The sequence below is a fragment of the Macrotis lagotis genome, chromosome 7 (assembly GCF_037893015.1).
Source record: "Macrotis lagotis isolate mMagLag1 chromosome 7, bilby.v1.9.chrom.fasta, whole genome shotgun sequence".
Taxonomy (NCBI): Eukaryota; Metazoa; Chordata; class Mammalia; order Peramelemorphia; family Peramelidae; genus Macrotis; species Macrotis lagotis.
Genome location: NC_133664.1, coordinates 121,940,416 through 122,012,504, shown reverse-complemented (window position 1 = coordinate 122,012,504; position 72,089 = coordinate 121,940,416). Strand labels below are relative to the sequence as shown.

Sequence of the window (72,089 nt, the reverse complement as noted above, 5' to 3'; positions counted from 1 at the left end):
AACACCGGAAGAAACACAATCAGATCACATCAGGGATCAGTGCATAAGGATCAGAGGATCTTGAATTTAACATTGGAAGGCCTTAGAGATCACCAAGTTCAAATTCTCATTTTATATAAGAGAAAACTGAAGCTGAGAAAGTTTAAGTGACTTGTCCTGGGTCATATAGTTTGGTTGGGGTCTGAATCAGGATTTGAATTCATATCTTCCCATCTCCAAATCCAAGATTGTATCTATTACCTCACCTAATTGCCTCTAGGAATGGTCTGCATTTCCAGGCTTTGTATGAACATAAAGCAACCATTTAACAGAACATTAACTAAATGATTGTTGTTGTTGCTCAGTCATTTTCAGTCACTTCTGATTCTTTGTGACCCTATTTGGAGTTTTTTTTGGCAGAGATACTGGAGTAGTTTGCCACATCCTTCTCCAGATCGTTTTATAGATAAGGAAACTGAAGAAAATAAGGTTGTGACTTAGTCAAGGTCACACAACTAGTAAATGTTTGAGGCCAGATTCAAACTCAGAAAGATGAGTCTTCTTGACTCCCACCCCAGCATTCTCCACCCTGAAACGTAGCTGCCCATTCTCGTAACTAGACTGGATTTAATGAGCTGCCTCTTCTGTTCTATATTCTTAATGTGGAAATTCCTTCTATAATATCATTGAGGGTGGTTACTTAGGCTAGATGCAAACATTTCCAGTGACAAGGAACTTGTCGCATCATGAGGCAATTTATTCTTTGTAAGTTAGCTTTATTATTTTTTTTTTGCTTATATTAAGCTGAAATCTTCCTCCGGAGTAACTGAGTAACTTCCACCCCAATGGTCTTACACACACACACACACACACACACACACACACACACACACACACACACAAATTCATCTTTTCAACAATTCATCTTTGCCTCCACAGTGAAATAATTTAAAAATATGAAAAATATTGAAGAAGAAGAAGAAGAATAACTACCTCACAGGATAGTTGTGAGGATCAAATGTGATAAAATTTGTAAAAAGACATTTAGCACAAAGCAAGATGAATTTATATATGCCTAGCATCTCCCAATTCTTTCATTTAGCTACGATTATTCATATGATTTGATTTTAAGTTCCCTCACGTTCTGGTCAGTCTCTTAATGACCTTCCTAAAATGTAGTTCTTAAACTAAAGCCAATATTTTAAGGCAGAGTGGGACTCTCACCTGCACCCCCACACCCCCCACACACACACCCTGTACACTTTACCTCTTTTCATACAACCTCAGGTAGGGTTGATCACCACTATTGTGGCTCTATCACAGTCAGTTAATATTGAACTTGCAGGGAGAAATTTTAAACAGTTTCTCTGCTGCCCTCCTTTGCTCAAACCAGGGAACAGCCTATAAAATGCTATTAATGCTTCTCTCCTTATACCTTCTTTGCTAAACATTTTTGAAAGTCAAAAAACAGAAAACAAAGGTCAAAGTGCACAACACCAGAAAATGTATTGCCTTTGGTATATGTGTGTTTACATGCACATACATACACATATGCACATGTATGTGTGTCATGTTGCTACACTACATGTATGGTGTGTTATCCATGTAATATAGCAACAGTATATTGTTGTATGGTAAAAGTTTAATGAAATTCAGAATTTTCTTATATAAGTTCTAGGAGGAAAGAAGCATTAGAAGTTCTAGGATGGGAGAATAGGCATGTCAAGTCATCATCTGCCAATGGTATTCATCAAATATCTTTAGGTACCTGGTCTTGAGTACATAGAGGCAATGAAACATACTTCTCTTAAGAATCATTTTTCAATTAAAGTTGATAAACATTTATTAGGTAGCTATCATATATAAGGCACTCTGTTCAGTTGGAGATTTTATTTTGCTTTGTTGTTTTTGAACAGGACCTGTGCTGTTAGTCAGTCAATAAATAAATAAACATTTATCATGGGCCTAACTATATCAGATACTATTATAAGTGATGAGGATACAAATAAAAATAAAGACAGTCTTCCCTCAAGGAGTTTGCAATCTAACCAAAAAAGGAAACTGGGAGAATGGGGAAGTCCAGATGAGGGGATTCCCTTTACCAATGCAGATCTCCTTCTACTAGTGAAAGCTGGCACCTACTCTGCAATTTATAGTCTTTTTTTTAATAATTCTTTTTTATTTTTTTTTTTTAGATTTTTTCAAGGCAATGGGGTTAAGTGGCTTGCCCAAGGCCACACGGCTAGATAATTAGTGTCTGAGGTCGGATTTGAACCCAGGTACTCCCCACTCCAAGGCCGGTGCTCTATTTGCTGCACCACCTAGCTGCCCCTGCAATTTATAGTCTTAAAAGTTTCTCTTCATAACTGAGAGGTTAAATGAATTACCCTGGAATAAATAGCAAATATTAGTCAGAAACAGCATTTGAATCCAGGTCTTTCCATTGACCTTTTAGATTGGGATCTAGAGACAATACAGCATCTGTTGTTATTCAATTGTTTCAGTTGTGTCCAACTCTTCATGACTCCATTTAGAGTTTTCTTGGCAGAGATACTGGAGTGGTTCTTTTGCCATTTCCTTCTCCAGATCATTTTATAAATGAGAAACTGAGACCAACAGGCTTAACTCAGGAAGGTAAGTTTTTCTGACTCCAGGTTCAGGCCTCTATTCACAGCCCCACTTCAGTGATCCTAAACACCTATATTATATTTTAAAAAATCAAAGTAATTTGTAAAGAGATTTATCATCTGATGGTTTCAGAGATGGTTTCATAAGGGGACACCTTATGAAAGGTGAACCTTGAAAACAGATCAGGATTCTGAGAGGCAAAGATGCAGGAAGCATTTATCTCAGGTTGGAGATTTGGAATTGTAGGATAGTCAGTCCAATTTTGTTTTCTGTGAGCTGTAGAAAATGATATGAAATAAATATAGAGGAGTAGATCAAGGACTTTCCCAGATCATTTTATTGATTTTTACCATGTAGTGAGACTTTGTTTTGGACTTTTTACTGTAGCTCATTATAAAGGTTATGGGCATGCCCTTTGTCTCACTCTAGATCTTTCCCTGATGAAAGCTGCTTCAAAGATGGATTGGTTATATGATACATAAACTCCTTTAAAGTCAAGATTGTTTTGTTCTGTACTTGTATCTCCAGTGTGTAGGATAGGTCTTAGGATATAAGCACCTACATAGTAGATGCTTAATGAACACTTGCTTCTTAACTGGTTGATTGGCTCAGACTCTTGAGAACTAACATGGGATGAGCCATCCCTTTGATTAAGTCTACAAAAGAAAGGTACAGACTACTTCTAGCCTTTTTATACTTTTCCCTTGCCTTTCTTCCAGAAAGATCCTTAGAAGGATCAGTGACAAGAAACTAATATCATGATATGAGGGAAAGCTATGGGTCTGGATTTTGCAAATCAATATTACAGTGTTGTTCAATTATTGCAAGTCAAAAAAGGGATTGCTCAACGAGTAGCCTCAAGTGCATTTTCCTTCTGGGGAAGAACAAATTCTCAGGTAACACCATCCAGCTTACTAGATCTTTGCAAAATTAGAGAAGGACTCACCAGAATGTAGAGCACCAAGCCCCCCCCCCTTCTAAGGGGAGTTCAAACCATAGGGTAATGTTGAGTTTGGAGGATTTTAGGACTCTGAAAAAGTAGGATCTATTATAAAAGAGAGAATTAAATTGATCCCTAGGCATTTTCTACATTGTTTATGCACTCTTCTGAATCCTTTTCCTATTCTTTGTTTCCTATGGGATGAAATACAGTCTTTTACTTAACACATTGTCACCTTTCCTGGGAGCTAGGGACCCTGGTGACCCACATTTAGGAAGACCTAGCTCTATTCTGAGACTTCCCAGTGGAAACTCTTGATGGGAACATAGTGAACCAAAGAGAAATGATCACTTGGATCAGTCCCTATGACTGGACCTGTTCCGCATGAGCTCATAACTTGGGGGCCCTGAGCCACAAGTTACATAAGGGTGGAAAACCAGTTTAAGAACTAGACTGTGGAGGGGCTTAAATGCCAGGCTGAATTCTTTGCATTTTATTCTAGAGGCAAGAGGAGACACTGGAAATTTGTTTTGTTTTGATTTTTTAACAGCAGAATGCCAACTTATATTTTCATAAAGTTTTCTTAAAAACAAATTTGTTAAGAAATGATGAACTCACTGATTTCAGAAAAATATGGAAAGACAATGTGAAGTAATGAAGAGCAAAAGAACCACCAAGAGAATGTTGAATAGTATGTAATAGCAATACAGTTTTAAGTGACTAACTCATTTTGCCTCTAGAGAAATAGAAGTATATATAAAGTATGGTTTCTCTCTCTCTCTCTCTCTCTCTCTCTCTCTCTCTCTCTCTCTCTCTCCACACACACACACACACACACAAAATATTTAATTGTAACCATCTCTAAGATAAGGTATACACTACATACACAACAGAGAATAAAAGAAAATTTAGAACCATAGAAAGCTGACTAACTCTGAAAATAATAGGTAGTACTTTTTATTTACTTTTTCAAAAAAAGTATGAAACAAATTCATGATGTTACTGTGAATTCTTTTTTTATGTTGTGCTGTGTACATGGAAATGGTCTCTTTTTTCATGTATTTAAGTTCAAAATGAATTTTTAAGAGAGTAAAAAAAATGGGAGGTAATGATATGAAAGTACCATTAGAGTCAATTTAAGAAGAAACTGGAAATCAGGGAGGATAAATTACTTCTTCAAGGTTACATTAGTGGTAATTGTGACAGCCAAGATACACACTCAAGTCTCCAGGTCTTCTTATCTCTCACTCCTACTAATTTTTCCAATATATTTGATTTATTCCATCTATCCACTATGCCTCAGCTTCCACCAGCTTCTTTTATTTCACATCACAAAATAAGATGTGGGAGGGATTTTTTCTAATGAGTCTCTTCAGTCCTGTGGAAAGAAATTTATACAAAAAAATCTATAAAAAGACAACCATTGACCTTAACCAGTTTTTTTAAAACTTACTCCAAAGAACAGCACTGAATTCTATTGGTTTTAGTCTTTTCGTTTCCTTTTTTTAGGGGGAGAAGGGGTACAAATGGGGGAAGAGAAGGGGAAAGAAAGAAAATCATTCAGTACTGAATATATGTTGGTTTAGTATAATTAAAACAGGGACAGATAAAACCCAGTCCTTATAAATATTGATAGGCTGATGCACCTGACCCATGCACTTCAGAGCATGTTGTAGACAATATTCTAAGTCTGTGACTCAGGTAGTTAAGAAATAGATTTTTGATTGGCCACGGACCCAGAACTGGATGTGCATTCAAAAGATACTAGACAGTCAAAGTGAGAACTGATGTTCTGTCTGTCTCTCGGTTTCTCTCTTATCTCTATCTCTGTCTCTTTGTCTGTTTGTCTGTCTCCCTCTCTTCCCTCTTCTACCTTTCCCTTCCTTCCTCCTGGCTTCAATAAGTCTCTGGGTGGGGAGAGAAAACTTAGATCCTTCCCGCCACTCCAACATATGACCCATGAATACATAGTGCCTTCGTGTTTTGTTACTTTGCATTTTTTCTTTCTATATTTTTAGGTGAAGAAACCTTGAAGACAGCTATGATCTTGTGAGTGTCGAAAGGTCAGAGGAGCAGAGCTTCTGGGACAGAAGTTCACACTAGGTTTTTCAGTCATCAGCACAGTCCCAACTATCTGGACACAGCCCAAAAGAAGATTGACCCTCAATGCTGGGTCTTACAAGAGGGAGCTCCTTATATATTTACTATGCCATCAAATTCAGGAGTGAACTTGGGAGGTCAGTGAATAATTTATAGCAAACATTTGTTTAAGCTCACTCTCCCGAGGGACCAAGGTAAAATAGGGAAGAGTGTGCCTTGTCCTTCTGTTCTTGTTCCCTTTGGTAAAAGTCAATAGACATTCATTGATTAAAAGGAACTGGGGCATTAATCTCTGGAATGAGGCTTCAAACCATTAGAATTAGAAGGTCTCTACTATCCTTCATGAGTACCTCTAAAACCCTGAAGATGAAGAGAGATGTGCCTAGCTGACCTCCAGAGACCAAACTCATCCCTTTGAGTGAGGGTGGGATAAGGATCCTCAGAGTATTTATAGGCTATATAAGTGATTCCTATCATAGAATAATAACAGTCCCAAGTAAGTGCAGTTTTCTTGTTTATAACCAATACAGAAAATGTAGTTTGGAGCACATTTCTTCCCTGAGGAGGGGAGTGATTTTGAAGGACATTAGGATTTAGAACTGGAAGGGATCTAATGTAGTACTACCTTCTTGTTTTACAAATGAGGAAACTGAAGCTCTGAGCATTGAAGTAAAGGGACTCATATAAAGTCACTCAGGTAATAAGTAACTGAGCTGAGATTCCAACATGAGTCTCCTGGCTCTCCATTTGCAGTTCTTACTACCAGATATCACATAAGAATAATTATAAACTTTCCTAATTCAAGATCTCACTATCCTCAGCAACCCAAATGTCCCTTTGTTCTCCTCCCCCCACTCCAGTTGTACCCCTATCCAACCATGACCTCCTTCAGTAAAAATTAACAGTGGAGTGGATGGATTTATAGACAACAAAGATCCCGACTGCCTTCAAATGACCCAAGTGAGAAAAATAGGCAGTGTTTAGCTCACCTTGTTGAAATAATGCCATCCATTTTGCTTGTTTGGCTAGGGAAAGAATTCCATCCTCAGCACATTTCACCTTTCTGTTTGTTGGTTCATCCTTTCACTGAGTCAGCGATGCTGAGGCTGGTGATCCTGAGGTAGAAAGAGGGTCATCCTGGGGTACTGTCCCCTGTCTCCTTTGTGTCCTTGGATGGGGAGCAAAGCATGTCTAGGTCTACAAAGACCTTTCCCACTTGGTTCTCCTTATCATCTTCAAATGGCAACTAGATGGTGGAAATTCCAAAGCTGCCAAACTCCCAGATGAGGAAAGTCCCTCTACCAATGCAGGTCAGTACCTGTCTTTAATTTAGTTTTAGAGTTGCCTAAACCACTGAGAGATTAATCCTCTTGCCCAAGGGCCCAATGCCATTTTGTATCAGAAATGGGAGCAGAGGATAGGTTATAAAAATATTTAAGGGAGGGGCAGCTAGGTGGCGCAGTGGATAAAGTACTGGCCCTGGAGTCAGGAGTACCTGGGTTCAAATCCGGTCTCAGATACTTAATAATTACCTAGTTGTGTGGCCTTGGGCAAGCCACTTAAACCCATTTGCCTTGCAATAAATATATATATTTAAGAGACCTTATTCAATCAGGAGCCACTGAGCTTACTGAGTTGGGGCAGCAACAGGATCAGACCTGCACAGAGGACAGGAATCATTTTGGCAACTAGCTATGCAGAGGATCAAACAGAGTGGGGAGAGGCTTGAGGTAAGGAGACAAAATAGGGGGTGATTGCAAGAGTTCACATCAAAGATTTTGAAGTTCCCATCTAGCTTGATGGCCATGTGAGCAGGCCACAGATTGGAGATGTGGGGTGAGCAATAATTAGTTTAGGATGACACCAAAATGGTGAGCCTACACTCATCCACCCAAAAAATTTTCCTACAAGCAAGTTTGACCATGTCACTCAATAAACCTAGTTAAAGACAAAATCATTCTATTTGACATTCATAACCTAGTCCTCCCTTCAACCTTCCCAGTGTTTATGGTTGAGGCAATTGGAGTTAAGTGACTTGCCCAGGGTCACACAGCTAATAAGTGACTGAGGCTGGATTTGAACTTAGGTCCTTCTGACTCCAGGACAGATTGTTATTAGATGACTAGGAGAATGTTAATGCCTTCCCCTGTGATAGAGAAGCTCAGAAAAAGGTGGATTTAGGAGGAAAGATAATGAGTTATGGATTAGAACATGTTGAGTTTGAGATCTCTATGAAAGATCTCTGGGAGCACTGGGTTTTGTGTAAAAGGACCTAAGTTTGAATTCTGGTTCACTATCTTTGGAACTTGGGGAAATCATTTAACTTTAGAAGATTGCCTCTCACTTCTTGACAAAGAGGTGGTGTTCAGAATGAGTAATACCTTTTAACACAAGGACACTGTGATATGTGCTTTGTCCTGTCTCTAACACTTGGTTGTTTGATCCAGGCTGAGTCAATTAATCTGTTTGCCTCAGTTTCCTCAACTGCAAAATGGAGTTAATAAATGTACCTACCTGCCAGGGTTGTTGTGAAGATCAAATCAGATAATCAAATCAGATAAACCTTAAAGTGTTTTACAAAATGTTGGGTTATTATTAGCTATTCATTGAACTTACTCATAACAAGGGAGTATTCTATCAGAGGTGGGGGATGGACACAAGAATGGTGAAGTTGGGGGGGGGGGGTTAAGCATCAATGAAACACTTCTTTCAAAAAAAATCACAATTTCTCTGAGTCTCAGTTGCCTCATTTGTAAAATGAGAGGGTTGAACTAGATGATCCTTAAAGTCTTTTCCAGCCCTAAATTCCATGAAAGTGGCTGCTCTACATGAGGCTGTTAGAGTGTACGCTCTGCCTGAATTAAGTCAGTCAATTCAGTCTTAAAAAAAATCAATCGACTTTTGTTTTCACCACCGAATTGTCCAGCTGTTAGAAGAAAATGAAAGAGAGAGATTGATGCTTGAGGGAGAAGGAAGGGGAGGGAGGAAGGGAGGGAGTGGATGTGCGCTTTTTGCTAAGAAGCTGAGATGGGAACTGTGGGGAGTTATTTACTGATATTAAATTGTGTCTCTCCTGCTTTTTTTCCCCTTTTTAATCATAAAGGCTAAAGGGCTAGATAGGAAACTCAAAGTGCTTGAGGCAAATAGACCCAAAACTCCTGCCTGCCTCTGACCCTGGGCTCTCATAAGGCTGAAAAGTTATCCTCATTGAGTGTATTCTTTAAATCTATGAAGGTTCAGAGAACATTTCCAAGGGAGTCAAGAGAACTAAGAACACAGGGGTGGATCATAGAATTTTAGTGTTGAAAGGGATATTAGAAAGGGTCTCTTTTTTTTCTGGCAGGGGGCCATTCAAGTAGATGCATGTGGCTCTAACTCAAAGAAGAAGAATTGGGTCTGCCCAAGTATCTTGACTCCTCTTATTACCATACAAATGATAGCTCTAGGAACTGTGCCTTTGGGCTCAGTGCTAGCACTCTGTCATATTTGTATTCTGTAATCCCTTCTTGGTGGTTTTCAGTAGTTTTCTATCATTCAGTCCTTTTGCCTCATTTATAAAAAATGGACTGGAGAAGGAAATGGTAAACTACTGCAGTGGCTTTGCCAAGAAAACCCCAAATGAGGCCATGAAGAACTGGACATGACTAAAATGACTCAACAACAAAAACATCATTAATCAATTGCTCCAAGCCCCTCGTAAGGAAAATTTCTACTATTCAGGCACAGGTTTGGCTTTCTGCCTTAACTTACGTTTATATTAATCACTAGCTAATATGACTGAGGGCAAAAATTCAGTTTACTGGAAACACTGGAGAACAGAAGCAGCAGTGTCTGTTAATAGACAGGCACCAGGAGAAGTTGGGGAAAGGACAGACCTTTCCTTGAACTATCCATAATTCCTGAGGATGCCTTCTGTTCCAAGATGCCTAATGGCATGATGATCCTTCCCTAGGTCCCAGTTCTCTGCCACAGCCCAGAGATATTATCTCTCTGTCCTTTCACCCCTTGCTCCTAACACAGAAATGATAGTCACTCTCTCATATTTGTGAGTGTGTTCTGATACTTTTGTTGTTGAGAGTCATTTCAATCCTGGTCCACTGGCTGTCCTCTGATGTTTATAGGGGACTTATTTTAATCAAGAACTTTTTCATCAAAAATACAAAACAATCACAATGACTCCAAATTCCCAGTTAGGGAACTCCTAATCACTCCGGCACAGGTTTGACTTTCTAACATTGAGCAATTGAACTATTGGTGCTAAGCTATTTTTTTTTTTCTGATGGAGTTCTTGATATCACTCCCTTGCCTGACCCTTGGAGTCTCTCCCCAGTCATGTTTTTCAGTCATATCTGACTCTTTATGACCCTGTATAGAGTTTGCTTAATACAATGGGGTTTGACTTAATAGAGTGTTTGCCATATTCTTTACAGTAGATTAAGTCAAAAGAAGTTAAGTGACTTGTTAGGGTCACACAGTACCTTTCTGAGGCTGGATTTGAATTCAGGTTTTCCTGACTCCAGACTCAACACCACCTAGCTGCCTGTTCTAATTAACTTAAAAAATAGCAATTAGCTCAGTATTCTGTCCTACTCAGAGTGTGTGCATATATATATATATATATATATGGAGTACTGAATTGTGGATGACTTAGTTTAGGAACTGATAAGTAAGATAGCAACAAAAGTATCAGTATTGAAAAAGGCCTTTAAGACTTGTGATGAAAAATGCTATTCATCTCCTGAAAGAGAACTGATGGAGTCTGAATACGGATTGAAGCATATTTTTTTACTTTTTACTTTCTTTTTCTTGGATTTTTATTTTGGTCTATGTTCTCTTTTATAAACGTACCTAATAAGGAAATTTGTTTTGTGTGACTACACATTACAATCTATATCAAATTGCTTGCCTTCTCAATGATGGGGGTGGGAAGGGAGGAAGAAATTTGGAACTCAATTTTAAAAACGAATACTGAAGAACCAGAAGAACATTGCACACCGTAACAGCAACATGGGGAGGGGGGTGATGATCAATCTTAATGGACTTACTCATTTCATAAGTGCAACAATCAGGGACAATTTGGGGGTATCTGCAATGGAGAATACCATCTGTATCCAGAGAAAGAACTGTGGAGTTTGAACAAAGACCAAAGACTATTACCTTTAATTTTTTTAAAAAAAGTTATCTTATTATGTAATTTTGCTATCTCTTATACTTTATTTTTTCCTTAAGGTTATGATTTCTCTCTCACCACATTCAATTTTGAACAATGTATACCATGGAAACAATGTAAAGACTATCAGACTGCCTTCTGTGGGGTGTGTGGGGAAATAAGCAAGATTTGGGGGAAATTGTAAAATTCAAAAATAAATTAAATTTTAAAAAATGAATGCTGAAAATTGTTTTTATATGTAATTAGGAGAAAAAATTCTAAATTAAAAAAGGGGTCTTCAGGTTATATCATTAGGGAATGGTTAAAGGAAGTAGGGATGTTTAGCCTGGGCAAAAAATATTTGTTTTCAAGTATTTGAAGTATTTTTATGTATCAGACAGATTAGAGTTTATTTGTTTTGACTCCAGAGGAGAAAACTGGGAGTAATAGGAAGAAGAAGCAAAGATGACAGGAAAATCTTTCTATCCCCCAAAGCTAAATCCAAAGCAGATCAGGCTGCTGCTAGAGGAAGAGGGTTTCATCTTTTTGGAGTTCTTCAAACAACCCTTTTGAATAAATTATAATAGGAATTCTTTCTGGGTACAGGTTGATCTAGCTGGCTGATGAAGTTCTTTCTAATGGTAAAGTTCTATGATCTGATAAATTCATGATCTGACAAAGGTTCATAAATTTTCAGGGACCTCTCCAGGTTCCTAGGCTTCATATGCATTTTATAACAAGAACCTTTTGGGGACAATAGTTAGAATTTGGCTTTTCCATTTCATTGCATTCAGTGTCAAAAATCAAATAAAATCACTTAAATATATAACCCAATGCACAGTAAGTTGATGTAAGATCTTTTTGGAATCAACTGAGAAACTGAAAAAACAAAATAGTGTGTACACACACACACACACACACACACACACACACACACTCCCCTAATTCTTATTGCTGTGTGTATATGTGTCTTATGTGTGCACATGTAGATCATGCATGTTCAAAAATAAAAACACATGAATGCTATAGTGTTGTGTGTACATGTATTTATTTATGTCCTTGGGTGTCTGTGTTGTGTCCTTGGAATGTGACTTCCAGAGACTGTGATCTGATGAACTGAACTATTTCCTATCCTAGACTGTATTGTTCTGTCCAGATCAGTTGACTGATTAACAATTGCTCCTGTAACCTTTGAGTGTGTATACACATAGGTATAGATGCATACGTGCACATGTGGGTGCATGCATGTATACATGAGCTACAAGAATATAAACCACACTTCTCAGGCATCTTCTTGCCATATGGCCGCTTTCTAAGGGGGACCTCCCAAAATCAAACCCTGGGAGAGCTAAACTATTGCCTTCCCCCTTTCCATTTCTGTCTTTGAGAACTTGAACCAAATCAGAACTCTTGCTGTTTCAGAAAAGTGAGAATCAATTGTGTCACCATGCCAGTGACATCTGTGACCAAAAGCCCCCTTCTGAACCACCACTCTTTAACATGTATGGATGATGCTTATTAGAATGCTCCACCCATTATCAAGAAACTCCTTGAAGTAGAAACTGTTTTTTATATTTGTAACTCAGCCCTTTCCAGTGTGCCTAAAACATTACAATAAGCATTTAAGAAACAAATGCTCTTTATTTCATTCATTCATCAATTAATCCATTATCTATTTTATGGGGCTTCAAGAATTTTATTCTAAGAATATTACCAGCTAATCTAGAAAGCAGTATGGAAAGAGAAGTAGATTTGATATCTGAAAAAAATTGTGTAGTCTGAGTCCACCTGATGTCTTGAACCAGATCCTTTCTACAAGATCTGTGGCTGGATCTCATTCAGCTTTACTCAAAGATTGTGAGAGAATCTGTTGCCCTCTGAGGCAGCCCATGGGAGTATCACGTTCTGTTTGGGAAACCTTAGTTTAAGTACATTGTAAAGGACTTTTGAACAGCTCTAATTATTAGAAATTTTTTTCTTTCATCATGCCAAAATCCATCTTTTAACAATATTCTATTTTGCTTTTAGTTTTGTGCTCTAGGCCAAGGAGTGAATCTAATCTCTTAGATCTGATACTTTTTCTCATATTTTCTGACAGCTACCCTGTCAATCCAAATGTTCTCTTCTCCATTATGAGAATACTCAGTTTCTTCTACTGGAAGTGTGATCTCAAGGTCTCTCTCGAAGTTCACCATGTTGTAGCAGGTCTATTGTAATGGCAGGGAACTGGACGTTGAGGGGATGCCCATCAATTAAGGAATGGCTGAATAAATTGTGATATATGTATGTGATGGAATACTACTGTTCTATAAGAAACCATGAGGGATGGGATTTCAGAAACCTTGGAAAGACTTGCATGAATTGAACATTATACTAACAACAACATGGGGGTGATGATCAACCTTGATAGACCTGCTCTCCCCATAGTGTAGTAATTGGGGACAATTTTAGGAGATCTGTGATGGCAAATACCATCTTATCCAGAGAAGGAACTGTGGAATTTAAACAAAACAAAGCTTATTTTCTTCCATTTTTAAAATTGTCTTATGTATTACATAATTTTGCTAACAGTAATGTTTTCTTTCTTCCTTTTGAAGCTGTTTCAACTCTCACAACATATTTAATTTTGATCTATGCATACCATGGATGCAAATGTAAAGACTATATCAGATTGCCTTCTATTGTGGGGAGGGAGAAGGGAAGGGAAGGAGGGAGAAAAAAATTGTAAAGCTCAAAATCTTGCAAAAAAAAAAAAAAGATTGGTAGAAACTACCATCATATATAATTGGAAAACAAATAATATATATATATATATATATATATATATATATATATATATAATAAAAAAATCACCATGTTGTTTTTGACCTTTCTAAAACCTGGTGTCCAAACTAGACGTGTTATTATTCCAAAGATGGTCTGAACAAGGATGCTCCATGTTTATCAATACAGTTTAAGATGACATAGTTATGACATATATGTCCTTAGACGAGTCATTGAAACTCTAGTTTCCCTTATCTTTAAATGAGGGGATTGGACAAGATAAAAGCAATGACCCTTCCAAATATCTATCATCTATCTATAGATCTCTTTCTCTTACACACACACACACACACACACACACACACACAATCTCACTCCTCAGAAGTTTCCTAACACTGAGGTCCAGACAGGGCTTTACTCAGTTGGTGATAAAACTTAGAACAGACCCCAAGGCTCCTGACCTTCCCACTAACACCAGTTGGAGCTTCCTAGTTGAGCTGAACCAACAATCCCTTAATGGAGTTGAAGCCCATTATAATCCCTTTGCAGCTGTGTCAACACTTTGTGAGCAATGAGCTATGAGCAGTTCAGCCAAGCATCCAGACCCTTTGTCTCCACATGCCAAACAACCAGATATTTGAAAACATGGGGCAAAATGACCTCTAAGGTCCCTTCCAGTTCTAACTCTGTGAGCTCTAAATAATAGATTGCTCACTGGTCATTGGGCACATGCAATCTCAGTCCCCTATGACATTCCTAAAATCCTCTGATGGATTATGGGAAGCCCCAAGCATCTAGAGGATAGCCTCTGAAGACACTAGGTTGGGCCACAATCATCTTTGACCTTTCAGTTGTTCTGCCCATCAAAGAAGGAATAACAGAAAAAAGGTTAGGGTTAGAGTTGATGCTCCAGAGCCATTTAAATTGAGAGAAATTTGGTATAATGGTTACAGAGTCAGCATGGACACCAAGAAGACCTGGGTTCAAGTCCCACCTGACACATACAGTCTATCACTGGTCAAGTCACTAATATCGCACTGTTTTAAGCAATCTATAAATTGCACAGAAGATACTGATTGACATAGTAGAAGTTTTCTCACCTGGGGGCTTTCTGTGCTAGAAAAAATCTCAGATCAAGTCCTATTCTAATATTACTTACCTAGCACCTTCATTGACTTTATATACATCCTCATAATGATCCTGTTACTAATCCATCAATCAAGAAGCATTTATCAAGTCCCAATAAATACAAAGCATTTGTAATACAAAATACAAAAATGAGCCAGTAACAGGTTTCCAATTCATCTGCAGCCTGGGGAAAGAACATGAACACATCAAAGCAAATATAAAATAGATGCTATTGTCATAATACCCATTTTGTAGATTAGGAAAATGAGGTTCAGAGAAGTATGTATGCCTTCCCAGAGTTTTATAGCTAGGATCAGGTGAGATTTGAACCCAGGTCATAGGTTCTTAGACTTACAGCTGGAATGGATCTCCAAAGTCATGGAGACCAGCCCCTTCATTTTACAGATGAGCTCACCAAGGTTCTGGTCACACAGAAAGTAGCAGACCTGGGATTCAAACCCTTTTTCTGACTTCAAGTATTGAACTCCTTCCCCTGTGCCAAGTTCTCCCAACTCTAATTCTAGTGATCTTTCTGTTATACATTGATGCCAAAAACTACTTCTTACAAAAACCTTTGGGAAAACTACTTTATTGAGTTAGAAAAAGTTGTAAGTAAATTTATATGGAGAAATAAAAAGAATTTCCAAGGATTCAATGAAAAAAAGTGCAAAAGAAGGTAATTTAGCCTTACCAGATCTAAAATTATATTATAAAGCATCAGTCATCAAAACTGTCTGGTATTGGCTAAGAAATAGAGTGGTGGACCAGTGGAATAGACTAAGTGTAATAGCAGGAAATTATTATAGTAATCTGCTGTTTGATAAACCCAAAGAGTCCAGCTATTGAGATAAAAACTCTCTCAATAAAGACTGTTGGGAAAATTGGAAGTTAGTATGGAAGAAACTTAGATTAGACCAACACCTCACACCCTATAGCAAGATAAGATCCAAATGGATACAGGATTTAGACATGAAAAACAATACTATAAGCAAACTAGAAGATCAAGGACTAGTTTACCTGTCAGATTTATAGAAAGGGAAGCGGTTTATGACCAAGGAAGAGATGGAGAACATCATTAAAAACAAACTAGATAATTTTGATTACATTAAATTAAAAGGCTTTTGCATAGACTAAACCACTGTAACCAAGATCAAAAGAAATGTAGTAAATTGGGAAAAATTTTTGCAACTAGTATTTCTGACAAAGGACTCATTTCTAAAATATACAGAGAACTGAGTCAAATTTTCAAAAAAAACAAGCCATTCCCCAATTGACAAATGGTCAAAGGATATGCAAAGGCAATTTATAGTTTGAGGAAATCAAAGCAATCCATAGTTGTATGAAAAATTGCTCCAAATCATTATTTATTAGAGAAATGCAAATTAAAGCATCTCTGAGATACTACCTCACACCTCTCAGACTGGCCAATATGAGCAGAAAGGACAATGATCAATGTTGGAAGGGTTGTGGGAAATCTGAAACACTAATACATTGTTGGTGGAATTGTGAACTCATCCAAACTTTCTGGAGAGCAATTTGGAATTATGCCCAAAGGGCACCAAAAATGTGCTTCCCCTTTGACCCAGCAATACCACTACTGGGTCTATACCCTAAAGAGATGGTGAAAAAGGGTAAAAACATCACTTGTACAAAAATATTCATAGCAGTCCTGTTTGTGGTGGCAAAGAATTGGAAATTAAATGAATGGCCTTCAATTAGGGAATGGCTTAACAAACTGCTGTATATGTATGTCATAGAACACTATTTTCTATTAGAAATCAGGAGGGATGAGAATTCAGGGAAGCCTGGATTTGCATGAACTGATGCTGAGTAAGATGAGCAGAACCAGAAAAACATTATACCCCCTAACAGCAACATGGGGGCGATGATCAACCTTGATGGACTTGCTCATTCCATCAGGGTAACAACCAGAGACAATTTTGAGCTATCTGTGATGGAGAATACCATCTGTATCCAGAGAAAGAACTGCAGAGTTTTAACAAAGACTGAAGACTATTACTTTCAAATTAGGAAAAAAAACCATTATCTTATTATGTAAGGAAGCAAGAATGGGAAGAAAATTGTAAAATTCAAAATATATAAAATCTTTCTAAAAAAAAAACCTTTGGGAATAGTGGAATTGGTTCTCAGTTTAATTTCATCCCTAGGCCAGCCACAATGCTATGAAGTTTTCTACCACAGCAATAGTAGTAATTGGCATGTATAGCCCATTTTGAGGTTTGCAGTTTACATTTTCTTTCACTCTGTCTTTCATCTCTTGCTTCTGTCTCTCTCTTTGAAACTGGATCTCCCTATCTCAACTAGACTGCAAGTACAGCAGTCCATCAATTTAATCCCAATACTGATTAACATGGGTATTGTGATCTGCTCTGTTTCCAGAAAATCAGCTTAATCCATTGAAGCTTAGAATTTCTGAGCTCTGGTGATCCCCCAGCTTTCCTGATAGCAGATACAACAGGCCTGGAGGAGAGAGAGTAGAGAAAAGAAGAGAGAGGAGAAGAAGAGGCAAAAGGAGGGGAGAAGAAGGGAAGAGAGGAGTGGGGAGGAGAGGGGAGGGGAGGGGAGGAGAGGGGAGAGGAGAGGGGAAAGCAGGGGAGGGGAGAAGGGAGGACCAGATTACAGTAAATTTCATAAAAGGAAAGAACATTAGATTTGGAATCAGGTCACAGGATCCAGAACATAATAGGCATTTGATATTGATTGATTGATTGATTGATTGAACATCCCAGCTCAGCCACTATTAATTCTGATACTTTAGACCAGTTATTTAGTCTTCCTGGGTCTCCTTTTCCTCATCTGTAAAGTCAGGAGGCTGAATGGATAATCTGCCAGCTCAATCACTTCCCTCAAGATTAGAGAGTACAAATGAGTCTACAGATGTGATACTCTTACCTCTGAAGCTCTTTAAGGTTTCCAGATCTTTTCTTCATAAAGTCCCCAGCAGGCAGAATTGCAAGTATTATTCTCCCCATTTTATAGATGAAGAAACACAGACTTCTAAGTCCACATAGCAAATGACAAAGCCAGGATTTGCACTTTTCCAGGTCTCCTATCTCCTGCACCACACAAGTAGAGTGTGCTTGGTGGGGAATACAAGGTTAGAGGTCTGGTGTTCTAACCTTGGGATTAGTGACCTCTAACTCAGAAATCTGTAATTCACCTTGGTTGAGGTTGTTGGTCTATAAATCATCTTACTTCCCAGTGATATTTGGAGGACTGTCTATAGGCAGTGTACCTGTCTGGCTTCAGGGAAGAGTAGGAAAAGAAGATACCACTAAAGATTGTGGAGGAGGATGAGGGCAGCCTGGGAGCCAGAGGAACAGATGCTGATAGAAAAATCTCCTCCTATTTTGCCTTTAGGCAGTGGTAGTAGCAAATAGTTGATCAAAAATATAGATCAGGGAAGGATGGGATTGGTGGAGGAAGGCACTGAAGCAATCTCCTGTGGCTAGAACTGCTGGGTCTTTGCCAGTCCCCCCAGGCTGTCCCTGCCTGCTATGTTTTGCACAAGTCCTATGGTAGAGTGGGTAAATAAATGCATTCAGAAATGCTTAGCCTTTCTATTGAAAGCTGATGAAGAAAAAACCAAGCCTTAAAACTCACCCTGGAAGTCAGCAAGAATAACAGACAATCTGCAGGATCCTCACTGGAGGAGGAAAGCATAAAGGTGTGATGTGCAAGAAGAGAAATCAGGAGATCTGGATTCTAGTCTAGGAACATTTGGTAGACAGGTCACTTAACCCTGGACCTGTTTCATCATTCATAAAATGACTAGCTGATCTCATCTGTAGAATGATTTAGATATTTCATTTATTTATTTATTTATTTTAGGTTTTTGCAAGGCAAATGGGGTTAAGTGGCTTGCCCAAGGCCACACAGCTAGGCAATCATTAAGTGTTCAGATTTGAACCTAGGTACTCCTGACTCCAGGGCCAGTGCTTTATCCACTGCACCACCTGGCTGCCCCGACTTAGATATTTCTTTACAGCTCGAACATTCTCTAAGTCTCAGAAAAACTCTGAAAAAGTAGGACACATCAAAAATACGATGACAAAAGTCTACTTTTGGTCTGTTCTTTTGCCCACTTCAAAGTCCTCTTCCCACTTGTGCTGCTGACATTCTCATAAAGAATGCTTTTCTGATTAGAACAATTTCCTGATCTGTAAAATAAGGGAAAGGAACTAGATCTTCATGATCCTTATTCATCCTCTAATTTTATGACAAGCTAAAATGTTGGCAAAAGAATAATACATCCCTTAAAAAACAAAGGACAATCTAAGTATCGTCCAAAGAAATTAATCTCTAGTGGTGAAATTATAGCTATCAGTTGGGATTGGGGTGAAAGCCTTTCCTGTTCCCCCTTTAGAGTGTGACATTTAGGAAACCATCTTTTCCTCCCACTTGTAATGCAAGCCCCACTTAGCCATAAACATTAATTAAAGTCAGAGCCAGCTTCCTTTACTCACTCAGAGCTTCCCTAACTAATCCCTTTGGAGTTGTATTTGCCATCTCTGGTAAGAAAACTTGTGCCAAATCAATCAGTTCATTCTAGAGTTGGAGCTAGCAAAGATTTTTTTAAAAAAAGTAAATTTTTTCTCTTTTCAAAACAACTTCACTTTCTTCCCCACCCCCTTTCTGGTATGTTAAATGATTCAGAAACAGCTGAACTCTGAAAACTGAAATTTGCACATGTCTAACCCTCCCTAAGGAAGAATCTCTCGGGCCCTGAAGAGAACATTTTAAAATAAAGACGTTCCAAGGGATTGAAAAATTGCTTATGAGTGCAGCACACTGTCTAAGGGAGAGGTTAGGATGACAGAGCAGACAGAGGAAATGCTGGGAGGACAGTTTGCTCAAATAGCAACAGAGGAGATTCAAAGCCACTCTCTGAAGCGGCTGAATTCTTCCTACTAAAATCCCAAGTCATCAAACTCAAGAAATGCTGGATCAATAGACTAGATCGAAAGTGGGCCAATTAAATCATCTATTGAATGAATGCACTTCTTGGTTCCAGACCTCATTTTTTTTGGCCCATAATTTACAAAGCCAAGGGAGAGTGGCCAGTGTGAGACTCATCATAGGATTTAGATCTGACAAGGACCTAAAGAGGACACCAGGTACAACCTCTTAATTTTAAAAATAGGGAATCTGAAACCCAGAGTTGTCTAACATCACACATCTTTTAAAAAATTGTTGCTCAGTCATTTCAGTCACATCTGACTCTTCATGACCCCATTTGGGGTTCACTTAGCAGACTGTAGTAGTTTGCCATTTCCTTCTCCAGCTCCTTTTACAGATGGATGAAACTGAGGCTGCAGGGTTACTTGCCCAAATAGCTAAGTATTTGAGAGTAGATTTGAACTCCAGACTTCCTGCTCTATTCACTGCACCATTTAACTGCTCAGTAATAATGCAATTATTTAAGCTTTTAAGATTTGAAAAGCACTTGATATATATTGTGTCTTATTTTACACTCACAAAAACCCTGTGAGGTTAAGTGTTGTTATTATCTTTATTCTATAGATGAAGAATCTGAGGCAAGTAGAGATTAAGTGACTAGCCCAAGGTCATATAGCTAGGACCTAGATGAGGCCATATTCAAACTTGGATCTTATCTTCCTGACTCCAGGTGGTTTGGCACTTTGTTCACTGCATCATCCTGTAGCAACTGGGATTCTGACCCTAGTCCTGTACAAATCTGCTTTTCTGTACTCAACAACAGAGCCTGAAATATTACTTTCAAAATAAACCTTCAAATCATTTCCTGTCTCTATAACTTTGAGCACTTAGGCAATAACTTCTTAGTGAATCTGACTCCAAAAGAAGCTACCTCCAAAGAATCTGGAATCTGCCTGCTTATAAATTCCCAATTGATAGGCATACTCTCAATTTCCAATTCTTTGCCACCACAAAGAGCTGTTATATTTTTGTACATGTGGGTCCTTTTACTTTTTTTATTATATCTTGGAGTTACAGATCTAGCAGTGGTATCGTTGCATCAGTTTTATAGCCCTTTAAGCTCAGTTCCAAATTGCTCCCCAAAATGATCAGTTCACAATTCCACCAAGTGCATTAATATCCCAGTTTTCCCACATCCTCTCCAACATCCAACATTTTCCCATTTTTGTCATTTTTTGGTCATTAGCCATTCTGATAGGTGTGAGAGTATACCTCAGAGTTGTTTGAATCGGCATTTCTCTGATCAATAGTGATTTAGATGACTTACAGCTTTATTTGAAAACTGCTTGTTCATATCCTTTGCCCACTTAATCAGGGAATGATTTATATTTTTATAAGTTCTCTATGTATTTGAGAAATAAGGCCTTTATCAAATTACTTATTGCAAAATTCCCTCCCCTCATTTTCTACTTCCCTTTTGTTGCAATGGTTTTATGCAAAAACTTTTAATATAATCAAAATTATCTATTTTACATTTTGTAATATTCTTTGGTCCTAAATCCTTTCCTTCACCACAAATCTGACAAAACTATTCCAAACTCTTCTAATTTGCTTATATATATTTGCTTATATAGGGTGTGAGATGTGGTCTATACCTAAATTCTGCCATGTTATTTTCCAGTTTTTCCAACAGTTTTTGTCAAATGAATTTTTGTTTCAAAAGATTGACTAATTATACTAGATTACTACGGTCATTTACTATAACTCTACCTAATCTATTCAATTGATCCACCACTTTATTTCTTAGCCAATACCAGATTGTTTCAATAACAGCTTTATAATAGTTTGAGCTCTTGGCTACACCATCTTCTTTCACATTTTCTTTTCAGATTTCCATGATATTCTTGAGTTTTTGTTCTTCCAGATGAATTATTTTCTAGTTCTATAAAATAATTTGATAGTTTCAAATGGTATGGATCAGGATTTTTTAATGTCAAATTAGATGTTAAATTGTTGAGGGGGGCAGCATTGGGGGGGAAGAAAGAAAAGTGCATTATGAGGGAAATGGGTCCTATTCTGGATGAATTTCATCTATCACAATTTTTTGTTGTCCTTATAATCTGCAGTCAGAAAAGAAACTCACTATTTGTGAGTTTTCCAAACTAGAACACCTGTCTAATCAAGAAAACTCCCAGAAGGTAACTTAGTCTAAGCCTAAGAATCTATTTCCTCCTTGGCTCCCTAGGGATAGGTATCCTCCTGGGACCTGGGATCTTTCTAGGAAGCAAATAGGAGGCAGTCAGTTCCTGCTTCATTTCTCCCTTTTTGTGGTTCTGTTGTTCCCTGCAGGGAACCTTTCCCCCAGTCCTGCAGAACTCTTCTCCTCCCACCCCCTTAAATGGACCAGACTGTTCTGTCTTGGAAGACTCTACATTCCTTTGCAATTGGGAGATAGATCTGGAATATCACATGAGAACTTGGCATTTCCCTTACACAATCTCCTCCCATATCCCACCCCTTACACAGAATTCCCTCTACTCTGTGTATGGGGTGGTCGATTGGAAGGAGGAATAAAGTTGCAGCTCTTTGATAGAATTCGTACTAGCCTTTGCCCTGGTCTCTTACAGGCTAATCAAAATCTAAGACCCCAGAACCCTCTATTCTAGCCAAACTGGCAAAGCCCTGTTGCTTTCTCATTCTCTGCAGTGGCAACTTCTCCCATTATATGAAACTGTTTGCAAATCCAACACCCCATGATCACAGAAGTAAGTTGTGGGCCAGAATACCCCTGTAAGTAATATCCAAGATAAGCATTCAGCTTTACATTCAGAGGGATGCTGCAGTAGCACACTACTAGGTCTTTGGCTCTTTTCCTACATCACAAAAAGATAAGTGTTTTCAGAGATCCCAAATCATTATATTTGTATATAATACCCCCTTGCAACCAAACTCTTTTTCAAAATTATTTGCTGAAGAGCAATACCAGAGCCAGAAAGTCAATTTTTAATTGGATTTTAGTCTCAACAGTTAGTAAATAAGCATTTTTAATTGTGCTTTGCTGTACTAGGAATTGTGCTATGGTCTGGGGACACAGAGGAAAACAAATACAGTCCCTGTCCTCAAAGAAAATACATTTAAAATGGGGAAACATGCAAATAGTTACATGTATAGAAGTTATAGAGTAAAAGGGAAGACATCTCAGATGAGGGGCATTGGTCTATGAGAGTGAGGGATGGAGAAGGATTTCTGGAAGAAAGCCTGGAGATACATGTGAGGAGGGAGAACATTCAAGGAATTCCAGGGAGACAGATGGGAAATGGCATGGTATGGTCTTGTTAGAACTGCAAGAAAGTCAGTACTAAAGCATAAAAAGGTTGGACAAGTAGAAAGATTATGGAGTCACGGATAAGCAGGTTATGAAGTCTTTGGAAAAGGCAATGGCAAGGGACCTATAGACAGAATCAAGGCTACTAAGTCCTGTCCTATGTGAATAGAAGGGAAATGAAATTTCCAAGATGAATTGTCTAGTCAGTGCTGAGTTTCAGCATTGCTATGATTTGCTACTATCAGTGTCAGTTCCTTAGGATCATAGCTTCTGAGATAAATCATCTAGTCCAACCCCTTCATTTGACAGCTGAGGAAACCAAGATCCAAAAAGGCAGTGGCTTACTCAAGGTCACCCAAGTGGTAAGTGGCATTGTCAGGATGCAAACTCAGGACCTCTGGCTGAAGATCTAGTGTGCTTTGCAGCATATAAACACTTTACTTTCAGGGGCTGCTCTCCTCTCACTTGGGTTTTTAATTCACCTCTGAAGTTCAGGGCTTGCTCTCCTCCCCAGGGGCCCTGCTGGAAAAAGTGCCGGGAGTGTTCCCCGGCTTTACACCCTGCTGGGCCTAATCACTATTGCTCCGGCAGTAACAGCAGGGGTGTTTGTGGGGGTTTAAAATTATTATCATTTTCTGATTGAAAAGCAAGTCTCTATAACTCCCCAACAGCAAGAATGACATTGTAAAACTGTTCTGGGCTCCTGCCTCTAGTTGAGGATCAGTGTGGCATGAAAAGTTTTCCACATCCTGGAATGGGAGTTGTAAGATTTCTTTTCCACAATGGCATCAGGAGAAAAAAAATCTCATTAAAAGGATGTTAAAAGGATTTTTTAATTAAGAGGAGCATGCTGGTGATGGGGTGTCAGCTTGAGGACACAGAGGCAGTGAGAAAGAGAAAAGAAGAAAAGGGACAGAGAGAAGAGGATAGGAGAAAAGGGTATTTCAGAGCCAGATATTTAATCATTGAGTTTTGGCAGCTAAGGCTTCTCATACCAGTGGATTCCATCACCTGGGTCTACACACAGGGGCTACAGGTCCTCTTGGTAGCCAAGAGAACAATTTAGCAATCTCTCTGGCTCCAAAAGCCATCAAAGTGGGCTAATATCTGTAGGGACATGAATATGTCCAAATTAATAGGCAATTTAAAAGGTGAAAATGGAAACTAACTGGTTACAGTAAAAGTGGGGGAAAAGATCCTTGTACATTGATCCAGAGATAGAAGAGGAATTAAAAACAAGGGTATATTTGTGGAAGAGAGGTAGGGGTGTGTGTGTGTGTGTGTGTGCGCGGTGTGTGAGATTTCATACACATTGGCTCACAGTAGCATTTACTTGTCCTTCACTATGAACCAGTCCAGTTTCTGGATAAAATGGAGGATAAGGAGATAAGCAGATCTTTTTCATTTGTTTTAGGAAAAAAGAGAAATTCAAGAAATAAAAGCCCATAAACCCAAAAGCAGGCTGAAAATGACTCTGACAATCAAGAGATGATCTTTTTACTATGAAGAAAATGACATCATGTGAGTTGTGTGGCCCCTCCCATGATGAAATAATTGCCAATATGCTGTGGAATATATTTGTGATATTCCAACTGACCTATATTTCCGGGATTGCCCTTGTGTTCCTAGCCCCTCTTACCCAAAGTTTGAATTCTTCCACTCTTTCTCCATGTTGCCAAGGTCATTTTAACATTTTCACTGGCTTCTGATGTCATATTGCTAGACTGGAAATGGTTCTGAAAGCAGGGTGTAGAACACGATTAAATTCTAAAGGCTTTCAGAACACTTTGGGTCCTATTGACCACTGCCCCTCAGCTCTTCTCCCTAGAAATGGAGATGTTGCCCTAGCTAAAGATGAAATAAGGGTCATTATGAAAATATACACCGATATAATGAAAAATATTGAAATAAATTATGAAAGTACCCCCCCAAAAAAAATCCTCAAAAATTACAACCACTTTGAAATTCACATTCTCACACACAGAATTTTGAGGGATTGGGGAAATGTTGAGAAATGGGAAACATGGACTAAAAAAGATTAGTCTCTTTTAGTCCTACAAACTTAAGAAATCCTGCTTTTCTCTTTAGAATGAAGCTTCAAAAAAATAATAGTGGCATTTACATAACAAAAGTTTACAGAGCACCTTTCATGTATTCTCATTTATTCCTCATGATAACCTCAGAAGGAAGCTATTTCTCATTATGAGGCAAACAGGTTCAGCAATTTGTACAAGATCAACTAGTGTCTAAGGCCATGATTTCAAATCAGATTTTCCTAACATTAATCTGGTGTTCTTTCTACTACCCCAACTAGCTTTCCAAAATAAAATAAGGACGACTTCTTCAGTAGATGCATTTTATTAATGTAATAGAGCTGCCATGAAAGGACAGACTGATTTGTCCTCTAAAATGTATTACAGACTGATTCCTCATTGGCTGCTAACACCTATCCTAAAGTCTCATTCCCCTTTGTTACTTCTTCATTTTTACCCCAGCCACTGAAAGCTCTGGCTTGGAGATGGTTTTTTCCCAGTTAAACATGGAGACAGAATAATAATTACAGTTCAATTGCAATTGTTATCATTTAACTTTTTTCCTTTACTTTCTACACATTTCTCATATTGGCCTGCAAATAAAATTAGAATTTTCATTGGTTTGCCCAGGATTTGACACTGGGAGAGAAGGAGCAGAGAAGCAGAGTAGGACTTCCACTGCTCCCACCCTAGTCCAATCTGGATATTGGGTCATTAAAGCAAGCCCTGGGGAGCTAGGTGTAGAAATATTGCTCCATCATGTAGAAGGAGAGAATCATTCACTCATTCAATAAACACCTAATGGACTACTGGAGTCGGAACATGATGCTGGGCACTGGCAAGGATACAAATTTTAATTAGAGGAAACATCTGAAATCAGCTGACTTTTTCAAGTCACTTAATTGTTGAGTCAAGTACTATCCAACGTAGACAAGCAATGCAGAAAGTTCAGGGTCAATGTAGACAAACAATGCAGAAAGCTCTATTTCCTCAGCAAAAGAGAATTTTTAAAAAAAATAGACTTTATGTGAGTCTATACTGATGTTACATAACCAAACTCCCTTCTCCACTCCCTTGGGGTAAAGGTAGTCAACACATTTTCAGCACCTTTTAGAGCATAAATACAGCTATCTCCTACTTTAAGGTTAATCATTTCTAGCAAAAGTAGCTATAATTTAAACTTCCCCAAAATGAACCCAACCTTCCCACTGACCTTATAAAATAAAAACATCTTAGTACGAAAAATGTTCCCTGACAGATTGAGGCAAACACTTTGAGCTAGTAAGAGACAGTGGCTAAGTCTGAAGTATTTTGGACCAGGAATGTTTCTATGGCATTTTCAAATATCTGTAGCAAATTTTAACCCACTATCATATTCTTTATCTCTCTCCCATCAAAGACCATTAGGAATTTCTCTCAAACGTTTGAGATTCTAAAGTCAGTTTTCAAATGTTGCTCCCCTCCTTCCCCTTTGCGTGAGTATTTACTATAAATTTAAGGGATTCCTACCCATATGATTTGGGACATGATAGCAAGCTTGAGCCTCATGTGTTTATCCCAATATACACTGAAGGTCTGGCATGTGATTTATATCACAAAAAGATGCATTTGAAGAGCATAGGGAAAGAAAGCACTTCTCCTAGGGCAGGATAAACCTAATGTACCGATGCATTCACTTACAGATCAAGGAAGTCATTCTGAGGGCAACCCTATAAGATTAGAGAGCATCACTTTCGATTTCATCCCTTTTGACTCTTCTTTGGTCACCTCTCCACATTCAGTATACAAAGACTGCAATTAGATACAAGACTATAATGATAGTTCATGAATAGCATGATAATTTGTTACTTTAAAAACATCAAGTTTTTCCTTAAGACACGATGCTTATCAAAATAGACATTAAAAGTCATCACAAGAAGAGATTTTTTACAATTGTTTCCATTCAAGAAACAAGAATAAATATGGAACAATGAGCTACAGCTCCAAAGAACCTAAATATAAATACAAAATGATTATCACCACATCTTTCTAAAATCTCCCTCGGTGGCTTTCAGACCTTAAAGAGAGGAATTGTGTCCAGAGCTCTCCAGCTCAGGGTTAAGAAGACATCCCACCCTGGCAGTCCATCATCTTTCTACTACAATGAAAAATACAAGACTACCAGACAGAATGTTCTGCAACGTAGCAAAGGAGGCAGGCATTTATGCCATTTGCTGCTATGGTTAAGTGTCAAACCATTTGCTCTTCTTTATAAAAGGGGCTTCCTTTGTGGGGCCCAGTATTTTCCGTTTGTACTGTTCCACCAGCTGGTTGAATCGAATTTCTGACTTATTTCCTTTGGCCTTTTTCTTTGGCACCTACAGGAGAAAGGGAAGGAGGCAAAAAGAAATTAATGTGAAATCTCACCTATATTTAGCCATCCAAAGGATGAAGTTTCCAAAGTATTTGTTTATCAAAAAGAAGCTTTCCTAAGCAAAACAACCATTCAAGAAATCCCAGACAGGACTCCTCAAAGAGAAGACCTCAAAAAGAACTCATCTCTATGTCTCTACGGAGAAGAGGATCTTTGTGAGTGTCCCACACCTACAGGCAACAAACTCAGAAACCTAAGGGAGAAGGCAGATTTGTGTGTGTCCAGAGTTTTGAGCCACAATTCAGACTGTGATCTCATCAACCCAACAATGTAAGTTCAGAGACCAGCCATGGTCTTAAGGAAAGACCCTACCCAGCCTAAACCCTCCCAAGAATCTTTCGAGAGAGGAGGTTGTTAATGAGACCGGAAGGAGCACAGTAACCCTTTGAACCACCACCAAGCCTCTCACACCCTTCCCTGCTCACATTCCCTGAGTACCCCCAGAAAGAACTTTTCTTACTGGAAAGAGTCTTACAGGAAAGATGGTAGCAGATAAGCCCCAAGGCCCTGCTTTTTGCTGAAATAACAAGTCACAAGAAAATGCCTACATGAGGCAGGCTGTCAAACTGTACTCACCTGTAAAGCTGTGGAGTGTTGCTTCTCCTGCTTCTGATGTCTCATTTGTATCTTTGGCTTTTTGGGAGGAGGAGGTTTAGCCTTGCCTTTGTCCCGCATTCTGAAAATCAGAGTCAAGCACTCACTCTTGGGTCACCTCTGAGCCACATAGGTCAGAAATCCAGCAATCAAAAATCTCTTATGACCTGGTGAGTCTAAACAAGGCACTATTTTTTTTAGGTTTTTTTTTTTTGGCAAGGCAAATGGGGTTAAGTGGCTTTCCCAAGGCCACACAGCTAGGTAATTATTAAGTGTCTGAGACTGGATTTGAACCCAGGTACTCCTGACTCCAAGGCTGGTGCTTTATCCACTACGCCACCTAGCCGCCCCTAAACAATGCACTATTACAAGCACTCTCTAGACTCACAGAAGGTGGAACTAATTTTTAAAATGACACTACCACAGGGCAAACTAACCCAAACTTCAGAACCTTCATTTATCAGTTCACATGTGTTCATTCATTCCACTAATACTTACTGAGCACTTATTGTACAGAAACATGGCCCAGCACTGTGTAGGATCCATGGTATTATGTATTACAGAATCCTTAAAATCATCTCCTGCCAAAATGTCCTTTACTAAGTGAAGAGAAAATCCAATTAAAAAGATATTTGACGATAATGTTATACTAGGTTTTCCTGCACTTAGTCATGGAACCAAACAGGAAATATATGAAAATCTGTCTCTCAAAAGATCCCCAAAACATGGACACATGCCTATATTCGCTTCCTCCCAATAAAATCTGATAATGGCCTGTGTATTATTATAAAGTTGGTTCTGCCATTCTTTGGCCATTTTTCAGTCATGACTCTTCAAGACGCCCCATCTGAAATTTTCTTGGCAGACAAACTGGAGAGGTTTGCCATTTGCTTCTTCAGTTCATTCCATCAGATGAGGAAACTGAGGCAAAGAGAGTTAAGTGACTTGCCCAAGGTGACATTTGAATTCATTAAGATTTCTCCCTCACTACAGCCACTTATTCACTGCTCCATCTAGCTGCCTACAAGATAGCAAATAACTGAATCATCTGTCCACAAAAAAGGATAACAGCTAACTCCAGTATTTGGAGCAACCTTCTATAAAACAAGGTCTGGCTTAGAAGCATCCTCCTCTCCTCCCACTCACCCACTGCTGCCCTAAACTTCTACCCACCTGATTTTTGGTCCTCGATGTGAGGGGAGCATCAAGACCTTCCTCCGTTTCTTCCCATCTGGCAGCTCCACATGCTCCACTTCTGCCTTAGTCTGGAATCCTGCCCATGAACCCGTACTGCCTTTCACTTTCAGGGGAAGCTTGTTGGGGCCCTGAGTGGGACTGTGAGCAACCTTCTGCTTCTGGAACTTCCCAGGCTGTTGCTGCTGGTCTTTTGGGGGCCCATCAGCTGCAGACTTTGATTTCATTTTCTGCTGCATAAAACAAGAGCTCACAGTGAGTTTCCCAGCTGGTTTCTCTATGAAATCCGGCTGCTGACAAGTCTTACAAGAATATGGGTTTTATGTGAAGTGAGCAGAATCAGAAGAAAGAAAAAGCAGTACATTTTGGTGTCCCTAAATCTCTTGGGGAAGAAAACAATAATGGACATTTGACACGAACTAAAGCTATCACAGAAGGTCAGATAAGAGGATACTCAGTCTCTCCACCTCTGATAAAGATAAGAAAGAAAATACTCAGGATCTAAAAGCAAGAAACTTTAGAACTACTTCTAAAGCAATAATACAATAATTTTTTAGACAACAATTGCACATTTACTTTTTAAAGGGTATCAAAATAATCCTTCAACAACATTTAAATTTAAACTTCCAGGTTTTCCACACCAGGTCTACTGGCCTATATGGATTTCACACATAAATGAACTATACCACAAAAGTATGCAGAATAGGCAAGTTAATATGATAAAAAATAGCCATAAATGCAAAAACTAAAATAAGAATAATTACCATGTATATATATACAAGTATATGTAAGAAATACATGATTAAATATAAGATAAATATATTAAATTAATCAATTAATATTAAATATATGATAAACATATGATTAAAACCACATTGCACAGTAAACTAAGACACTGAAAATTCAGAGAACAGAGAGATGATATTTAATATAAAATTCTAACCTTAGCTTGAGCATCTATCCCAACCAAAAGTTTAACTAATAATCACATTAATCTGAAGTCCCTGCCCTCCCTCCAAATGTAGTTTTGCCTAGCAAGAGGTAAAAGGACTGAGAGTTAAAAATAGCAGGAGGAAAAGGAGTCTGAAAAATCTATAAACTGGTAATAGCCAAGTAATTAAGAGTTAAGGATATGAAAAGCTCTTTAGTAACAGAGATTTGAGCTCTAGGGCTTGGCAAAACAAACAACATAGGTTTTTTTTTTAAGCTACAAAAAGAAGGTTCATACTAGGTTTCGCTGGGCCCTTAGTTCCTTCATCTTTAGTTTCCTTCGATCTTCCAAAGAGAACTCTACTATCGGTCTCTGTATAAAAGGAAAAGAGAGAAAAGCTTTCATCACTTATCTTAACTTATGGGTCATGTATGTATGCAGTACAAGCCAGATCCTGCTTACAGGAGCTTACAGTAGTAAGCTCTATTGGTTCTTCAAGCAACTTGCCCAAATTTCAATCCCCCTTTCTGCCCTCTGAATTCATGTCCTTAACTATTTTCATTCCCTCTATTTGAATATGAGGAGAAATGGGCACCAAGAGGCCCAGCCTGAGCAATCCACATCTCCTCACAGGACGCTGCTCCTCACCTTCTGAGGGCCGAAGATCTCTGGATTGTTGTTCAGGTGACGAAGGGCTGCTAATGCGTGCTCATGCTCTTCAAATTCTACAAAAGCATAACCCAAGGACTGACCCTTCATGTTCCCATGTGCACCTTTCAGGTCTCGCATCACCCGACACTAAGAGCAATCAAAGGAAAGATCAAATTTGACACAGAAAGACCTCTTCCCTGTCCTCAAGCAGGTTTTTGCTATGGATGGCTCTAACAATTTAAAACAGGAAAACAATCTTCATCCAGGTCACTCTCAACCTAACACTTGGCTAGGCACACACAGAATGAGCTAAACAGATATAGTTCCATTACCTCTAGGACCTTATATTCTAAAAATATACATCAACATTAAAATCAAATTTATATACATGAGGAAAGGGAAGATAATTAAGTACAAAAAGAAATAAGCACTGGCCTAGAATCCGGGAGATCTGAGTTCAAATATGACCTCAGACACTTCCTAGTTTTGTGACTGTGGGCAAGTCACTTTATCTCTGTTTTGTATTAATAATATTTGTCCTTCATTCTCGAAGAAGACCATGACATCAGGGAGGTGATGCCATGACAAACACATAAATTGGAGTTGAGTGAGGGGGCGCTGGGCTAAGTTACCAGCTTCATTTTCTCTTCCAAAGACACCTGGATCCAGTGGTCACATATGAATGACATGACTGGAGATAGCCCTGGATGTGAGGCGATCAGGGTTAAGTGACTTGCCCAAGGTCACAGAGCCAGAGTATTAAGTGTCTAAAGCTGGATTTGAACTCCCATCCTTTTGACTCCAAAGCTAGTGCTCTATCTACTGCCCCATCTAGTTGTCTTTTTTGTTTCATTTTTGTCTTAACCCACTGGAGAAGGAAATAGCAAACCACTCCAGTATTTTTGCCAAGAAAACCCTATGGACAATACTGGCTGTCATGGTTACAAAGTCACTAAGAATCAGACACGACTGAACAACAACAATTCAATAATGGGTAGCCATTTCTTTCACTAAAGCCCTATACCAAAGGTTTATCTTGGCTTAGAGAAGAATTTTGTTTTTCAAAAACTTTGCTAATGGAGTACAAATTCTCTCAGTTCTTCTAAGTAGGAAAGTATTTAAGAACAGAGCGGATGGCAGATGCCATGACTATTACTAGAAAGGTAGCTCAGCTTGTCACCAAGTTGGCCAAAGAATGATTAATTATTTTGGCCATAACTAACTCTTAAAGATCATCTTAAATTAAAAAAAAGAGAGACAGCAATCTGCACTAGAAGAAAAAAAGTATCAGGGCAGCTAGGTGGTGCAGTGGATAGAGCACTGGTCCTGTAGTCAGGAGTACCTGAGTTCAAGTCCAGCCTCAGACACTTAATAATCACCTAGCTGTGTGGCCTTGGGCAAGCTACTTAACCCCATTGCCTTGCAAAATATATATATCCACACTGATAGAATTACAGATTGCTGAAATGTTAAAGTGCATATAAGCTTGGTCAGCTTCAGTATTTACATCACTGAAGGTGGAGAAATATGTAGGATTATATTATGGCCACATCTCTCTACTCCTCAAAGCCTTTCTAAAAAAGGGAGGGAGTGCTGCCAACTGGATTTGAACAGGAAGAGCATATGCCAAGTATAGGATGAACATGAAGAGCATAAAGACACAGAGAAATGCAGAGAAGACACAATCTAGCTCAGCTCCTTTTTTTTTTGTTCAAAATTTTTGGATAGTAGCATGCAAATAACACTAAGTAATAGTCAAATAATAGGAAGGGCTAAAACCTCCAAACACTAAGATGCCAAATTCGGTATGCAACAACTATCTGCTGAGAACCCATATGCCTAACATCATACAGAGCCTTGTTAGGGGCTTTAAAGTTCAAGATATGGTGGGTGACGTTAAGAATCTTAAATTCAAGGGGGCAGTTGAGTGGCATGGTAGATAAAAACATAGGCTTGGAGTCAGGGAGATCTGAGTCCAAATCTGGCCTCAGACCCTTAATAATTGCCTAGCTGAATGACCATGGACAAGTCACTTAACCCCATTACCTTAAAAAAAATTTTTTTTTTAAAAGGGAATCTTACGCTCTTAATGAAGAGGCTAAGTTTGCACAAAACAATTAAGAGTATAAATCAGTAAATAATAATATGCCAACAGGAAAGAATACTAAATTTAGAGTCCCAATACTGGGTTTCACAATATAAAAAAATGTGGTTATAGACCAGTCACAGAAACTTGGAGTGGTTCAGGGAATTCCCTGAAGCTACGAAAAGGTTGCTGATCTGGATCTGTTGTTCTAGTCTCCATATAAGGAATTTGCTGCACCCAGTGATATTACAGCTAAGAATAAAAATCAAGTTGTTACAAGGAACAAATGAGATGTTTATTAAGTACTTTGTAATCCTTCAGTCATTATGTAAGTATCAACTGTTTATCTCAATATATACCAAATTAAAAATGCATTAATCATAACCACAAGTTATGCTTTATATCTGGCAGACAGTCAATAACATTAGTAGTTGAGGATAATGATATAAAGTTGTGGTGATGGATTTAGCCACCTCTTCCTAGCAAGCCCTTCTTGTGACCAACAGCATTATTTACAAAATAATGGCTAAGAATGCAGTCTGAAACCACAGAACAGAGGAAAGATACTTGACTAATACTAAAACTGAACTCCAAACCTTGCCTGCATCCTAACAGATCATGTTTGATCAACTAAGTCACAGATGTTGGCCTAGATCACACCCCCTCCCCACCACCCAAACCTAGATCCACACATACATGAATGTGGACAAAAGCTAAAGGGGTATTTTAAAAGAAAAGAAAGGGAGGAAGAAAAAAAGGGAGAAAAAGTACCCTCTCACCTCCTTTAGGCGTATGGCCCTTCCACCTCCAGTTGCAGTCAGCACCAACCTTCTGAGTTGTTTGTCATCCACTGCCTTCGGGAGATTGTGGAGACACAGCCGGGTCTTGGAAACAAAGATGTTCTGATCCTTCAGTTTCTGATGTTTGAGAAGCTCAAACTGCAAGAACAATGAAAAACAAACTGGTAGAGTTCAAGTCAACCTTAAGAAGAACAGATTTAGAATATGACAAGAAGAAAGACTATTAATGATAATGAGGAGGACAGCTACTGACATTTAGAGTCATCATTTTGCACAGTGCTTTACATAATTTCATTTGATTCTCACAAGAGCCCTGTGAGGGAGGCAGCCCAAGTATGTTACAGGGGAAGTTCAAAGAGGTGAGATGAGATGACAAAAAGCCTATGGTTACAGCTAACAAGTGAGAATCAGGACCCAAAGCCAGGCTTCAAACCCTGATTCCAAATACAGTGTTTTGTCCACTACACAACAGCTGACTTCTAAAAATAAGGGATACTACCTCTCATTCATGCACGCATGCATGTTGTGTTTGTGTGTGTATTACATATATGTGTGTGTGGTGTTGTTGATGTGTGAGAATGCTTATATACATTGGTTATTTGTACATGTGTATACATGTGTGTGTGTCAGTGTCAGAGAATGAGATTGTGTGTGTGTGTGTGTGTGTGTGCGTGTGTGTGTGTGTGTGTGCATCTGTCTGTCTACAAAAAAAGAGTTTCACATGGCCTGGCAAAGGAAAGAAAAGTATTTGTTGCATTCCTTTGCTATGCTAGCTGGTTTGTTCTCAAAGTACAAGATATCTTCTCAAATTATGAGACCTTAAGGAAATTCAACTCTGCCATCTTGAGGCAAAGGAATGTCTGTGTCTATAATTATGTCACCAGAATTGTACTGTATGGCTACTTGACTACAAACAATGCAAGCTATTTAAAATGTTGTCCCTAATTTCATGTATCTGCTCATCACTTTTTGTAGTACTAATTTAGGCTCATGAAATAGCATCTGTACAAATCAAAGGTGACCTAAGGTATGTCTTTTTTAAAGATGTGTCTTTTTTAAAAGTCAATTTTACTTAACAAGTTATGGTATGTAAATGAGATGGAATATTACTCTGCTAAAATTTCTCTCACATAAGAAATTATGAAGGGGAGAGTTTCTGAAAAATCTGGGAAAATTTGTATGAACTGTTGCAAAGTTAAAGGAGAAGAATCAGAAGAACAATTTATACAGTAGCAATACTGTATAAATGAACTTTGAAAGACTTAGGAACACTGATCAACAACCATGTTTCCAAAGGATTCATGATAAAAAATACTATGCATCTCCAAACAGAAAGAGTAGCTTAAACATACTTTATTTTCTTTCCCTTTTTAGACATGGCTAAGGAGGTAATTTGTTTTGTAGACTATATGTATTTGTAATGGGTTTTGTTTTTCTTGGCTTCTCAATAGGTGAGAGAAAAAATGTGGAAATGAAAATAAAATAAAATTGAATTTAGTAAATTATAAGTAAAGACTATATATTTCTTGGGATAGCTAGGTGGTGCAGTAGAAAGAGCACTGGCCCTGGAGTTAGTAGGACCTGAGTTCAAATGTGACCTCAGACCCCTAATAATTCCTTAGCTGTGTGACTTTGGGCAAGTCACTTAACCTCACTGCCTTGCAAAAACAAAACCAAAAAGAAAAAGATTATATCTCTTTCCCGAGCTCTTATTTATCTCGAGTTGTGCAATTGTCTTTTCGAATTATAGGTCTCAGAGTCTTCTTCAAATTCAACATATCCAAAACATAACTAATTATCTATCTCCCAGGCATACCCAATCTTGGTATTATCCTTGATTTTTCACTCTTCCTAGCCCAACATTCAACTGGTTGTTGAATCTTGTGTTTCCTGCCCCACTATGCATCTCTCTCTCTCTCTCTCTCTCTCCTCAAATGAGCTCTACTCCTCTTTCTGGTCCTCATCTCTTTCTCGTCTAGACTATCCTAACAGACTCTTAATTGGTCTCTCTGATCGAGTTTCAAGTCACTCAAATCCCTTTCCACCTAATTACTCAAATGATTTTCCTTAAACACACATTCTGACCATATTTCCACAAATACACCAGTGGTTCCTACTATACAATTACAGAATTTGAAATATGGAAGGGACCTTAGTGGCCATATTGTTCAACCCAGTGCTGAGAGTAATTCAAGACCATATCAAATGACAAATGATCACCAAAGTTCTGCAAGAAAACCTTCAGGGAGAAGGAAAGTCACAACTTCTAGATGCAGCTACTGTACTTTTAGACAGCTCAAAATATTAGAAATGTTTACTGATATCAACTCTATATGCCTCTTTTCCACTTCTGCCTATTGCTCTCATTTTGTTTATCTCTCTTCCAAATGACAGTCCTTCAAATACTTAATAATGGCTATCACGTCCTCCAGAGATTTCTCTTCTCCAAAATAAAGTATTTCTAGTTCTTCAACCAATCCTTTTCATGATATGAATTCAGGACCTTGGCCATCCCGGTTGCTGACTGCCAAACACTCGTAATTGTGATGCCCCAAAATATTCCAGATGAGGTCTGATGTGAGTAAAATACAGCAACCCCTTACTCCTAAAAAGGTCTGCTTCTCTGACTTCAGCACAAGACTAAAGTAGCTTTTTTGGCTACCATATCATTGAATTACATTGAGTGTGCATTCCACTAAAATATCTTTTTGAGAAGAGCTAACTACACCTCATCTTACACTTGGTGGAACTAATTTTTTTGTTCAAGTGCAAGACTATATTATCCTATATTCAGCTTTATAATATTCAGATGTTTAGCATATTGAGATCTTTTTTGGATCTTGCCACTTTGCAGTATACCTTTAAGATGAAGTATAACTCTTCTTTTGGGTTTTTAAAGCCCTTCACAACCTGGTCCCAACCTACCTTTCTGACCTTGTCATACTTGACACTGTGATTCTGGCAACCTGATCTTCCTGCTGGTTCTCATATACAATACTCCATTTTCCCTTCCCAGGTTTTTCAACTGATTGTCCTCCTTGCCTAGAAAACACTCCTTTCTCATCTCTACCTCTCAGAATCTCATTTCCCTCTACTCAGCTCACCTGCAAGAAACCCTTCCTACTACCCCAGTTGTTGCTGCCCCCCCCATCAAAAGAACCTACATATTTTGTGTGTGTGTGTGTGTGTGTGTCTCTCTCTCTCTCTCTCTCTCTCTCTGTGTGTAAGGTCATCCTGCCTACTTACCCTTTTCCTCCTCCCTGACAGGGACTGTTTGTTCCCCAGCACCAACCACAGATCCTGACAGATCAGGAACTTCATAAATGCTTATTGACTGATACACTAACTTACTCAAGCTCATTCAGCTAAGTAAATAACCTCTACAACCTCCTAAATCACATCTTATATGCAACTCAAAAATCCAAGCACATTTCTATGGTCCACCAGTAAATAACAGGGTGATCAGAAATGATATGGTGTTCATTCACCCCAAAGAAAGGGAAAATGAAGAAAAAGACATCACTTCTGTCCATATACACCTATCCTTCATATGTGATCCTAATTTTCAAAAAGTGGAAAAAGGGGTATATATCAAACTATAGGCCTACAATATAAATTCCAGGTGTGCCTGGGAGATAGATAATAAGTTATGTTTTGGACATGTTGAATTTGAAGAAGACCCTGAGACCTTCAATTCAAAGAGTCAATTGAATGGGTTCTTAAAGGGAGAGTCTGTAAGAAATTAGAAAGGGAAGACAAGAACATCAAAAGTCAGCATGAACTCTTTAAGAACAAGTCTTGCCAAACTAAGTTCATTGGGGGGGGGTCACTAGCCTATAAGTGGAGAGTATCATGAACACAATACAACTTTATTTTAGCAATGCATAGCAAAATACTCAGAAATGTGCTGGTAAATGTTTAACAACCATTTCTCTGCGAAAAAAATGGGTGACAACACACTTTTAAGTTTAATTGCATTATTTTTTTCCATTACTTTCCTAAGTCTAAACAATCAACAAAATAATATATCAAGCCTTGTTTTGTAGTGTTTGTCATTTACTCATTTAATTAAGTTAAACTTTATACTTATTAAGGGCTTTCTTACATGCAAGTGTAAATGCTCATACTGAAACTTTAACAATTCACTCTAGTGAACAACTAAAAGATGGTTCCGGCACACCACTGAAATACCAATTCAAGATACCTTTGTAGACAAAATGGAAAGCTATGAGCTGAACACAAGTATAAGGGGGGTAGTAAAAGAACCACTGAATTTGAAGTCAAAGAGCATGGGTTCAAATCCTACCTTTGTATTACAGAACCCACCCTTCTTAGCAAATTTCTACCAAACTTTACTAACTGTATTGAGGTCAACATGATACTTCTAGCTTCCTAGGTTCATATTCTTCATATTCCTTTTACCCCACAAAAAGTTGACAACTAATACTATTTTAGTGACTATAATAATTCTAAATCTAGCACAAAGACCCATATCTTCCAAGTAGCTGACTTCAGTCTACACTGATATCCACCTTCTGTAATCTCTTTTGCATTTATTATCTGCATTATACAATTAGAATTTGATTGAATATTATATACTACACTCTGTACTACACAATTCAGTACTTTGTTAAGATATAAAACTGATCTTTCATTAAAGATCTACTCTAATGATTCATTGAGGAAAAGAAATTACCCTGGGGGGGGGGGTTGTAAGGCACAAGGTCACATAGCTAATTATTAAGTATCTGAGGTCAGATTTGAACTCAGATCTTTCTGACTCCAGGGCCAGTGCTCTATCCACTGTACCACCTAGCTGCCACAGCCCTGAGTTCTTGACAGTTATGTGAAGTACAATCTTGGGTACAATCCTAGGTTAACTCTCAGGGGAGACATTTTTTCAGTCATAGAAGCCTGCCATCACATAATTGTGTGGCAAAACCACATAACTGTGACCTGCAATGATTAAGAGAAAGATATACCATAGAAATACCAAACATTTGAAATACAGTATAATACTGAAATATGTAATATATAAATAAAATGTTCTCTTTCATTTATGTCTTATCTGAAATAGACTGCCAGCCTAAGTCAGCAAGGACTGCCTTCTACTCCCCTCTCAATATCCTAAAGTGCTAAGGACATAATAAGCACTCAAATACTTTTTGATTGCCAGCACCTAAAGCTGACTTGGTTCTGGGCATACTTACCCGTTCTCTCTTAGCAATATCGGCAGCACTCAGACCTTCAGCAGCTTTTGTTCCAGCACGGATCACTGCAAAAAAAAGAGGGCAAAAGAACAGGAGGTCACCAAGGGAGTGTCCACTGAGCAATCAGGAATGCTTTCTGAATGATGCAAACTACATTCAAGACCCAGAGGGCTGTGCTGGTCAGGACACAGTAGTACAGACTAGAAAGAGGCTCTAATTCTCTGAATTCAGAACTGCCCTTAAGTCTAAAATACTGAACACTGTGTTTTGAACAAAGGGTTGACTATTCAATTTAGATCTACTGTCCAGGAATCTGAGATAAACTTCTCTTCCCTGATATGAAGTTATCACCTACAGAGTGAGATAGAGACTCATTTAATTAAATTAAACTTTATACTTATTAAGGGTTTTCTTACATGCAAGATGTTATGCTAGGCTCTGGAGATTCAAAGATAAAAAGGAAAGCAATCCCTGTCCAAAGGAGTTTACATGATATAGGAAGAATACAACATGTTCAAAAATAAATCAATTTGTAGTCAACAGTGACCCTCTAAACAGAAAAGCACAAGCCATCCATGAAGATGTACAAATATGGAGCTAAGAAAAGCATTAAAAGATGGAAGATAAAACTTTCTGTAAAGTCTAAACCATGGAGAACATGGCACTGGAAATCATTCTGGATTTTTCTGAGAACTCCATGATTTTGTTTGTGGTGATCTGCTGTTAGAAATATTGGGGGGGGGGGGGCCCTTTATGGAGACCACTCCCATTGTAATAATGAGAAGCAGCAATGAGAGTCAGATGAATTGAGAAGTCTAGGGGTCAAGACCTGCAGGAAAGACAAAATTTCTAAACGCTCTCCAAAAACTCTGAAGAAATTTGAAGTTATAGGTAAACTGCTAATCTGCATCAGAAATGGGAGTTTCCATATTGAGAGTTACCCTAAACTGATAAAATTACAGGTCCAGACTAAAAACAACTAAAAAGGGAAGAATCAAGAATCCAAAATTATACTGTTTAGCAAATGGGTGGAAACTATAGTCTCACAACTAAACTTTTGGCAGAAATGGTGACAAGATTCCTGAGTTTCCTCTACCCTCTCTGCTCCTGTACACCCTCACAAAGTAGATACAAGGATCTGGTTTTTCAATAACATGTAAAGTCCTTTCCTCACTAACTATCTGCAAAGCTACAATAATATATAAGTACTTAATAAATATTTTTGAACTACATAATAGGCTACATAAGAGGCTGAAAGTCATTAGAAATTTTATAAGTCATATAGCAATACATGAATCTCTTCATGTAATATAGTTTGTGCTTTTAAGCAAAATTTTGTTCAGAATATATTATTGCTAAATCTTTGGAGACATGAGAAGGCAGGTGTGAAAATTCATCACCCAAAAGATTGTATGAGAGTCCATTGCAGATACAGCGTTCTCCCAGAACATGGAATGGTGTACAATAACTCCCCTACTCACAGCCTTCTCTAGCCAGATAAAGGTTCCGAGTTCCTGTTTGCTTCTTTACTTTCTTGCTTCGAAGTTTTTCAGCTTCATCCCGGGTCACAGCCAAATCCACTTTGAGTTTCCGACCATCTAGCTTTAGCCCTCCATCCTACAAAAAACAGTCTCTATCTCTTCAGCTGGCAAGTAGACTCAGATAGGAAGAAGTAATTAAGCATTTAACAAGCAATACAGGGAAAGGATAATCCAAATCTTTCTATTAGTGGCAATAAGGTGTACCTTTTAATGTGTCGTAGTTTCTAGACTAAAATTCAATGACAAATACAGCCTTGCAAATAGCAAACCATTATTTCCTACTGACTCTGAATAGTCCCTAAGCTATCAAAATGGTCCAGAAGGTAGAATCAAACTGGTAAGGATATTATAGACTGTAAGGATATTGTAGACTGTACAGTGGTACTAAGTACCACTGGTAAGGTTACTATAAGAACAAATAAGGATACAGTTTATTTAAGAGAAGAAAATTCTAATGATATAAAATAACAATCAAAAAATTATCTAGCTTTGGAATATCATCAGGATTAAGAGTCTCATTAATACCTGGCATCAACTTTCTAGACTAATCATGCTGCTACCTGGAGATCTGGAGAGGGATAACACCATCGTCCCTTTTATTTATGCCAGCTTCCAAACCTGAAAAGTAATCCTTTGTTTCTCCCTTCAATTCCAGTATTGAATTCCACTATTTCTCTACCTAAAGGACAGCAACCTCTCTCTTCAAATTCCTCTCAGCACTTTGTTTAAACAACTCCATTAGACTAGGATCTTGAACTTACTAATCTTGAGACAATTCTTTGGGGTCCAGACTTGTGATTTCATCTATTTTACATGGTCACCTCACTAACTAGCTGCAAAGCTAGAATAACATAATTAAGTAATTAATATTTTTAACTGAATAATAAGAATATAGGTTGAAGGTCACCAAATTTAGAACTTGAAAAATCAGCAACTGATCTATAACCCACTAGAAAGTTGCATGAGTACACTGGGGTTAAGTGATGTTTCTAGTCACACCACCATATGTTTCAGGTCTTCCCAACTCCCAGGCCAAATCTCTATCTACTACATCACAATGCTTAACAAATTTTACTCAATTAAATCTTATAGATAATCAAGAGTTGACAATAATCCAAGGTATTTTCCCCTGTCAGAATTTGCCAGGGAAATCATTATGGCAAAAATTATAGGTAAGAAAAATATCTTACCTCATTCTCTGAAGAAGCTGCTTCAAGACATGCCTGAGCTGCTTCTGGAGTCATGAACTGGGCAAACGCACAACCTGGAAAAAACAGAAATGAAACGTCTTCCTAGGGCACATCGAGCCCAATATATATTGTGAAGGTGATGATCAGTGGAGTGAATGATCAAGTGATGCCTCTTATGGCATATCCCTTAGAGAGCTCTAGTTGGATCCCATCGTTCTTTCTTTACTCCCTCCTAATAGCCTGACCAAGTCTCTCTTCTTCAACAAGAGACCCACTTCTCTGCACAGTCACCAGAAGGGGCAGCAGATGGGCCTGAGGGACACAAAGAGGAACTGTCCACTGTTTCCAGTTTTTCTGCCACAAAGAAATATTGCCATGAATATTCCCATGTTTATATAGAACTTTCTGTCTCAGACCTTGGGCTATACACCCACAAGAAAATGGATAGATCATCAAGGGCATGTAGAATAGCTTAGTCATTTTTCATAAGTAGTCCCAAGCTTTTCAGGATTCATAGTTATTGCTAATTCCATCATTTCTGAAAGAGTAAGATTACCAACTGCCCCTCTCCAAGTTGGAAGAGATCAGAAGAACTTTAGATCATACTAGTGACCGAATACAGGGATTCTGCTGTGTAAATGAATGCTCCCTTCACTGATGTTCAAACCATCTTTTTTCAAAGAATAAATGACTAAAAGGCATTGATTAAATACTCAATATGAATAAGGCATTTTATAAAACCCTGGTGATACACAGACAAGTGAGACAAGGCCTGTTTTCAAGGAGCTCACATGCTCACGCAACACAGAGAGAAGGTGTCAGATGGAGAGGCCAGGGGAAGGAGGAAACAAACATTTCTGGGCATCAACCAAGTCTTTTACAAAGGTCATCTCATTTGATCCTTAGGTAACATCTTTATCATTCTTTCCAATAATTAAACCCAGAGCCATTTCCAGACTTTACCCCATTTGTCAAAGCTAGGAAGCCAGGATTGTAGCCATTGGATGGCAGTGCCAGGCCAGGGAATGGAAAGACACTGCAATTTCCAGAGTCAGGGTTTAGCAATCACCTGGTATGTATTTTCCCTACTATTTGGCAAGGGGGAGGAGGGGAAGAGCTGGCTTCCCAATTCAAGTATACACTGACTTGAATACTGACCTCAGTATTCCAAGACTTATCTTTTGATAAGTCTGCAGTACAACCAAGAAGAGTAAAAAAAAAAGGGGGCAGCTAGGTGGTGTAGTGGATAGAACACCGGCCCTAGAGTCAGGAGGGCCTGAGTTCAAATCTGGTCTCAGACACTTAATAATTACCTAGCTATGTGACCTTGGGTAAGTCACTTAACCCCATTACCTTGCAAAAGAACAAAAACAAAGTAAAAACAAAGCAAACAAAAATACAGTAGTTACCTACAGTCCTGTGGCTTTCTTTTAAACTTCATTATCTTTCTGCAAGTGAAATAATTCTTTTTGTTTTGTTTCTAAATATTCCTCCTGATTTTTTTGGTTACAGAAATATTCTGGATGGAAAATTATCTTTAGGGAATAATCTACAATGACTAAAAGATCTTTTGCTAAGGTATAACTTATAGTTCAAAATTAATTATCTTAATAGATATAATTCAAATTATTTTTTTCCAAAATGTTTTTTTTCACTTGCCAACAGGAAGCTCAACTGCCTGCTCACACAAACTGATGAGATCTTTCTACAATCCTTGCTACCTCAAAGAGATGAGGAACAACTGCATAAATATTTTTATGTGCATTTTCTCTTCCAGATCATTTTTTACAAATGTTAAAGACTGGGGCGGCTAGGTGGTGCAGTGGATAGAGCACTGGCCTTGGAGTCAAAAGTACCTGAGTTCAAATCTGGCCTCAGATACTTAATAATTATTTAGTCATGTGGCCTTGGGCAAGCCACTTAACCCCATTGCCTTGAAAAAAATGTTAAGGACTAAATCCAACATCCTCCACTCAGAGAACTGCTGGTTTAACCAGGTTAGCTGAAAAGAAGTTTCTTTGCTCCTTCACCATGCTGTTGTCTTCACTCTGACACATTGAATGAAGTGCTGAGAGGCATCTGAATGTAACTAAGCTTATTGTCATTTTTCTTTCTTATACAAGTTGGGTAATGTCCAAAAAATCCTGAAGATGCATGAGATCTCCATCACATTTGAAATTTACATAGACCCAAACAAAAAATGCATCTTACATTTCTTTTCTGTCATCTATTGCATGGCACACCTTATCATTTTCGCATTAAAAACATTTTAGGTTGTTCCATTTCCAAGCAGGTGAACAGAAGAGGTTGTTTGAACCCACATTAAAAAAATCTGAGTCAAGAAACGTGATCTTGATTTTTTTGGTATAGTTCCTTAAGTGATTATAAATCAACAACTGGTAATACCAAAGTCATTCCTAAAACTAGGTGACACTGCCCAGATGTGATCAAATTTAGGACTGTTTTAAGGACCAAAATCCCTTAATCACCAACAGTGGTTCGGGCCTTGCCTTCTTTTTTCTCTCAAATACCTTTTTCTCTTGGTAATAGAATCAAATACCAGTTGTTTAACTATCATCTTGAAGTAAATGATACTCAGATCTATAAAGTTAGTTCTAATGTCTCTATGAAACTACTGTCCCACCAAATGTTTGGAAGACATCTCACCCCAGATATTCCAAACCCAACATGTTGAAAATAGAACATTCCCCCAAACTTGATCTTCCAAACTTGTACAGCTAGAATTACTTTTCTTTCAGTCACTCAGATTCAAAAACCTTACTCTCTTCCTCCCCTCCTTTTCCTTTCTAAATTCCCATCATAACTCATCAGTTATAAAATCTTATCAATTCTGTCTTCAGATTTATCTTGCAAATACTACTTTATTCACAACTTCCTAGAGATCGTCATCCTATCTAGCCTAGACTGGTACTATAATCTCCTAATTAGATTCTTCTTTCCAATCCAAATACACATAGATGCCAAAATAATCTTCTCAAACAAGTCTGATCATGTCACTACCCTGATACCCTTTCATGGCTCCCTGTGGCCTCTGGGATAAAATATGAATTTTTCTGTTAGAATTTAAGGCTTTTCAAATTTTGACTCCAGTCCAGTTTTTCAAGCTTACATTATTCCCCCTCACCCACTACATTCTGGCTAAATTGGCCTATATGCTATTTCCAAAACTCAATATTCCATTTTCCAATTTTCTACATCACTGAAATCCTTAAATCCTGCCAGCTCCTAGAATCCCTGGTTTCCTTCAAAGTTCAGTCATCTCTTGTTAGATACTTTTCCTGATCCCTCTTAGGTTAGTGCTTCCTACCTCATCAAATCATCATGCAGATTTATCTATTTATATGCTGTATCCCCCCCAACTCTGTCCTTGAAGACAGATATTGTCTTTCATCTGTCTTTGTTTCTCCAGGAGTAAAGAGCCTTGCAAATAGTAGATACTTTTAAAAACTCTTGCTGAATTGAATTGAATTGGAGAATAAATTGGAATAGTTGAACATACTGATTGTCAGAAAAAATGACAAATATGAGAAATTCAGAGAAAAATGGGAATATTTATATGAGTTAACTTAGAAAAAAAGCAGAACCAAAAGAACAATATACATAATAATTGTGTCAACAAAAAGGCAGATGAACTCAGATTAAAAGCAATGACTTGTCTTAGTCACAGCAACTTGTTCTCAAGAGAGAGGTGGGGACTACAGAACATTGTATACACTTACAGACCAGATCAATGTTTAACTGTTTTTCTTTGTTAAAAGGAAAGATTCCATGGTGCAAACATCAGGAAAAGACTGACTGTATGTATGAAAAAGAAAAGGCAACAATAAAACATTTTTAAAGCCATGTAGGAGATATGATTTCTACCTCCATTCTTGCCATTGGACAATAACTAGGCTCCAAATTAGAAGAAAGAGAGCTTGCATTTCAGAAGCCATACAGCACTATCAATGATCCTAAGCTGCTTTCTGACAAAACAGCCCATGATTCCACAACATGACTGATCACACTAAAATCTCTTAAAACATCAAAATATTAGGTGACTAGAAGGGAAAATGAATGGATAGAAGTGCAGTAGGCAGTATATTAACAACAATTCCTTAGAAATAAGGTGTAGTGAAAAGATATCAACAAGGAAATACATGATCAGAAAAGGGAGAAAGCTGGTAATATAGTGAGATTCAGGGATTAACGATGCACTACTATCCACAAAGTGTTAAAAGATCTAAAGTTGGAATTCTTAATTTGAGGTCCACAAACAGATTTCAGAAGGTTCATGTACTTGGGGGGCAAAATTGCATCTTTATGTTCAATAATCTGATTTTTTTTTGTAATACAACATATTTGATTTTATACATTTAAAAAACACTATCTTGATCTATTAACTTTACTGGACTGCAGAAGAGTTCCTGGATCCAAGAAAGGAAAAGGATTCTAGACATAGAAGATGACCTCTACAACACTAGCTATATACTCCAGGGAGGTCAAATAAGAATGAGAAGAATGAAAAGGTATGAAAGGGTTTTATTCTGCATCACCAAAAAGAGAAACCACAGAGATGAGATTACTGACATACTGAAGTATCAAAATATAAGAGATATCTCTGTATTTCCTATTAAAAAGAATAATGGAAATCTATTAAACCTGCTACACTGAGGAATCCAATGCAAAGAGACAAAACTATGGATGAGATCCTCTTTATAGGTTATTAATAGGTAGCTTAGACTGTAACAAATACCAAATAAGTTCTCTAACAGCAACCACAAAAAGTCCCTCTGTTAAAGACAGACATGAAGTAAACTACTAATCTGACAAATAAGCACCACTTATGATCCAATGAAAGACATGCTATTAAAATTATTACTTCGGGGATAGCTAGGTGGCACAGTGGATAGAGCAACGACCCTGGAGTCAGGAATACCTGAGTTCAAATCTGACCTCAGACACTTAATAATTACCCAGCTGTGTGGCCTTGAGCAAGCCACTTAACCCCATTTGCCTTGCTAAAAAAAAAAAAAAAAAAAAAAAAAAAAATTATACTTTGGAGGGTTGTTATATATATACTACCAAAATAAAATTTTAAAATGTGATTTTTTTTTTTAGTAAAAGGTTTCAAATGACACCACTCTAAATGATCCCCAATGGAAAAGATCAGATCTTTTTCTTTGCATTTCCGAAAGCACCTTGTCATTACCCTGAATATAGCAGATATTCAATCAAAGTTGAATGAGTTTAATTGCAATAGTAATAAGCTCCAGATCTCTTAAGGGTCCAACTGGTTGCCAATAGTTACCTTTGGAATGCTCTGTATCTCGGTGTAGGACAATACGAACATACTTAAGGTCTCCAAATTGCTGAAGGATCTCCCCCAAATCTTCTTCTTCTGAGTCAAAGGACAGGTTCCTATAAAAGACAATCATTAGTCATGAAGGGGTAATCCATAACAAATATAAGATCCTCTGTACCTGCACTGTCTGAAAGGCCTCTCACCTGGCTATTTTATCTGATTGCAATTGACAGAATTTATCAATTTTATCTGATTGCAGTTGCTAGGAAATTCAGATTTTGGTTGAAATTTTGAGCCAAAACTTCAAAATAATAAACTTCCAGACTATTTACAGGCTTACTGAAAGGAGAGAAAAATAGTTATAAACTTTTTATTTTTCTAGATAAGATTTTGGAATGTTGGAAGCTATTATTTGTTTTTTAATATTTCAACACAACATTAAAATTCCCAATTTCCCCAGCTGTGCACACCCTTCCAAGAAGAGAGGCAATGGGTTTTAATAAAAATCAACAAAAGTTTGACTTTTTTTCCTTAAACAGCTGCCATAAACTCTGCACCTAATTATTTCATATGTATGTATGTCAGATAGCATTCCACACTAAGACATAATTTACTTTGTGTTCTTCCATTTTCTCCATCCTTTGGACATCTGGTTGATTTCTTTACTATCTCATATTATTTACTATTTGAGAATTTGTAAGAAATGGTCTCTTTTATTCTAAGAACACTTTTGACTTTTTTCTTCCTGCTATTCTTTATGACAATTTAATCAACCTTACAAAAATTCTAAGTAATAACAAAAATCTGTGACTTTGATGGCAAAAAGGCAAAACAAATTTCAGGAAGTGATTTGCATTCATTTTGTCTCCCCCTCCTTTGTTCCTGATAGGACAGAGACTGTTGCAATTCTGGCTTTGTACCCAAGGTATTGAGCATATTGCCAGGCACATAATAAATATTTCTTTTACTGGTAGGAAAAATAGCCCAGAAGAAGTGAGCAGAAGCAAGAAGGCCCATTAGTTCACATGGATGAGAATGAGAGCCTGGTTCCAGGACATAAAATGTAGAAAAAGAGCAAAAGGATTGCTTTATAGATTACAAAAAAATAATAACAAAATTCCTTTGGAAGAACAAAATGTAGACTCTCAAATGAAATAAGGAAAAAAATTGAGAAGGAAAGGGACATAGAAGTACCAGATCTCAAACTCTACTGCAAAGTAGTAATTACCAAAAAGACCTGGCACTAGTTAAGAAATAGAAAGGTCAATCAATGGAACAGATTTAGTACAAGATATACAAATGGAAACAAGCACAGAGGACTAAAGATTTCAGCTACTGGCAATAAAAACCTCACAATTTAACAAAAACTGCCACAAAACTGGAAAACAGTCTAGTAGAAAACTTGTCAGAGATGTTGGAGAAAGCAACATCTCCCACCATATACTAAGGTAAGCTTCAAATGAGCACATGATATAGACATAAAGGGTGATATTATAAGCAAATTAAAGGAACATGTCAGAAATTACCTGTTAGATCTAAGGCTAAGGAAAAGAGATAGGAACAACAAGAGAAAGATTCACAGGAGGTAAAATGGACAATTTTAATTACATAAAATTAAAACTTTTTTTTCACAAGACCAATTCATCTAAAATTAGAAGGAAAACTAAACTGGAAGGAACAAGTTTGCAACAAGTTTCTTTGATAAACATCTCATGTCTGAAATAAATAAGGAACAAATTCAAATATGTAAGGAGAGTCATTCCTCAACTGACAAAAGATCAAAGTATTATGAACGGGTAAGTAGTTTTCAAAGAAAGAAATTTAAATCATCAAAAGTCATATGAAAAATCTCTGAATCACTAAGAATTAGAGAAATGCAAAATATAACAATTCCAAGGTACTACTTCTCATCCATTGGATTGGCAAGATGAATAAAAATAAGAAAATAAATGCTGGAGGGGCTATACTGTTACTATGTCCCCAAAGTTTTTAAACAGTGCCTACCTACTCTTTGACACAATACCACCATGGCCTCTACATACCAAAGAGAACAAAGAAAAGGATGCATATATGCAAAAATATTTATAGCAGATCATTTTATAGTGGTAAAAAGTGAAAACTGAGGGAATGTCCATCAATGGGGAACAAATTATTATGGTATAAATGAAGGTGAAAGAATATTGAGCTATAAAAAATGATGAAAGATATGGTTTCACAGAAACTCAGAAGACTTGTATGAACTTCTGCATGGTGAAATGTAGAACAATTTCTCTAATAACAATATCAGAAAACTAACTTTAGAAAATTTAAAAACTAATCAGTGAAACTGACCATCACAATTCCAGAGAATTAATAATGAAACATGCTACATAACTCCTAAAAGTTAGGCAATAGAATTCAAAATGCAGACTGAGATATAGATACAGATATTTCTATATGGTCAATTCAAAAATTTGTTTTGCTTGACTATATATTTATTCCAAGAGTTTTGCGGGGTTTTTTGTCTTTTTTTTTCCCATCAAAGTGTGAGGGGGCAAAAAAATGAGATTTAATTTTAAAACGAAATAGAGGGGAAGGATGTCAGAAATATTATACATGCAAGAATCAGAAGATTTTAGTACTGATGGATTAAAAGATAAGTCAAAAATAGCTCAAGGTTTCAAACATGGTACCATAGACAGAAATGATCAAGAAGACTCAAGTAAGAAGACCACTTCCTCATTTCCCACAAGCTATACTCACTCATTTTGGACCTCTCTGGCTTCTCCGCCATTCCCAAGTAAACTCATCACTAGGAAATCTCATCATTTTCCAAGATCCAAACAGCCTTGTTCTACATATCTCATCAGTACCCTCCTCTCATTCCTCCTGGACTCTTTCTCAGTTTCCTTTTGTGTTGTTTTCTCCCACTGGACTATAAGCTCCTTTAGGACAGGGAAAAGTCCTCCTTTTTTTACACATACATTCCCAGTGCTGAGCAGTGACTGGCTTTTAGGAGATGCTTAAGAAAAGTTTACTAACTAGTGACTAGATGCTGGTCTAAGGCTAATAGAAAGGTCTTGATTAGAGACTGTAATTTAGGAGTTATCCCTATGTTAAAGTTTTGGGAATGACAAGATATCACAAAGGAAAAAAGTGCCAATAACAAAGGAAAAGGTGGGGGGAGGGCAGGATCTTACAGAAATTCATATCAGCATTCACACAGCTCTTACTCTAGGCTAAACACTTTTATGAATATCTCAATAACCCTGGGGTAGAAACTATTACCATTCCCATTTTATAGTTGAAGAAGTAAAAACAAAGCTGGTTTTGAACCCAGGTCTTCTTGACCTATTGGAGGCATGGTGGCACTTCTAATAAGATAAATATTCAAAGAGGTTGGGGGGGGGGGGGAGAACTAGGGATCTTTAAAGCCCAAGGCAAAGGGACCAGCAGAAGGGCACAGGCAATGTTACCAAAGCCTGGGGCAGTCACAAGATAAAGCATGGAAAAAAAGAGTTTGGATTTGAGGGTGTCACAGGTACCTCAGAGCAGTTACAGGAGAATGAAGGAGAGTAGACAATAGCAAGAGACACAAAATTAGGGAGTGAGAAAGTGGAAACTTTGGGTACAGAAAACATTTTTAAGTTGTTTAGCAGCAAAGAGGAGAGAAACTAGATTGGGCCACAGAAAGGCTTTTTTTGAAGTTTAGTGAAACTGTAGAAAGACAGAAAGGAGAAAACAATGAGAAAAACTTGAAAACAAGTGAGTGAGAAGGGAAAAGTCAGGCATCTAAGTCAGGAACCTTAACACATAACTATGAATGTCATGAAACTACAAATTCCTGACTTATCAAAAGCAGTTTTCCATCACTGAATATGTTCCTAAAACTCAAAGTAAGAACGTGAGTCCCATGTGAATTACCCTTGGGGCCTCCTTTGCAGCACTGACCTGCAAGTAGCACAGAAGGCCCCTCTACAGGAATATGGTCTACCTGATAAATATGGTTTTCCCCTCATTCACATCAGATGGCAACTTCCTCTTCTTTTTCTTCTTTGGAACTTCTACACCTTAAGGCAAATGAAACAAGGCATCAGAACTAGTTGGTAGATCAGTTCAATGTGGGCAGGTTGGCACTGTCACTGTTCCTCTTTTTTCCAGGCCCTCAGGAAAAAGCAAGTTTATTTTCTTATAAGTCTGGATCACAAATTCAGAAGAAGGGAGATGGATAGGTGTTGCTATTAAAATACTTCTACTTAAAAGCAGGGAATGGTTATCAACTCCATAGCAACTTTTGCACCTATACTATTTCATTCAAAAAAGCTCCCAAGGTTAAAAATTCAACTGATTTGGACTTTCCTAAGGCATCTGAGATATATGTTACAACAGATACTGACCCTTCATAGGGGTCTAGATCTGTGATTTCATTAGAGTAGGGAATACTCGGTGAGGAAATTCCATTTATCAAAATGGTTGAGCAATCAGTAACAGCTTACAGAATTGCCTGGTCTACTGAGAGGCCCTGGATCAATGACATGTTTAGGAAGTAAAAATAAAAAAGTAAAATAGTTTTAAGAAGTGTTCCAAGAGGTCTTAAAATACCTACAGTGTATATATGGTATCTAGGTGTATCACTAGGTGTATTACTCCAACCTCTTAAAAAATGAGCTCTGGGTAGGAGAACAGAACATATATTTCTTAATGTAAGTATTATACAAACCTGTTTAAAGTATGATCTAAAGTGCTGACTTGACTTCTTAATAAATGAATTAAGGGGGCAGCTAGGTGGCATATTGGATAGAGCACCAGCTCTGGAATGAGGAGGACCTGAGTTCAAATCTGGCCTCAGCCACTTAATAATTACCTGGCTATGTGATCTTGGGCAAATCACTTAACCCCACTGCCTTGGAAAAAACTTAAATAAATGAATTAGGATCTGTACTCCATGCAACAGCTACTAGGCAAACCTTGGTCTTCTTCATCTGAATCCACTTCATTCTGATCCTGCTCCTCTTCATCTTCACTGCTACTTTCTTCCTCCAAGGCACTGTCTTCATCTTCCTCACTGCTCTCTGCCCTGAAAGTTAGTGGTTTTTTGCTTTCCCTGAAAAGTGAACCATCAGCAATAAAGAATCTATGCCAATAAAGAATTTATGCACACCACACAAGTCAATTCTGTTTCCCAAACCAAAAGAGCAGCAATTTCTCTTCCTAAAGATTAGTGAAGCTTCAAACTAGAATCCTCCTTTCCATACTCAGAAAAGGCTTTACTGCTCACCTCTTCTGAGTCTTTGCTGGTTTAGCTACTTGTATTTCTTCTTCTTCATTGTCTTCATCATCTTCATGTTCTTCATCCTCATCATCCTCATCCTCCTCTTCACTTGCATCTTGCTGTCTGGATTCAGTGGTTTTTTGTTCCTCACCTGTGAAATGAAGTGAGGAATAAAATGGAGGTGATCTATCACAGAAAGCCCAACAACCACTAGGTCAGATGTAGAGAACAATGTCAAAGCCCTGATAATAAGCCCTCACACCTCCTTGACTTTGCAGTTTTCTCAAGGTTTATTTTCTTCAGTTCCTAAGAGAATAACTAAATGGAAAGTGAGATTCATCATCCAACTTTTAAAATATTTCTCTGCTCCTACCAAAACAATGAACACTGAAGAATAAAGAAAAGAATAAAGAAAATAGGGACAGCTAGGTGGACAGAGCACCAGCGCTGGAATCAGGAGGACCTGAGTTCAAATTCAGCCTCAGATATTTAATAATTACCTCGCTGTGTGATCTTAGGCAAATCACTTAACCCCACTGCCTTGAAAAAACTAAAAAAAAAAAAAAACCTTTAAAAAAAGAACAAAATATCTGCATCAGAAAACTCATTTTGGCTAAATTCTAAAACTCAAACCAAAGACCACCATTCTAAACTATAATCACCTAACTTACTCCTCCATGATGCCTGCTCTTTTAAGCTGGACATGAACTGAAAGTAATTTGTTTTCTCATTAATAGAGTATAGCTAAACAAATTGTGGGTCATAAATGTTATAAACTGTGATTGTGCCATAAAAACAAAAAATATGAAAAATTCAAAGAAGTCTAGGAAAATGAATACAAAGTGACCTGGAAAACACAAGACACGATGACAACAATGTAAATGGAAAGAATTACAATAAAAAAAAGACTCAAAAAAGTGAAAGCTGTATGATTAACTATGACTACCAAGTTTGATCTCATAGAAGAGGAGACGAACTATTGGTTTAAGCTAGAACACTGCATATGTTGTTGGACCCAGGTTGGCCAGTTTTGCACAATTTTTTTTTTGCTCTTTTTTACTCTTTGTAACACAATATGGCTTGCTGAAGGGGGAGGGATATAGTCAGAAATGAACATTGATGTAAAAACCAAAGATATCAACAAAATTTATATGCTATTTTCAAATTAAAGACAAGCACCAAGTTTTTGGATTTTAGCCTGTTTAACCTTTTTTTTTGAAATTTATTTTTAGCTCTGTATTATCTCCCTCTCATCTTACTACTTCCCACTCTTCTTGAGTAAGCAGGAAAAAGAAGATCCATTATAAACACACTCAAAACGAGTTAGCCATGTCAAAAAAAAAAGCCTCAATCTATACTCTGAGTTCTATCACCTCTGTCAATAGTTCACTGTTAATTATGATTACTGTACTAATTAGTTCTTAGATCTCTCAAAGTTGTCTTTTATGGTATTGTTATAATTATAAAAACTGTGCTCCTAGTTCTGCTCATTTGTGTATCAATGCATACTAGTCTTCTAAGATTTCTCTGAAACCATACCTGTCATCATTTTTTACAGCTCAATAATATTCCATCACCTTCATATACCATAACTTGTTACCCACTGATAAGGGTTTCCAGTTTCCAGACTTTGCCAATACAAAAAGAGCTGCCATAAAGATTTTTGCACATATAGATTCTTTTGTTTTTCTTGGGTTGTATAGATTATGGAGGTATTTCTAAGTCAAAGGTATGCAGTTTAAAAACTTGGGGGACATTGTAAAAGTGCATTAATGTGTCAGTTTTTCCCACAGTCCCTCTGGTGTGTGTTGTGCAACATTCAAGTTGTGGTTTGCTAATCCCTGATCTCACTACATGACCAGAATTTTGTTTAATCTGCTTACTCAGTAATGTTATGCATTAAGATGATGAGAAAAGATAAGAAACATTACCAGGTATGATTAAAGAAAGTGCTGGTAATATAGTGACAAGAGAAAGGAGGCATTGATTGAATTTTAAAGGATGAGCAGAAATTCAACAGGAATTCAAGAAGTTAAGAAAGGACATTCCAAGCATCTCTTCTGAAAAACTATTAAATCCTTACCTGAAGCAGAAGACTGTGTTGCATTATATTTATCTTTGGCCACAGCCCAGTCTACAGCCACTATCCGCCCTGCCAGATAAATAATGGACATTAGAAAGAATATTTCCTTCCTTTAACATTATTTCTTTGAGGTGTTTAAGGTCCAGCCTCCAAATACAAGAAAGTGCTGGTTCAGTGAGGGCTGGAAGGAGGGAAACAGATAAACAGAAATGTCCCCACACCCATCACTGAAGATATCCCTTCCCACCTTCTACACTTCCCAATTTCTAGGGAAAGGGAAATGTCAGAAAAGAAAAATGAAAAAATAAAATAAAATAAAACAATACTGGACTAGCAGGAAAGTATATTTCTGACCCTAGATAAGTCAGTTCAATTCTCTAACCTGCAGTTTTTGTTCTTCAAGAGGGAAAGAGAGGACCAAAGGCTAAAGAGCAACTTCACAATTGGCTGCTGTTTCTTAAAACTTAAAGTATTACATAAATGTGAGCTATTATCATTATTAACCAATGTCTTTAATGATTGCACACTGTTAATTTAATGGGATAGGGATATTGGCACAATATACCTGAAATCAAAGCTCAGACTGAGAGGTCACATTTTGTCAATTGTTTTAACAATCTGGGTATAGTTTTCTTAAGGGGGGGGTAGGAGAAAGGGAGGGCTCATTGAGAGAAAGGGATATATATAGAAATGACCATCAGAAAAGAAGTATCAGAAAAATCTGAATCTTCAAAACAAATAAAAAGAGAAATAGAAAGTTCCCATCCTACTTCAATGCCAATTTTCAATAAGTAGTAATTGTTTTAGGTCCTTTGTCCAGCCAAAGTTTTAAAAATATAATGACTAATATGGAAATATGCCTAATATAGTTCTACATGCATAACCTATAGATTACACATTGTCAAGGTGAGGGATCAGAAGGAGAGAGAAAATGTGGAACTCAAAACCTTACAGAAAAATTAATGCTGAAAACCATGTGGTTCTTTGTGATTGGAAAAAATTAATATTGTAATCTTTTTTTAAAAAAGGATCCTTATAGCAACCTCAGATACTTTCAAATTTAACCCTCAGTCTAGAAGCTGTTGCCAGAAAAATGTCACCAAACTGGTTATTACAATGATTAATGTAAAACCTTACATCTTTCAGAAGGTAGGAAAAATTTACTTTTTTACCTATACCAGTTATGATGGCCAGGTCTTTGGGAGATAAAGAAGGCAAATGAGACCTACCTTTTATCTCTTTCATGTTCGTGCCTTTCAAGGCTTTTCCTGCTTCTAAGAGATTCTTGAACTGAACAAAAGCAAAGCCTCGCATTTTTCCATCTATAAGTAGATAGGACACAGTAAGTCAAGAAACAGCAATTAGTGTTGCAAGGTAAGGCCATAGAAACCCTAGCTATAAATATGGGGAAAGGATTTTAAACTGACTAAAATTTTAAACAGGTCTCTCTTGATCAAAATGGCACTTTCCTATCAGAATGAGTTTAACTCCTTGACCCAAGTTCAAGCAAGGTAAATGATCTCTTTTAGGATCATATTCCTAAGGCTAATAAAAGTAGTTGATCTATCTTGAAATATCCAAAGGAAAAGGCAAAAAAAATCTCTTATATATGTTCTGGACAGTGTCTAACTTAAGAAGTACTAGCTAAATATCTTTAAAATTCACTCTGATTCATAAAATAAGTGGAGAGGTTCATCAGTACCAGGTTTCCTAGGAATGTTAACCTCCAAGACAGCACCAAACTGAGCAAACAAGGTCTTCAGATCATCTTCTGAACACTAAAGAAAAAAAAATCAAAGTGATAAAAGGAATGTTACCACAAATAAACCAGAAGCAGCAACTAGCTCTTAAGAATCTAGTCCACTAATATTAAACTACTTTTCAATTTCAGAGGATGAAAAATCAAATTTTTAGAAAGAGGAGGTATTTCTTTATGGAATCTATGGCAGAAAGGACAGAAAATAGTGGAAGATTTATTTATGAAGTCCTTCCAAAATAGTCCTTCCTCTGTATTTAGTATTCTTTATAGATTTTTGCCTAAGGAGATCTATTTTTGACAACACTATAGCTAAGAATCAACTTTAAAAAAATGAGGACTCAGCACTACCCTCCCAGGCAGATGGTATCATTCACAATAAGTATTTTACAGGTAACATTCTCCAGTACTTTAGAGGCCCTATTTGATCATCAGACTCAATTTCTTAAGCCACTCACTCACCTTAAAACTCAGATTTCGAATAATCAGTCTAGCTTTTTTATCTGCTACTTTGCTTTTTTTAGGCTTGGGCTTTGGTTCCTGTTCTGGTTCTTCCTGTGGGGTCATTGAACATTCTGGAAAATAAAAGAAAGGACAGAAGCAATACTTGCCCTTGATTATAAAGTAAAAAAACAAAGAATTCCAAATACAAGGTAACATAGGAAGAGAAATGGTAACTAAAATGACATTTGTCAAAGGAACGAATAGCAGAACATAAAAACACTGGGACTATTGGTAATAGCTTGAATCATGATCAACATATTGAAGAAAAATCATCTAGACCAAAATACAAGATTTACTACTGAGGTTACAATTGAGGACAGCCTCAAACTAGAACAGACCTTTCATGAAATTGCCTACGCCCAGGAATACTGACTTCTCAATTTTAGGAGTAAAATGAAGAAATAAAATGAATAGTCAATGAGGTCTGGGTGCATTAGAGAATTAGAAGTAGTCTCAGAGACATTAGTTTTAGACTCTTTAACCTCTAAAGACTCTTAAGTCCCATACCTCTCTTTTCATACCACAATGTTTCCCTTCTTCCTAAACAATAACAGACTCCTTTTATAACTCACCCTTCTTTTCCTTTTCCTTTGTTTTGTTCTTAAGTTTTCTCTTGGCAACAGTAACATTGATCTTGCAACCTTCAAAGGTGGTAACTTCCTTGAGGGCCCTCTGAGCATCCTCCAACATGGAAAAAGTGACATAGCCAAAGCCACGACATATCTTACTACCTAAAAGTGGGTGTAGAAGAAAGGAAACTATAAGCCACAAGAACATCTTCATAAAATGGTCGGAGATCTGCTATAAATCATATCATAGGAAACACTACCTTTATACAAGTCAGAATTATGAAGAAAATGGAAAAGAACTGAGGAAGATCATTTATATAAATCAAAGTTGAGGGGAACCATCAGACTGAATAACAACACTCAATTTCTTTTAGAGTACCCCTCAAAATAAATTCCCTGTACTGTTACAGGGGATAGCATATACACACTATCATTAACAACTGCTATGGTATACTTATAACATTTCCATGTCAATTCATATTATAATCTGATTCTAAAAACAAACCTGCTAGATAGGTAAAGCAGTAATTAATACTTCTAAAAATAGAAAAAGAAAAAATATTTCTACCCTGTAGATGAATAAAGTATTCTATTCTGATCTTCTGAAAGATTCATGACTTCATTAATGTAGTTGTTTCATTCCCTTTTAAATTTTTTCGTCATGTAGGATATTCTTGTGTTTATGTTCCCATAAAGACTCCAATAGGAATCTACCCAAGGTTCTAGAGCTCTCATTGGATCATTCATTAGAACTGAAGAAACCCTAGTCATCTGATCAACCCTTTCCTTTTAAGATGATGCAGAGTAAGTAGACTGCTTGGCTAGGAAAGGTTAAGTAATTTGCTTAAGGTCACAAGGATAAAAGTAAATCAAGGCTTTTTCAAATTCAGGTCTTCTGAATCCAAATCCCACAGGTTTCCTGCTCTACCATGTAGTCTTCCTCTGGTATTTCAGGAAATACCATTGTATGGCTCTATCTTTTGCCTTTTATTCTCACCATATGATCAGTTTATCCAATTATATTTTAATAATGTCTTTTGTACCATTTCTTTTGCGCTGGTTGCTGCTGGTAATATACTGTAAACTGCTTAAACACACCACACATATCTTTTCATTACATTTGTGTTAAATGTACTTTAAAATCTTTTAAATAGCTGCTGAGGACACTCCATGATACACCTGGGTTAAAAAGAAGCTCAAGAAAGGAGTCAAGCCTGAAAATGACCACATGAATTTTGAAGGAGCATAGCAAGAGGCAAGCTGGTTCTGTGGCTAATTTAAATTTAAGAAACATATACTACTTAGTAAATTAATGAGAATCTATTGTGAACAGTTTATCAATGAGCAGATTAGATTCCAATTTGATGGGCAGCCAAACAAACAGAACAAAAAAAAATAGATATACCAGGACAAGTAGAAATGCATTGATAATGAAGCTCCAAATCAATGTGTACTAATGTACACAGTACACAGATATTTTTTCCAAAAAGAGAACCTCCTATTTTATTCTAAAACTCTGCTCCCAAGAGAAACAATATATTCAAATTACAAAATCAAGATTTCGTTCTTCCATATTTTAACAACCTGAACAGTTTTATCTCTTCTTTGATTTTTTTTCTCTCCTCAATTTGTTCACATGTATAAGGTTTATGAGTTTGTTTTTACTGAATGGTCAATGGTTACTCAAAATCAAATGGATAAGAACCAGTTAAACAAATTAAAATTTATAAATTTAATGAGAAATTTATTGTCCCATGAGAAATAATGAAATACAGGGTTTCAGAAAAATCGAAGGTTGAACATTTGAACTGAAAAGAGTAAAGTAAGCAGAACCAAAAGAATAATAACAACACTATAAAGAAAAACAACTTTAAAATACTTGAAAATTCTGATCAATATAATGACAAATCAAGACTAAAGAAGCATATTACCTACTCTTGATGGAGGGGATGAGACTCAAGATGCTTTTCTACATTTCTGGACAGGCCCAAAGTAAAAATTTACTTTGCCTGTAATGTAGTTATTGAGTTTTTCTTTCTTTTTTTTTCAATAGTGGTGGGGGAGGTTGGGAATCACAAAAACATGCTCATTAGGAGGGCAGAGCCACAAGAGGGGATCTTGTCTTAGGCACTCTCTCATAAAACTTATAAACTAAGGACTCTAACTAAATTTTCGAGAGACAGAAGCCACAGAGGGACCCAATGAGGCAGTTCTCCTACTCAAGGTAACCTGGAAAGGAGCAGAAAGGCTCTGCTCCCCCGGGGTTGGAGGGGTGGCCTGCCAGAGCCAAAGAACTTCAGCCACAGGAGGCAGCCCACAGCAGCCAGTTTCCTGAGCTAGGCCCCGAGGGAGCACCAGCCCTCAGGGCACACAGTGAGCAGCATGGCCACCACAGCCCAGATCTAGGAAACAGAAGCAGGCAAAGCAGCTAAGCAGGAGCCCCCAGGGTGTGATGATGAGCCTAGGGAGGGGAGTGAAGAGAGACTGCCGAGCTCTGTCCTCTGCCCCCGAACAGGACTCTGAGGTTCTGACCATATTCAGATCCTAATCGAAGTCTAGGCCCCACATAGAACAGCAGGGGCCCCCCACCTCATCCCCCATGGCAGAGAGGGGTGCATATGATCATTCACAGACCAGGAGGGAGGACAGAGCCTCACACAGAGACCCTTGTGGGAGTGTCCCAAAAGCTCAGGAAGCACCCCAAAACCAGGCTCAGGTTGGGAAAATGAACAAGCAGAGAAACAAGAGGAACACCATTGAGAAATATTTTGCATATTAGCCCAAGAAGGATCAAAACACTCAGTCTGAAGATGAAGAAGCACAAGCATCTAAAGACTCCAAGAAAAACAGAAATTGGGCTCAGGCTATGACAGAGATCAAAAAAGACTTTGAAAATCAAATGAGGGAGATAGAAAAATTGGGAAAAGAAATGAGAGAGATGCAGGAAAAACATGAAAAAGAAGTCAGTAGCTTAGTCAAGGAAATCCAAAAAAATGCTGAAGAAAATAGCATGCTAAAAACCAGCTTAGGTCAAAATGGATAAAACAGTTCAAAAGTTATTGAGGAGAAGAATGCTTTAAAAAGCAGAATTGGCCAGATGGAAGAAGAAATAAGAAAACGCTCTGAGGAAAACAAATCCTTCAGACAAAGAACACAACTCAGGGAGATTGATGCATTTACCAGAAATCAGGACTCAATACTTCAAAACCCAAAAAATGAAAAATTTGAAGAAAATGTGAAACATCTCATTGAAAAAACAACTGATATGGAAAACAGACTTAGGAAAGACAATTTAAAAATTATTGGAATACCTGAAAGTCATGATCAGGAAAAGAGCCTTGACATCATTTTCAAAGAATTACTACAGGAAAACTGCCCTGATATCCTAGAAGCAGAGGGCAAAATAGAAATGGAGAGAATCCACAGATCCCCCCGAGAAAGAGATCCAAAAAAACCAACCCCCCAGGAATATTATAGCCAAATTCCAGAACTCCCAAGTCAAAGAGAAAATATTACAAGCAGCCAGAAGGACACAATTCAAATACCATGGCGCTGCAATCAGGATCTCACAGGACTTAGCAGCAACTACATTGGAAGCTCGTAGGGCTTGGAATATAATATACTGGAAGGCAAAAGAGCTTAGAATACAACTGAGAATCAACTACCCAGCAAAACTGAATGTCCTCTTCCAGGAAAAAGATGGACTTTCAATGAACCGGGGGAATTTCAAATGTTCCTGTTAGAATAGCCAGAGCTGAAGAGAAGGTTTGATCTTCAGATACAGGACTCAGGTAAAGCATAGAGATTGGAGGAGAAGGGGAAAATATATATGAGGGACTTGATGATGAACTGCATGTATTCTTGCATAGAAAAATGACACTGATAATACTCATATGAACCTTCTCAGTTAATAGAGCAGGTAGAAGGAGCTTTTATAGTTGAAGCACAGGAGAAAGCTGAATTCGAAGATAAAATATGGTGTAAAAATGGAGTCAATAGAAAAAAGGGAAATGTAATGGGAGAAAGAAAAAGGAGAGGGGGAATAGGCCAAGATATTTCATATAATAAGATTTTTCTTTATTACAATGAGCTATTGCAATGATATGCAAGGGGGAAGGCAAGGGGGTAATGAGGGAATCTTTGCTCTCATCAGAGGTGGCTAGGAGAGGAAACAGCATATATACTCAATGGGGTATAGGTATCTGGAGTAAGGAGGCGGGGGACAGGGGGAAGGGTGAGTGATGGAGGAGAGGATGGACCATGGGGGGAGAGTGATCAGATATAACACATTTTCTTTTTTACTTCTTACAAGGGGCTGGGATTGGAAGGCCTGTCCAGGACCATAGGGCCAAGTGGATGCTGGGCCTAAGGGGTGGTATGGGGGCTCAGGGCCTCTTGGTCTCAGGGCCAAGGATCTGTCAGCTGCGCCACTCAGCGACCCTACAGCAGAGTTAGAGTGAAAGGAGAGAGAAAATATAGTACATGGTAAAAGAGAAATATGAAAGGAGGGAGTTGCAATCAGCAATGGCAATGGTGGAAAAATATGGAAGTAACTTTTGTGATGGGCTTATCATAAAGAATGTGATCCACCTTAGACAGAGTTGTTGGTGTTCGAACAAAGACTCAAGCACATTTTTTTATTATTATTATTTGGGGGGGCTGCAGGGCAGATGGGGCTGGGTGGCCTGCCTGGGGTCACATAGCAGGGTGATCATTGGGTGTCTGAGGCCGGATTTGGACCCGGGTGCTCCTGGCTCAAGGGACAATGCTCTATCCACCACCCAGCCACCCCTACTATTATTACTATTTTATTTTATTTTGGGTCTTTTTTTTCCTTTTTTTGGTTCTTGTAGGGCAGTGGGGTTGGGGTGGCTTGCATGTCACAGGGCTGGGTCATTGTTGAGTGTACAGGCCAGATGTGGGCTCAGGTGCTCATGGCTACAGGGCTGGTGTTCTGTCCATTGCGCCACCTGGCCATACCTACAATTATTACTATTTTTTTTATTTTAATTTTTTTCTCTCCCCTTTATTGCTCAAGCAAGTCTATATTTTTGGGGGGAGGGGGTATTTTGTTTACTCTTAAACAAGAATATTTTATTAATATATAAAAAAATTACTTGTACAAAATGAGAATGAATATTAAATTTTTAAAAATGCTCATTATTTGAGCGGGGAAATATTTTTAAACCAGCAAATGGAAAAAAAGGATAAAGGAAAACTGGCTCTGTAAAAATAACCCTTTTTTCCATTAGTAACATTCAGATTTTATTTTATATTCAAATAAATTATCTTAATTCTCAAAGTTAACAAAAACAAAGAAAAAAAATCCTTGCATTTCTCACTAATGGGATAATTTCCAGGCTTTTCTTTTACAGTAAAATCAAAAAAAATTATAAAATTCTTAATTCATAGTTTATACAAGTAGGCAATCTGTACTTAAGTAGGGATAAACTACTTAAAAGAAAATTGGTCCTAGATTATTTTTCTCTTCAAATCAAACATTTTATTTAAATAAACTTGTTTTAAAGTTTTTAAGAAATTATGAATTTGGGGCAGCTAGGTGGCGCAGTGGATAGAGCATCAGCCCTGGAGTCAGGAGTACCTGAGTTCAAATCCGGCCTCAGAAACTTAGTTACCTAACTGTGTGGCCTTGGGCAAGCCACTTAACCCCATTTGCCTGGCAAAAAAACCTAAAAAAAGAAAAAAAAAGAAGAAACTGTGAATTGCCAGAAGAATGTTGTTGCTAAAGATATGTTTTTCAAAAAACAATCTAAGAGAAAAGCAGAAATAAAATAAATATCCAATAACAAGAAACTAGCTGAAAGCACCATCTATTAATCGTAATGGAATGTTACTGTGCCATAAGGAATGATGGAAATGAAAGGAAGATCTGCATAAAAGAACTAAAGAAAGCAGAAACAAAATAACAACAAAAGGGTTTAGACAGTAGTATAAAAATTCAGTAAGCAAAGTTAAGTTTTAGTACCATATTATTAAAGCTAATAAATCCTTTTATTTTTCTATTACTAACTTTCTCAGGGACAGTACTTAGAAGATAGATGGGTCAGACAGTCCAGAAGCATGTATCATGTGCCTGCTATGTGCTAAGTACTAGAAGTGACATTTGTACCAAAACAAAATGTACCAATTTTTTTTAAAAGAAATTAACTTTTTGTAAGTTAACTTTTTAAGTATAATCAATGAAAGCATCTCTGTGCATAACTGTGAATAAAAGAAATTGTAAGGAAAAGAAACTAGATCTCACCAAGTACAGAATTAAGAAATCCATTTAAATTAAAAATCTCCCAAAGGGAAATCTGTAAAAACAGAACACAGAGTAAAGTAAGCAGAACTAAGAAAACAAAATATATAATGACCACAATAATAAAGAATTATTTTAAAACTACTAAATAGTATGTAATTATAATGATAAGATTTGGCCCCAAAGAAATGAGGAAATACCACTCTCCTTAATTTGCATATGGGTGAGGAACACAGTCAGACTCAGTTGATAACTACTTTTTTATTTTCCTTTTTTTTTAAAAAATCCTTTGTTTCAAAGGATGGCTCACTGGATGAAAAAACATTCAGAAATGAAGTACTGTATTTAAAAAAGATATCAACAAAAATTAAATATTTTTTAAAAACCAAAGCATTCCAAGATTAATTCCAAAGCTATCTCAAAGAGAGGAAAATTTCAGAATGGGAAAAATGGTATACAATGCATTTAGTTTTTTAAAAAAGGTAAATGAGAAACAACAGTGCAACCTCTGACCCAATTTCTCATAATAAAATCTTTGTTAAAATGCTTTACATACATATTCAGGGTATTGCCAATGAAAATAGTAGAAGGCAAGTTTTCTGGCAATCCTTTAAAGCAAACCACATTTTTAGAATTACACAAAGTATAGAAAATATAAGGTCCTTTCCTATGATTTTACTAATTTTTACTAATTTACTATTTTTCAGTTCAAAATACAGCACTGAAAGGTCTCTTGCATCATTTCTCTAAAACCAAAATCACCAAAAAAATCCATAACAAACACAAATGGAGAAACTACTTTGCTTAATTATGCATTAAATAATAGTATCAATCAAAGGAGTTAAACAGATATAGATTCAAAAGTGATCATCAGTATCATGGAAGATTATACATAGTTTAATACAGTGAAAAAATGCTGGCTTTGGAGTCAAGAGGACTTGGGTTCAAATTCTAATTCTGCTACATATTACCTGTATAAACCTGACAAGTCACTTCGTTGCTCTGGACCGCAGTGTCCTCAGTATGAAATAAAGGAGTTAAACAAAGATATCCTACAAATGGCCAAACTCTTCAAATGCAGATGACAACCTACTAACCCTGAATTCTTCAAATCCCCTGCAATGAAATCTAACATAAAAATCTTTCCATCCCACTGTGGGGGAAAAAAAATGGATTAAAAAACCTAATATTGTCTAGATTACATTAAACTAGATTAGCAAACAATTGAATCAGATAGCAGTATATACATTCTGAACAAATATGGATGAGGACTTGGAACTGAGCAGGAAAAGATTTGGGAAATTTAACCAGTTGGGGTTTTTTCCCTCAGTTATCCCCAAATAAGAAACAAAGGATAAATGACTTGAAGTGGAGATTGTAGAAGGAAGCTTTCACCGATAAGCTCATACTAGATAGTCTGGTCTCTTGATTGACAGGACCATGATCTTTCTATTAGGCATCATTTCCTCCCCTGTTACCAGGGTCAAGAGGGGACCATTAGCAGATGAAGTAGAAGAAGGAAGGCAATTATGTGTTATAATAGAAAGAGAATTCATTTTGGAGTCAAAAGAGTCTTGTATGAATTCCAAACATTATCTATGTGGCTCTGAGCAACTCATTTATTCTCTCTTGGCCTCAATTTCCATGTCAGTAATATAAGGGAGCTGGATGAGATAATCACAAAAGTCTCTTCTAAATCCAAATACAACTGTCTCTTTTGGGGGAATACTCATTAGTGTTTCATGCAAATTATCACTTAATTTTCAAATTAATTTTGGTGATCAACAGACTAAATATTGCATAAAATTTGAAGATGACAAATATTCATATTTTAGGCACAGTAATAAAATTGGTATAGAGTGCTGCTGGGTCTGGAGACAAAAAAAGACCTAGTTTTAAATCCAGACCCAGATACTTATTAGTTGTGTGAACCTGGACAAGTCATTTAACCCCACTGACCCCAATTTTCTCAATCTGGAGAAGGAGATGGCAAGCATCTTTGCCAAGAAAACCCAGAATGGGTTGTCACAATGATTTGAACATGACTGAAAGGAATGAAATGCTCATATTTGCAGTTGGCATTTTAAGTTGAGATAAGCTTCCACCCCTTTTCTTCTAAAATCATAAGAAGACTGAAGAAGTTTCTAAATCCCTGCCTAAAAAATCATGTTGACCAAAGGTCAACTCAGTCAAACAGGAATAAACCACATCATTTTGCCTAACATCAAATGTAGAAACAGAATTCAAAGGCATTAAACTTCCCTCTCCATCTCACTGCATACTTATCCCTGTACGAGAGACCTGCAAACAGGGGACAGATCATGTAATCCAACTAAATCTCTTACCTGGCAGCACATTATAAAGAGTCTGTTTCCTTTCCAAGGGAAGGCATTCATATGTTAATTTGTCTGTAGTACTAAGAAAACAGGATAAGTGGGATCAGAGCTTACTCTGGTTAGGATGGAGGGGGGAAGGATACTGGGACTGAGAGCTGTCCAAGAGCTCGATGTACAGTTTCCTGGCTTTGGAAAAAGTCACAAAGAGAAACTACAAAGACTTTTGGTCTGGTATTTAACATACATGTATCTAAAATGCCAAGAAAAAAATATTCCTCCTGTATATCTAAAAGATTACTCTTCTTTATTCATGGGGGCGGGGAGCAACTTGTTGCCACAGAGCACTGGTTTCCAATTTCTACCTGAGATCCAAATTAGAGCAGATCAATCTATCAACATTTATTAAGAATTTATTATGTGCTAAGCCCTGAGCTAACTAAGCACAAGGGTTTTCTCCAAAAGAAAAAATTCTTCAGAGAGGAAACTGACCATACCTGACCAGGATGCTTCCTGAGCTCTATATAAGACCATCCTCACCAGGAATATGAAGAAAATGGAGCTAAAACAATAAGTATAGAATCAAGTTGCAAACATTAACTCCTGCTTTTCAAGTTATTGTAGGAGTAACATAACTACACATAAATGGGAGAACTAAAGCCCGTTTAACTACACATAAATAGGAGAACTAAAGCCCATTTCTGCAGTTTCAGGTAAGACTACATAGAGGTGGGGTGGCTAGGTGGTGTAGTGGATAGAGCACGGCCCTGGAGTCAGGAGTACTAGAGTTCAAATCCTGCCTCAGACACTTAATAATTACCTAGCTGTGTGGCCTTGGGCAAGCCACTTAACCCGTTTGTCTTGCAAAAAAAAACTATTATAGAAGCCCTAGATTTTACAATGAAACGTTTAAGTCATGAAAACAAATGCCCAGGATTTACTCAGCCTTGCTGTGCTGCAGCCCGACTCTTTTGCTTGTGCATATCTACTTGAAAGAGCAAAGAAATAAATAGCTGCAAGGCTCATATAACACTCAGTCCTATAGTAGTAATCAGTTTGAGATACAAGTGATTATTAGAGAGGTGGTCTTCCCATCTTCTGCTATAGAGGTGTGTCTACTCAGCAGATTCTGGTCTGTTAGTGCACAATATCTATGTGATATTTGTTTCTCTCCAGTTCTCTTGCTGGGTGAATATTTCAAAAATCTGTGTCTCATGTTAGTGAAACTTAGGAAGATTATATGAACTGCTGCAGAAAGAAGGAAGTATAACAATTTATACAATAACATTTTATTTCAAATAAATTTTATACAAATAATAACAAATATGAAGGCCTTTAAAAACTCTCATCAATTCACTGGCCAATCACAATTTCAAAGGGCAGATGATGAAGCATGCTACCCACCTACACGGGGGTATGAGACAAAATGAGACACAGATTTTTGAACATGGCAGGTGTAGATATTTAATCTTGACTATACATATTGACTAGGGTTTTCTTTTTTTTTCCCAAGGGGGTGGAGGAGGTGAAAGAAAGCAAACTAAATGCTTGCTAAGTGCAAAAAGTTAAAGTTATATGAAAAAGAAAAGCAGTCCCAGGTCTAACTCCCTCATTTTCAAGTACTTCTATCCCTCAGAGAATGAAAAAAATGTGCGCTGAAGAAAGAGAATGGAGTGAAAAGAGTCTAACCCTTCTTCACCAGTAGTAGTTTTTAACCTGGGAAGCTATAAGTTGACTTAAAATACTTTTATGACAATTTCAATAGAACTGTCAACACATGTCTTATGCATTTAAAAACACTATTGTGACAAAGGATTTGTAAGCTTTATCAGCCTGTCAAAGGGGTTCATGACACAAAAAAAAAGTTTATAAAAATCCCTGAACTCCTGTTATAAATCTAAAGTGTGGAGAAATGTTCCCATCTGTCAGCCTCTCATTCAATCATGTAAATATTTATTAAGCATCTGCTAAGATGACTAGAGCTATAAAAATCCTGCTTTCAAGCTGCTGTCTCTCCCCTTTTCTCCTTTCTCTCTCCCTCCATCTTTCTATGTCTCTTATCCTGTCTCTCCCCGTCCTCCCTTCTTTTCTCCTCCCTCCCCTTTCTCTCCCTTCTTCATTGTCTTGTCTCCTCTCTCTCTGCCTGTCTCCCCTTCTCTCTTTCCCTCCATTTCTGTCTCTCCCTCCTTCCCTCTCCTCTTCTTCTCTCAACCTCCTCATTCATCCCTCTCAATCTCTTTTTTCTTTTCTTCTCTCTTGTGTCTGTCTCCTCACTCATTTTCTGTCTGCTCTCAGTCTCTCCTTTTTTCTTTTCTTCTCTCCTTTTTCCTTTTCTTTTTTCTTTTCTTCTCTTCTGTCCTTTTTTCTTTTCTTCTCTCCTCTCTTCTTTTTCCTTTTTTCTTCTTTTTTCTTTTCTCTCCTTTTTTCTTTTCTTCTCTCTCTCTATATACATATATATGTCTGCCTGACCCTCCTCTTTCTCTTCTCCTCTCTCTCTAGCTCTGTCACACTCCCTCTCCATCCCTCTGGCGGTTCAGTCCCCCCCACGCCCTCGTCTCCCCGGGGGTCTGTTTGCCATGTCCCCTCCCCCCCGGACCCCCGCAGCTCCCTACCTTTCTCGGTGACCACGAAACACTGCTTCACGGGCCCCACCTGGCTGAAGAGACGCTCCAGCTGCGGGCTGCTGGCCGAGGCCGGGAGGCGGCCCACGAACAGGGTCTGTCCGGCCATGGGGGCCGCGGGCGCCGAGAACCGCCGGGGAGCACGCGCGCCGGCGCCGTGGGGCCCAACCGGAAGCGCCGTGGGGCCTAACCGGAAGCGGCCGGCGCAGAAAGCGGCCCGGGGTGAAGCGCAGCACCCGAGAGGAAGTAGTTCCGGCGCCGCCGCCGACCCCGCCCCGGCCCTGGAAGGGGGAACCGAGCCCAGGGGGGCGTGGGGTCCGGCTTGGGTCCAGGTGCTCCCAGGCGAGAGACCCCGGGGGGGGGGGGGGGGGGCGTTGGAGGAGACAACAAGCCTCAGTAGAAGCCGAGGGGGTGGGGCAGAGGCAGGGCACACAGTGGAACGAAGCTGAATTTGGAAAAAAAAAACTGGGTTGCAATCCCATTTCTTGCATTTCACTCCCCCTGTAGCCAGGGTCAAAGCAGTGAGTGGGCTGCATGGCCCCGGACGTCCCTTCCCACTCGGGGCTGTGCCCACCCTCCTTAGCACACATATCTGCAGATCTCCGCTACTTCTGAACTAAGTCTGCTTGCTTGTTGATGGTTTGTATTGAAATTTTCCAGTATATCTCTCCTCTTCCCCTTGCCCTGTGTCAAAAAAAAAAGAGAGAGAGAAATAAACAAGACATTACATACAGTGCTCCATATTCATAGTCACCTTCCTCTGCAAAGGAGGGAAGATACATGGAGCCAAAGTACTTATAATAAAAGCAAACCTCTCCTGGCTTCATTTTCCTCCTATATAAAAATAAAGGAGTTGGATTAGATCAGAGTTTCTTTGTTTCTTTGTTTCTTTTGAAGCTATCAGGGTTGAGTGACTTGCCCAGGATCATACGACTAGTAGGTTGAATTTTAACCTTTTTTTATGTCATGATCCCTATAAACAGTCTAGCGAAGCCTTTGAACTCCTTGGAATATTTTTTTATTAGGTTTTTTATTTGCAAGGCAATGGAGTTAAGTGGCTCGACCAAGGCCACACAGCTAGGTAATTATTAAGTGTTCGAGGTCAGATTTGAACTCAGGTCCTCCAAGGCACCACCCAGAATAATTTTTTTAAATGCACAAAAATAAAATACACTGACTTACAAAAGGAAACAGTATACTGAAAAAGTTGTCAAAATATCTTTTTCCAGTAATTTATCTTTTTATTATTTTTAAAGATTTATTATTTATTTTCACATTACTACAATAGTCTGGCTGTGAAAGTTTATGTTTATAAAACCTTCCTCCCCAAATAGATAGACACCTCAAGAGAAATAAAGTAAGAGGAAAAAAAATATACTCGAGGATGTGTTCAGATACCATCAACTCTATCTCTGGGATGGGTTGCATTCTTTATCATAAGACCATCAGAGAAACTGCTTCGATATTTTCCCCCCCACAGTTGCTTTATTGTTTACTATATTTTCCTCCATCCTATTACTCCCCACTCCCATTTATTCTGTTCTTTCTTTCCTATCAGCCTGTCTCTCCTCAGGAGTGTGTAGTATCTCCCATAATCTTCCCTCTCTTCCCCACCCTGCCCCTCCTCCTGCCCCCTTTCTCCCATCTCTTTCTTCTCCTTTTTTTCCCTCTAAGGTAACATAAATTTCTATACCCTATTGAATGCATATGTTATCTCCTCTCAGCCATTTCTGATGAGAAAGAAGGTTCACTCATTCCCCCTCACCTTCCCCCCTTCTATTGCTAACCCAAAGAAGTGAGATGGAGACCAAGCTATGAATTTGAGGGAGTACATTTTATTACCAATGACTATGTAAGGATACCTCCTCAAAGCACATAGCACCAAGTGTCCAGAGAACAAGGTTTTTTATAGTATTTTGTGGGGGGAGGGTATCTTGTGAGCAAACAGGATACAAAAGCAGAGATAGCAGTTAGATATATTTCTTTGACAGACTATTACAGACATATGCAAACATATGGCCTAGTACAGATCTTGTTTTATGTCTTAACATGTTTCTCGAGACAGAGGGAGTCACAGATTCATGGGCTTCCCACAAGTTCAAGGCAAGTGGAATTTACTCTTATGGTTCCAGCTGCATCTGGGGGAAGAGGAGGCAGTCTTGGGGGAAAGCAAGAATTTTACAGATACAGCACAATTATTAGGTTAACAAGAGTGTTTTGTGTATCTCAGACAAATTTATGATATATCTATGATCCCTGAGTCAAGCATTTGGGTCCTGTCAGACCCAAAGACACCTAGCCAAGTTTATATTTCTGAGGAGTTTCTCAGGGCCCAGAAGGGTGTCAAGGACCCCTTTTATACAGGGATTACACAATATTATTATTGTACTTCATTCCCCACTATTTTTTTCAAAATAATTCAAATCCTTAGTTATCATCTTCATAACCTGCGTAAGCATGAACTACAACCATCTTTACAAAGAATCCAGGTATCACCATTACAATTCACATGAGTCTCTCAGTCCACATATCTCTTTAAGTTGTACAGTCCAGCTAAATCAGAGGTAAGACTCTTCTTAGGTTATACAGACTCATGCCACCCAATAATCTCCTTCCTTTTCTTTCAGTGGAGAACATCTGCTCCTCTTAAGAAGAAGGGCATAAGTATGGGTGTCACACTTACAGAATCAAGGGGAGGTTAAAAACAGATCCCCTGACTATACAATGTATACATAGGGAGAAATGGTAAAGATGAACTGGTCCAATGTTTTTCCTCTCTTCTCTTCTCTCCTAGAGACATCAGATGACCATCTGCATCTTCTGAATCTGTTCCAAAAAGTCCTCTCCAGCTCAGGTGACTAGTTGAGACTTTGTTTTCTGGTAAATAAACTGCTTAACATTTTACTCAGATCAAAACACAGGTTTTCATCACAAGAAAAGGAGCTTATAATTTACATTTTGCCTTATTGTCATATTGATGCACATACTTCAACACAATAAACCTTCATTAGTATTTTACTATATGAGCACACTCTCAATGAGAATTATCATAAGTGTCTTAAGTTTGTAACATACATTCAACAGTCATCTTAGTTCAGAGTACCCAGTATATAGTTTAACATAAAACAATCTTAGCCTTTACTTTTATTACAATAATGGCTCAAACATCCTTAACCAAAATGAAATTTTTCAAAATATTCCCAAACATACCATTGATTTTCTTTCTGATATACTTATCTGACTCACATTCCTTTCCTTAAGTTAGGCCTTAAAACTGTAATTATCCTAAGGATTTCCCATTCTTCTTCTTATCTAAATATCCCTTCTAAAAATTAAACTTATTTCCTATGTGTCAGAGCCACAACACCTAACCTATCTCTGGCTATTAGATCCAATTCACCTAAAACTTCTTTTTATGTTTTGCTTAGTAATCATAAAGATCCAGGACATCAAAGGGAAATTCCCTTCAAGGTTTTGAATATCAGTGTCCAGGCAGAGGTCATGTGGGTAAGTCAAATGTCTTAGGCCAGATTTATTCTTCCAGGTGAGACATTATCCAAATGTCATTCTGGGGAAATCAAATCAAAAGGGTTCAACCTCAGGCCATACTGAGAAGCTGCCCCTTTGGCTGAATATCCCTGATATCTTAGCTTCCTTGGCCAAGAACATGACATTTACCCAGTAGCATTTCCTTTTCTGACCATTCTGGTATCTGGTATAAAAAGAAAATTGATTAAAAGTCCTGTGATCTAAAATAGTTGTTTTTACCTAATTAGATCTCCAAGTGAATCTACTTCACAATTTAGATGGGGGGAGGGGTGTCACACTCA

At 37.8% G+C, this 72,089-nt stretch overlaps 1 protein-coding gene across 4 annotated transcripts; it reads right to left on the bottom strand.

Moving 5' to 3' along the window:
• Positions 1-26,783: 26,783 nt before the first annotated feature.
• On the bottom strand, positions 26,784-68,394 carry RBM28 (RNA binding motif protein 28). Of its 4 annotated transcripts, none has more exons than XM_074193762.1 (19): positions 68,251-68,394; positions 57,047-57,205; positions 56,433-56,545; positions 55,917-55,992; positions 55,444-55,536; positions 54,215-54,283; positions 52,138-52,282; positions 51,827-51,936; positions 50,854-50,929; positions 46,887-46,996; positions 41,576-41,649; positions 40,326-40,461; positions 38,845-38,909; positions 33,614-33,772; positions 30,746-30,895; positions 30,395-30,469; positions 29,146-29,399; positions 27,955-28,054; positions 26,784-27,322 (listed from the first exon to the last, which is right to left on the bottom strand). In XM_074193762.1, exons 1-19 carry the CDS (start codon positions 68,366-68,368, stop codon positions 27,188-27,190), a joined length of 2,217 nt encoding a protein of 738 aa, XP_074049863.1. In that variant the 5' UTR covers positions 68,369-68,394; the 3' UTR covers positions 26,784-27,187. The 4 variants fall into 4 exon arrangements, with proteins under 4 accessions (XP_074049863.1, XP_074049861.1, XP_074049862.1 ...); XM_074193760.1 differs by having other exon boundaries at positions 51,827-51,963; positions 68,251-68,393; XM_074193761.1 differs by having other exon boundaries at positions 29,146-29,396; positions 51,827-51,963; positions 68,251-68,393.
• Between the last annotated feature and the right edge of the window lie 3,695 nt (positions 68,395-72,089).

Coding starts and splice junctions, on each gene's coding strand:
- RBM28 (XM_074193760.1), bottom strand. CDS start 68,368: ATGGCCGGACAGACCCTGTTCGTGGGCCGCCTCCCGGCCTCGGCCAGC. Junction 28,055..29,145: donor CATCGAGGACCAAAAATCAG/GTGGGTAGAAGT, acceptor TCTGATTTTCAG/AATGCGGGACAAAGGCAAGG. Junction 27,323..27,954: donor AACACTCCACAGCTTTACAG/GTGAGTACAGTT, acceptor TTTCTCCTGTAG/GTGCCAAAGAAAAAGGCCAA.